This window comes from Diuraphis noxia, unplaced genomic scaffold (assembly GCF_037042655.1).
Source record: "Diuraphis noxia isolate RWA-SAM2 unplaced genomic scaffold, SU_Dnox_SAM2 contig0003, whole genome shotgun sequence".
Classification (NCBI taxonomy): domain Eukaryota; kingdom Metazoa; phylum Arthropoda; class Insecta; order Hemiptera; family Aphididae; genus Diuraphis; species Diuraphis noxia.
This window is the reverse complement of record NW_028301713.1, coordinates 6,928,325-7,000,413: the sequence shown is the minus strand read 5'-3', so window position 1 is coordinate 7,000,413 and position 72,089 is coordinate 6,928,325. Positions and strand designations below refer to the sequence as shown.

General features: G+C 29.7%; 2 protein-coding genes and 1 pseudogene across 4 annotated transcripts; all 3 read right to left on the bottom strand.

Moving 5' to 3' along the window:
• Window positions 1-43,041: 43,041 nt before the first annotated feature.
• LOC149056639 (uncharacterized) lies at window positions 43,042-44,467 on the bottom strand (annotated as a pseudogene).
• Window positions 44,468-50,159: 5,692 nt separating this feature from the next.
• Window positions 50,160-66,956, bottom strand: LOC149056637 (uncharacterized). 3 transcript variants are annotated; one of them, XR_016191041.1, is made up of 13 exons: window positions 66,818-66,956; window positions 66,512-66,538; window positions 62,900-62,938; window positions 62,240-62,260; window positions 61,580-61,627; window positions 57,470-57,514; window positions 56,437-56,490; window positions 53,072-53,125; window positions 52,165-52,188; window positions 51,961-52,005; window positions 50,880-50,923; window positions 50,752-50,814; window positions 50,160-50,346 (listed from the first exon to the last, which is right to left on the bottom strand). XR_016191041.1 is itself a non-coding variant. In XM_089224020.1 (13 exons), the coding sequence occupies exons 1-12, from the start codon at window positions 66,897-66,899 to the stop codon at window positions 50,789-50,791; spliced, it is 546 nt and encodes a 181-aa protein (XP_089080146.1). In that variant the 5' UTR covers window positions 66,900-66,956; the 3' UTR covers window positions 50,160-50,346; window positions 50,752-50,788. The 3 variants fall into 3 exon arrangements, 2 of the variants coding, with proteins under 2 accessions (XP_089080146.1, XP_089080147.1); XM_089224020.1 differs by having other exon boundaries at window positions 50,880-50,960; XM_089224021.1 differs by lacking the exon at window positions 62,240-62,260 and having other exon boundaries at window positions 50,880-50,960.
• LOC149056638 (uncharacterized) lies at window positions 59,453-60,526 on the bottom strand. The gene is made up of 2 exons (XM_089221931.1): window positions 60,215-60,526; window positions 59,453-59,785 (listed from the first exon to the last, which is right to left on the bottom strand). Exons 1-2 carry the CDS (start codon window positions 60,524-60,526, stop codon window positions 59,453-59,455), a joined length of 645 nt encoding a protein of 214 aa, XP_089078057.1.
• Window positions 66,957-72,089: the final 5,133 nt, after the last annotated feature.

The following is a 72,089-nucleotide window of genomic DNA, read 5'->3' as shown; positions in this document are numbered from 1 at the left end:
AAATGTAATGAACTCTGTTTTAGCGATTTCGAACTTTCCATTTTCCTCTTAAACACTGTTGTCACACTTAAAGTATACCGGCATTATTATTTGTTGTCTCATCGGATTCCGTAAGGCGTCAAAAAAATAAACGAATAAATCTCGTGTCTGATCATCATAATATTATCTACATGATTTGTTACATAACTCGTTACATTCCGACAGTGGGATAGGCAGAGGGGTTTTTGGATATTTATCCCCCACCCTCCTAGCATTAATATTTTGTAAACGTATTATAACTATTAACAACAATTGTAAAAAACTAGATATTATTCATATTTAACCTTAATTTCTTAATCCTTGGTACGCCACGGCATACCGATATAACGTAATTTACTGTTAGCTGGTAGCAAACACGCATATTGATAGGTACCGGATATAATAATAATAATAATAATAACAAAATTGAATAATATTTTGATCGTCGCGCGGGTGGTGTTTACGACGAATAATATGTAGGTACTCTCAAAGCATTGCGTTTCGCCGTGACCGGTGCAAGAACAATGGTTGGCCGTCGTGTCGCAATCAGACGGCGTGTTCGTCCTGTTCGAGGATGACGCGACACTTTCGTCATATCGAACTGGGGACGACGATCCGCGGGTCAGCGACCGGCGGACAGTCGAGCGCTTCGAGGGCGGCGATGGGTGTCTGTGGTACGACGTAACCACCGACTGACGCCTTGAGCTTCCTGGTTGGCGGCTCGGGTTTCCGGTGGTGGGGCACGCTGTTGTGGTGCAGTGAGTGATGATCTGCACTGGCTACCGATTCCTTGATGGCCGCCAATCCAGTGGACGAACGTCGTCCGCCGTTGATGTTGTTTGTCAACGCGGTCGTCGTCGTCGTGTACTGTTTGCCTCCGTTGTTATGCCTGGCTACGCCGGCGATAGTCGCGTATCGTTTTGTGCTCAGTGTCAGGGCTGATGTGCATGTGCACGGTTTGGTGGTATCCACCTCATAACACGATCCGTTGCCTCCCACGGTCATCGTCTGCCTGTAGTGCTGTTGTTGTTGTTGTTGGTGATGGTGGTGGTGGTGCTGCTGCTGCTGTTGTTGATGGTTGTTGTAGTGCTGGTGTTGCGACTTGTGGGGAAGGTTTAACGTGGCGCTGCTGTACGCTACCGAGTTGGTCGGTAACCGGCTGCCAGTGACCGTGCCACCGGGCGTGCCTGAAGCTAGCCCGTCGCAGCCAATCTTCAACGGACATATGTCGGGCGGCGTTTTGCTGATGGCGCCATTGCTGCAGGTCTCTGCCGCTACGCCACCTGGGGATGAAGATGAAGACGAAGACGCCGCTTGATCGCCACCACCGCCGCCGCTGACTGATGCACACTGAGCATGATGGCGGCCAGACATGACGGCCGACGACGACGGCTGTTCTGACTGCGAAATCATTTCATTGGTTGCGGCGTTGTCGGCACTGACCGGGCCGTCTGACAAATCGGCCAGCCCGTCTGCTGAATATGCCGACGACGTCCTGTCTCCGCCACAGGTCGGTGGTGGAGTTTCCAGGGACGGTTTCCGATCGACGGCCGTGTACTGGACGCGGTCCTCCAGCCGCCGGAAGTACGCCGTGATAATGAACACGGCTGACGCCTCGGACGCCAGGAACGCCAGGCTGCACGCGACAAACGACCAGCCGTATCGGTAATCGTAGTCGGACCGCAGTCCGCCGTCGAACCCGGCGCCGTTGAACCCTTCCATGGATTGGTAAACGACGGGCGAGAAGCTGTCGTTGAGCACTGAGGCGAACACGAACAGCCCGGCCGCGAGTATAAGTCCTGTGAACAAGTATATATAACATTATGTTTAATATAAACGCTCAGGCAAATGATATTTAAGTAAATATCTTTGTGATGGAGGCGACGAAATCTCTGTTAAAATTGTGGTTGGGGAGGGTGAACATTAGCCTGTTAAGGCCTGTCGCATTATAGTAATGATTTTTAAAAACCCGCGGATGACGTATGTCAAAAAAAAATATATAGTTCATTTAAAATATTTATTATAATATTAGGTATCTATGTGGGAACGTATAGACAGTAATAGTAATAATTATTTATTCAATAGAAAATGGTTTTTAATACCCAAAACTATGACGAAAATACAAGCCATTTCTTAAAGTATCTTAAATTAACTGCAATTTAACATGTTTATTTCAAAAACTTTAATATTTTGTGCTGAAGAGCAATATTTTGGGACTTTATTCAACTGTGATTCACCCAATACTGCACATGTCTTCTCAAATTGGCCTCATATACTATTTTTGATTTTGACATGGCTCTGTCAATATTATATGATACGGACTGTTCTACTTATTTTCGTTCTCTTACCTAAGTTGACCAAACTGGTATATACAGAATAGCACCCGAGTGGCCCACCTAGAAGTAAGCCTTGATGCACTTTTTTTATACATATTGAAGCGTTATATTATATAAATCAGATTTGGACAGAATGTTTTCGACCGCAGAGCATAGAGATTTTCACTCACCACCGTCTTAAATGGCCTGAAAATTGATATATTTTTGCACGATGATAACAAAAGACATTTTTCCAACCATCCATGACATTTATTTATTTAGTAACTATATAGGTATATCGGTGTAATTAAATAATGATTATATTTTGTTTAAATATTCAATAAAATTAATAACGGTCAAGTTGTCGTACGCAGATAACCGTTAAAAAACTTAAAATCTAAAAAACACCATTAAACACTAATGAAAAGAACGATTTACATTATTTGGTCACACGAAAACTTAATAATTGTGACAATCTGGCACAACACGTGTGAACTATTTAATGTGACACCAGAGGACGAGGGATGGTCTAATGAGGGTCTCTGTGACCAAGGACAACGCTAAGTTTTTGGAAACGCAGAGGCCTTTGATAGAGCTGCCCGCAACTCTGGCTGGTTTGACCACTGTTAGCTTCTCTCATCAGTGCATGAGCACCACACTTACAACGACAGTAACAACCTCCAAACACTGAATTTTGCGAGCGACAACTGGACTCCTTATGTTCAGCAATAATCAGTGCGTTTAATTATTTCGATTCGATTGTTTTGAGTGATAATTACGTTATGTCGCCTATTACTTTTAAAACATAGACCACAGGTACCTGCGAGTCAGGTAAGGCATTAATATAATATTTTATGCTGGGCATATTTTAAATGCAATTATATTGTACGGTGTATTTGATCATATTCTCGAATTACGACCTCGAGAACCCATCGATTATCAATAGGAAGATAATAGCGCAATTTTAATATTTACATCTGTTATTTTTGCACTTATATGTAGGGAACGACAAAGACCCATCATAACATCAACTCTCCATATTTTAATTATTTTTAATATAACTATTGGCAGGAATCTTAGTCGTATTTATTTATATTTATAATTATTTATATAATTAATAATTATATACCTATATGTATTTTATTTTCATTTTTATTTTATTATATTTTACTTTTATTCTTTTCTATTTTTGCGTTATTAAATCGGTAATACAGTTATGTTTGCATGGTTATATTATAATTACACTGCAATGATATTATTAACATAAATGATGATTAACTACGAACGGGGGAGTATAATATTTTCGATTTACGGAGTGGCATCCTTCAAAGTTTGAATATGAAACATATGTAATTAGTTAAAAACATAGACGTTTTTACACCTTTGAAATTTTTTGATTTGCGACTGGTTGTCAGTTTAAGTATAGAATATACATAACATAATGTAATGTATTGGTTAAACATGTCTAATATGTATTTATATGTACAATTAAATCCAAAAGGTGAAAGAAATTAATAATTAACCATTTTGATTCATTAAATTATAAAATATATTATGTTCAACCCTTCAACTCGATATTATATTTGTCAATAAATAAAATATATTATGTAGTACCTAATCAATTACTGTGATGAAAAAAGAGGGGCAATAGTGTTGAAAAATATGCAGGCGATCCCATTAAAATGTTCAAATGGCGTTACAACATTATACAAAATCATAAAACCTTACTATCAAGCTAACTTAGAATGGTTTCAAAATAAACAAGTTGGTTCAAGTCAATATGTATCAGTCGTTTGAGGAACCCGATTAGTCCCAAACCCGATATTTGGGAAAAACTAAAACAACACGTCCGAACTAATTATTGGATTTCTCTTGATTCCTCTAATACAATTTGCGTCACTATTAAAAACTATTTTAAAGATGCACAAGTTGGGATTATCTCTTTAAATTTTTAGATCTATATAATAACACCAGTTTAAAAATCTAAAAAATCAATAAAACGCATATTCTATTTATTTTTTTTGTTTTTTGACAAGCCGGCTTAGTATTTTAATCGACTGATTCCTATCGATTTTAAGATTTTACGACGTTCTTATCATTTACAGCTGTCCCAACCAAAGTGAATAGTTTTTTTTCTGGTGAAAATCATTACATGGGGCCGTACTGTTTCCACATTGCTTAGCCCCAAACAGTGAATAGATGTGACCTCTTTGCAAATAACGTTTCCGTAAAATAAGTAACGATAAAAAAATACTAAGTTGCCTTTTCCTATATTGTCTTTATCTATATTGTCTACTTTCCAATCGTGCAGTATACCTAGTGGATTTATTTTTTGCTTAGTAAAGGCCGTTTATATAATTCCTTTGCTGCAATTACCAATTACCTCCATCTGTTTCTATTCATGACTAGCTCTTTACCTACTATTCAATATTCCCCGTATATCTAGATCTGTATGAACCCTGTATATTTTTTTTTTTTTTGAACAGCATTCGAGCGTTCTTTTGCTCTTCGACCTAAAGCATGGTAACTTGACCGATGTCTGTTCCCAATCTAACCATACATGCCTTTCATTGCCTATCCTTTTACTAGTCATTGTAGCTAATATTTCTGAATCCTCTACATGCTTATTACCTTTTCGTTTTTTCTTGGATCATATTCTCATGTGTTTAAGGATTATTCTGAAGCCAAAAAATGTGTTGCAAATACCTTTTTGTCAAATCTTGCTAGGTTCTGATCGTCTGTTATTGTTTTAGCTCAGGTTTCAAACACATGTAGCGTTAACAGGCGTATCATTACTTTGTATAATGTTAGTTTAGATTTTAATGTTGTCTTTAAACCGAAAAACCGAAAAACCGAAACTTGGTATCTGATTTTATTCCGTTTTGTATTTTCTTGTGGGGTAGTACTTATTGGATATTAAATAGGTATAAGTAATAATTGAAATTTCCACCGCTTCATTCGTGAAATCTAATTCGAGAATAATATCACCATGAAAACGATGATAATTATATTATAAGAAACCTTCAATTTCTAAATTTTTAATAGATAACCATGGTAGATTACTAGACTGAGCGATACAAGGTTAGGGTGCATGGATATTATATTATTATATAACATCATGTACGTGGAAATTCATAGTAATGGACCTGTTCATGATTTATAATCTTTTGTAGCCGCATTAAAAACTAGTTTAAAATGACCTATTGTGGTAGGTATTCGAAGAAAGATTTTTTTAAATGTCATACGTACATATTTTTGTTGTTGTCACAGTTATCGTGTGGATGTATACTTTATAAGTAAATTCCGCAATGGATTTAACCAACAGATTAAGGTGATACAGCCTACACAGTACACATGTATCGTTGTTATTATAATGTATATAGCTTTTGTACATAATTATTTTAATTTTATGTTGCACAGACCTTTTTACTCGCGTAAAAGAGGGTATAATATTATTATTATTATTATTATTATTATTATTATACCAACCGACTGACTCAAAACCATTAACGGCGAGACATTTGAAATCCTCATTAGTTGTCCAGCAAAACTAAAAGCTATAATATGGTTAAAAAATAAAACATAAGGATATAGATCAACTATATCCGTGTGTGGATCTGACGTTTGAAAACGGGCTCGTTACTCACATATAAAGCACTGGGGACAGTAATATTATAATTATAATTTATTAATGAAAATCTGTAGCATTATGGTGTCGATTCGACAAATATTATTTTTTATTTATACAAATACGAGCATCTCATCAGTTTACTGTGCGAATGTAATGGCTGTGCCCCAAATTTTTACTATTTAAATAAATAATAGCAAATTTTGAATTAGCCGCCATTCTTCATACAGGATCATTGAGTACTCTTTCCGTTGCATACAAATCAATTGGCATATACGAAGCGGTGCATCATCGTTAACTTTACTGAGTTATAATCATTAAAATAACAACGCTCGTTTTAAAAATATCCAATTGTATTCAAAACGAATCCTGTACGATATATTTTTATAACAATTACTTGTTTTTTTATGTCATCTATTTATTTCGTTTTCGGAGAGATTGTTGCAGTATAACCAACATGATGCGCGATGGATTGCCTGTACCGGCGCATTCCAGATAATTTCAACATATTTCTGCGGTAAAACTTATGAATATGTATTTATATTCACATGTGAGGAGTATGATTTCATGATTATAATTTCATATAAATCACGTGGTCATTCAACGCGATATGACGACAGCCGTTGAGATCACTACCTATATACAACGTTTAATCGTAAAAATCAATAAGTATAAACTGCATCACACGATCGACGATAAAAAGCTATTGTTGGGTGCAGCATGTTGTTAAAGGAAAAAGTAAAAAATTATGAAAAAAAGAACTGGCAAAAATTAGAGTTAAAAAAATGTTTACATTCCATTTTTTATCATTGTACAAATAAAGGCAATATAGAGATCAATTACATCAAAACAAATTTCAGTTCAGACTGTTGGATGAATATTTTTTATTAATATTATGATTTTCTATCGTAAATCAAAATCAAATTTTTATTCCCTCCCTCCAATTAAACTCTTATGTATTTATAAAAATATTAAAAATGGGGAACTCATTCAATTCATTTGACGCGCAAATATATATATATATATATTCCAACCCTAATCAATTTAATTTTACTACACAATAAGGCCAATACTCAATGAAGTGCACAATTTACAACAAAACGTTACGCCTGGATTGAAGATTAACAGGATTGATGTCTTATTATTTAACACAATTTCTACAATATTATGTAAACCTAACAGATATTTTAGAGATGCTGAGACAAAAGTTTACAAGAGTTCCGCGCAATGTATTGATAATCTTATGTGCAATTTAATAACTGCACTGAACTAAGCCGGTGTTACGTTAAACTGTATACAAGACAGAACTGTGATACATTCGAAATATAATAAGATGTAATATTATCTAACTAATAACGCATGTTCATTGTCCATCTGAATAACAAAATTATAACACGGCGCATTGGATAGGCTATTTAGCTACATCACTGACATATTCTGTGCAATATCGAACATCTTATTAGGTCATTCTTATCGTGTAATACCGTGTTGTTCGTGATATTATCAGTGACGGCTCGTCAAGGGAGGCAAGTGAGGCTCAGCCTCACCTAAGTATTGTAAAGAAAAAGGTGGGACATATTCTATAATTATTGTTATTTCCAATCGAATTCAAGAATATTAAAATACTCAATAATATTGTAGAAATGAATAAACATCTATATTTAATTTGAAAAAAAACGGTTTATTAATTACATGAGACTGAACAGATACAGAACAACTGAGGTCCGAGACTACTCGTTGTACATATGTGACAACACAATATATTGATAATACAACAAATACCTATTAAGGTTAGATTACAGTGCCTACAATTCGGCCCTTCCTGACGATTGTATATACATTATAAGAAACAATTAAAATATAAATTAACAAATTACAGTATCAAATATTAGTAAATACTAAATACAATTGTTATTTTTTTTTAACAAAATAATTTTTTTTTTTTTTTACATAATAAAAACTAACTATGATACAATTAAAATATAAATTAACAAATTACAATATTAGTTATTAGTAAATACTAAATACAATTGTTATATTTTTTTTTTTTTACATAATAAGACTATTTATGTTATAATTATATAATATTTATACCTAAATAAAAATGTAAATTAATGATGTGAATTAATTTTCCAAAGGAGAATATATTATATAATTATATTATATAATTACAAAATTGTATAATGTTCATATATTTTATACATTAAATCCTTTCATGATTATATAAAGATTGTCAACTCAATTTTCAATCTCTTGGCAATAAAACCAAGGTTTCATCCTAGAGGCATTGAAGATACCATTAAATGGTCTTTGAGTAACTTGAAACCCCTCAATATCACTTATAACCTAACCTAACCTAACCTAACCTATCATTTCCTAGAGGTTTATTAACAATCTCAACAAAAACACTACGTCAACTCCGTGTAAAAAAACGCTAAGTAAAAAAAAAAATATATATAAATGCAATAAAATGTGTGATATAAGGTGGAATCTAAGTAAATAGTTTAATGAATAAAATGTATGTATAAATAATTAATTCAAATTTAATAAAAATTGGTTATTTATATTAATTTATAATATGAATTATTTTAACTCAAATTGATCCAATTTTGGTTTACTTAGCCGGAAACTATTTATTTATTGTAATGGTGCTTTCATTATTTATTACATAAACTATTAGTACTTGGCTATACATTTTTTAGACTGAATCTTCCGGCCAAGTAAACCAAAATTGGATCAATTTGAGTTAAAATAATTCATATTATAAATTAATATAAATAACCAATTTTTATTAAATTTGAATTAATTATTTATACATACATTTTATTCATTAAACTATTTACTTAGATTCCACCTTATATCACACATTTTATTGCATTTATATATTTTTTTTTTTTTACTTAGCGTTTTTTTACACGGAGTTGACGTAGTGTTTTTGTTGAGATATCATTAGTTTTTATTAGGGTCAAGATATTTTTTATTTTTTTTTCCATTATTATGATGTAATGTCTTATTTATAATTTTTTTAAGATGTTTAAACATATCGTTCTGTACAAAAGTACATTTTGTTTCCTATACTTCAGCACCCATTTTAATACTCTATCTGCAGTACACCTACCTTGAACCAGAGGCATTTTTAATTTACCAATTGATCTATTGGTACATTTTTCAATATTTAATAAAATGGAAATAACTGTTTGGATTTTGGATTCTTTCTTTTTAGTGGTACTTCATGTACCGTGTTAATACTGCACTGTTTAATAGTAGTACTATTATAACTTTCAACTACGATTTTAGATTGAGTAGACTCCTGATATTTTTTTCCTCATATCTCGCGCCTTTTGGAGTTAAGTTACCATTTTTAATGTAGACACAATTCGACACAAATATGAAGACAGTCACAATAAAGTATTATAAATTATAATAAAGACTGTTATAATAATAATTATTATTATAACGACTATATATTATTAAACAATAAAATGCTCAATGGAAAATGATAGATAGTCGATACGGTTAGGTTTGGTGATACCACGTGCATTGAATAATAATATTATGGACACGAGACAATAACGCCGACAACAAGCTCGTACGCAGGACGCGAGACGAAAGAACGAAATTTCAAATTACGAAAACAGAATGCACCGATACCGATAACTGATAAGCGATTGTGGACCATGTTCGCGTGTTAGTATGTTGTATGTGTCTAGCGGTGGGGGGAAGCAATAGTAGTGGGAGACACACGCCGCCGTCGCAAGAATCCTCTCACTCGTCCCGTCAACATGACGCGTTTAATACGGCAGCCGGCGGCGAAAGTAATATAAAATGATCACTTAAATATCCACAGTTTTTTGATCATAACTAAAATACTATTCAACCGATTCTATTTAAAATTATAAAAGCACGTAGCCTATGATTTTCTCGATCGATTGATATCTCATTCTAACTATTTGGTTCATTTATTAGACCTACAGCCTTTAATAAAGAATACCAAAATATTAACACGTATTAAATGGGAATGTTTAGGTTTCTGTAGATATACACGGTCGAGTGCTTCGCCTTCCTTTTTTTTTTACTTAGCTCGCGACACTACCGTGTCGCTGGATATAAGGACCCTTTATGTAAAAAGCCTTCTGCCTTGCCACTCGCTGGAGAGTAAACTATACATTTCATACAATTGTTTATGTATGTTTTTACCTTCAAACGCATCTCTGGAAACCAATATGTTTTTGACAAAGCTAACATGGTTTTATCTATCCCGACATGTCCCAATTCATCATGACATGTACGAATTACACTTTGTTCCATAGATTTTGGGACATAAAATAACAAACCTTTTTTATCTTTCCTGTAGACTAACCCATCTCTCATTTCAAACCATTTACTATCATTTTTTTCTAACTCGATTCTTTTCTTACTGATAACCTCGTCTCTATCTTGTTCAATTGATAAATTTCTTTCAAAACTATTTTCTTCTATCACTAGTACATTATGAACTCTACTTAATGCGTTAACGTGTCTCATCTTAGAACTGCTCCTATGTTCAAGTGTATAAGTATATTCTTGTAATATAAATGACCACCTGAGGATTTTGGTATTAATTTCGTTTTTTGATAAAGCTAATTTTAAACTATTACAATCTGTAATAATTTTGAATTCTATACCTTGTAAATAAACTCTGAATCGCTAAAGAATACACAATCGCCAACATTTCCAGTTCAAAACTGTGATAATTACTTTCAGTTGGTGTAGTTCTCTTACTGAAATGTGCTACTGGATGAAATTTACCATCAGATTGTTTTTGCATTAGTATTGAGCCATATCCATGTGAAGACGCATCACAATGTAATTGTGTTTCCAATAATGGAGAATAAATTGATAATATTGGTGGGGAAACTAGTAAGCATTTTAAATGATTAAAAACATCCATTTCCCTTTGACCAAACACGAAGGGAGTATTTTTTTTTAATAATTCATAAAGAGGTTTTGCTATCAATGAAAAGTCTTTAATAAATTTTCGAAAATATGAAGCCAATCCTACAAAGCTATGTAGTTCTTTTGTAGTTTTAGGTAAAGGGAAATCTTGTATAGCTTTTATGTTACATGTGTCTGGTTGTATACCTTCTCCTGATATAATATACCCTAAATATGAGATTGTATTATATAAAAATGTACATTTATCTAATCTTAATACTAGCAGATTATCTACTCATAACTTTAATACTTTTTTAAAAATGTAAAAATGACTTTGTACATCCCGAGTTGCAATCATGATATCATCAATATATATTAGAATTTCACCACATTCAATTAAATCTTTAAAAATTAAATTAATGTAACGCATAAAAACTGGTGGACTATTTTTAAGACCAAACGGCATCCTTAAGTACTCATACTGTCCAGAATGTGTGACAAATGAAGTCAGCTTAATTGATTCTTTATTAAGTTTAACATGATAAAACGCATTTTTTAAGTCAAGTTTAGTAAAATAATATTTATCTCTTAACTTATCAATTTGATCTTCTATCCTTGGTAATGGGAAGTTATCTTTTAATGTTATCTTATTTAATTCCCTGTAATCTACACACAGACGCAAATCGCCTGTTTTTTTCTCACTAAAACAATGGGAGAACTATATGGCGAATAACTCTTTTGAATAATTTTATTTTTTAGTAATTCATCGATCATTATTTCTACCTTTTGTTTTTCATAATATGAAAACTTTCTAGGTCTAAAATAAAATGGTTCATTATTAGGTTTGATAATTATAGTCATTTCAAAGTCAACTTTGGGTTCACTAGGCCTTAGTAGTATAGATGTACCATTCCTGGCACACTTTTATTTTATCAATAAAAGATCACAAAGAAAACAATGTGTAAAAAGATCAGACAATTGAAATGCAATAATTATTAAAATATTTTTCATAGAACTTATGATATTAATAATTGAAAATTTAAATGCAAAATTTCAATATTAGAAAATATTGAAATGTGATATAAATAATAGAAATGGAAAATATTTTAATATATTATATTTTCAATCTTTTTTATTTTGATTTTTAATTAATGTATTGAGATGGCTTACAAAATCATTTCTATCTATATTTGTTTTATAATGTCCCCAAGCTATTTAAGCCAATACTATTTTCCAAAATAAATCTTTTATCATCATAAGCACTTAAAGCTTTTTTGTTTTGTTCTACAGTAAAAATATCATGCAGCTTAGTTCTGAATAAATTTTGTTTAACATATTTTGATTTTTTTGTTAGTAAACAATTTTCAAAATCATTAAAACATATTTTATTTTCCACAACATTTTTTTTAAAACCTTTAGATTTTTTAATTTCCTTTTCAGTACCTATCTAAGATTCGATGTGAATATAATTTGGATCTTAAACCTATAAATTCAGTCATAATTTTTCCGTTTAACTCATCTTTAAACTTACCTAAGACTTTTTTGTTAACTAAAGGTAAACCATAAATATTATCTTTTGAATAATCTGATGTATCAAAATAATCATCAATTAATGATATATCTTTATTATCTATCTTTACATTTATATCATGATAGAAATCATCAGTTTTTATTTCTAATATTAGTGAGTCTGTATCTGTACATAATAATCTAACTCTATTTCCATATTTTTTCTTTATTATATTATAATAAAAATCATACATTAACAATTTAGATAAATCTAAAATACACATTCCTATATATATTGGTTGTTTGAAAGATATTTGACATCTTTTCATATGGATTGCAGCTAAATTATCTGTAAAAATTGTTATTTTATCAAAATTTGGTCTCGCAATTAATTTGTCTAGTTTTGAAACATTAGAACATAATTTTATATCAACATGATTTCTCACATTCATCATAGTACGTCCATAAACACTATTGTTCATTAATTTGAAATATTCTTTTTCAAACTCATTCTTAGCTTTTGATCTAAGATTAGTATTGAAATCAATTTACACTTTTAACCAAGGAGATTGACTAAATTCTAATACTCTATGAATTTTCTCTATCTTTAAACCTAGTTTAATATATAATTTTAATGTTTCATAATGTATTATATATTTTTTCTTATCATACAAAGTTGTTAATAATTTTGGGAGTTGTTTGTCATCAAAATGTCTTTCTGGTGCTAAAGGGAAATCTGAATGTAGATCATGAAGTTCTTTAGGGTAAGATAAATCGACTTCTAAAATATAACCTTTACATGATTTATCAGAAATATTCATTACATCAAAATCATTCAGATTATCAACCCATTTGAAATCTCCAGTAGGTAAATATTTACTCATTGCCCAACCATAAAGATTATTTGCATCCAAGTATTGTAAAAATATTGATTCATTATTTTCTTTAAATTTATCTCCCATATATTTATTATTTGCTTTTGAATATCTTTGACTACATTGAGATAAGCCCCCTCTTATTCCGGATTCAAACATCAATATTTGATCGATATCTGTTAATAAATCTAGCTTTACTTTTGTCATTCTTAACATGCTATCCCACGCAAATCCTGGTGTAGTGTAATACCACAGAGGATCTAATTTATCATTTTTTAAAGAAATGTCTCTAAAATTTTCCACTATATCTGTTAATAGTAAAACATCAATCTTATTATATAAACTGGTGAATTCACGAAGATTTTGTATATTAAATACTTTCCAAATTTTTTGTGAGTTTTCATATTCCTCTTTGGTTATATTTTTATCAGTGAGAGAACTATAGAATTTTTCTATAGGTGGTAAATATGTTTCATTAAATTTATCTTCAGAATCCATATACTCATAAGGATAAGCTAACTTTCTAGTAACTAAATCTAAATGTTCTTCAGGAAAATATTTACTAAGTTCTTTAAATTGATGTTTTTCAAGATTATTTGCTAGTTTATCTAAAGAACTTGGTAAAAATTTAAATGAATCAATAAATCTTAATTTTGTTGTTAATATTGTTTCTTCATCTTTGATCACTTTTGTACGTTTTATAATTTTTGAAAACGAAATATATTTTTCCTCATTATTTGGAATTAATTTTATATCATTGTCACCATTCCCAAATTCTTTTATAAATAGATGAGCATCATAACCTGATAGATTATGACAAACGATTGGAATAAATTTAGGGTTTTGAGAAGTAAGATTACATATAGAATGAGCCACCCCTCTATATTTACCAGTCAAATGATCATGATCGTAAACTTTTCTCATATTAATGTTTTTATATTTTATTTCTTTTTTCCTTAGATATTGATATTTTTTAATATTTTCATCATCATTATATTGTTTATAATATTCAATAGTATTATGAAAGATTTTTAATTTTTTCTCTAACCTTGGAGGTAATTCACTTAATAATCTTTCACATATATGACATTTGATAGAATTATTAAAATTATTTTTTTGGTCTGCAGTCATCAATTCTATTGGAACTATTTTATCATATATTTCTGAAATAGCTATTTCTTCATCATACATACATCTTAAAAATTCTTGAGCTACATTTGGACCAGAATATACTAAAGGAGGTTTATAATCACCATTACTATATTTAATATAGTAACAAAAATTATTAGGTATATGTTTCTGATAACATTTTGTAAAAGACTCTTTATCATTTGGTTGACAAGTGTATATTGGTACGAGTGTACATTCATAGTCAAAAATAATCTCAAAAGGGATTCTTAAAGAACGATTATACTTCTCAAATTCTAAAGTTTTATTAAAAGGTTCTGGTAGAATCATTTTAGCAGCTTTATTATTACCACAATAATGTTTATGTTCATTTAACTTATTTTCTGTATCAAAACTATTTAAACACATTTTACATAAAAATCTTTTATGACCATCTTTTGTCATTTGACTTCCTACTAATTTCCATAAATCCTTAATCCAACAATAATGACCTTTATTCTCATTATCCTCTCTTAAATACAACAAATCTATATGATTAGTTTTTTCAATTTTAGTTATTTCTAGTGGTAAAATTATATGTGTATATTGTCCTTGTTCTTCTAGATAGTAAATATTAATAGAAATATCCTCTGTTTTTTTAACAAATTTTGGAACGACTGTGGTTTTTACTGGAGAAGCAATACCTTTTAATTCTTCATCAAATTCATTTTCCCATTTTTTATATTTTGTAACTCTTTGTGCATTTTGTTCAGCAGGGTGTAAAGCAGAGAGTATTGACCAAAGAAAACATTTATCATCTTCATTTTGAACATTCATAACACCTTTTTTATTTGAAATATCTTCAGGTAATGGAATATATGAAGAACCTTTAAAAGGAACATATTTATTTATATTTATTCCCAAACTTAAAATTTGATCAAGTCTCCATTGAGATTCTTTCATTACAAAATCTTCTATTTCATTTACAATTGTAATTTTTACATTTGTATAAAACTCATTTAAGTTAGAATTTTTTGTTAAAATTTCATTTTGTGTTTTAAAATTACATTCTTTATATATCATATTTTCTTCAGATTTACCTTTCTTATATATAGCTAACATCATAATATTTACTTTTAAATCTTTCAAATTCATGTTTAATGCGTCCTATTACTGGGTTATCTAAACGATTTAAAAACACTTGTGGATCTTTAATACCCATGTTATTTTCAATAACATAAGTTTGTAATCTACTTTTAAATGCAGTTTCTTCAATTTTTAGAATAGGTCGATTATCTTTCTTTTCAAACATTTTTGCACTAAAATTAAAAACCTTATGTGGTTTTGGTATTCTTTCTTTTTTTAATCTTATTTGTTGTTGTGGTTTTGGTATTCTTTCTTTTTTTGTTCTTATTGGTTTTGTTGGAATTTTATTGTACATTTTATTAAATTTAGGTTTAATTGTTTGATCTACATCATTTGTTTGATGACGAATAGATTTCAAATGTCTAGACCAAATTTTTGTAAGTAACTGTTAAGTTACATTTATCACAAGTTTTGTTAGGATATGTTTTTTTGTTATCCATTTTATTAATATTAACATTTCCTTTAACTAAGGAATCAATTTTATTTAAACTTTCCATTCTTTATTATAGAGGATATTATTTTTTTTTTACATTCAAATTTTTAATAGAAATTATTCTATTAAAAATACATTTTTTAAAAACAGATAAGAGTTGACCTACTTACTATCCCACCTCTCGTCTGTTGTATTATAGATATCACTTCCTTTAACTCATGTCATTTAAAAACAATGTGAAACATATAGTCGATTTATTTAATTTAATATTATTTTAATATTAAGATCCCATAAAAAATTTACACATTTTAAGATTTCCTAAATCTTGAACAACCTTAACATCTTCTAGAAAACGATGTCTATAATTACATGTTGTAATTATCATATCATTGGCTATTCTACAAAGTTCTAACCAACTTGGTGAATGTAATAGTTTAGAAATATAAGGATTTCTAGTATTATCATCTTCTTGATCAATAATGAAAATATTTCCATAAATTGGAATTTTATGTAGATTATATTTAATTATTTTAGTATTATCATGATATTCAAAAGCACAAAATTCAACATATAAATTATCTTTTTTTGAAAATTTTTTCATATATTTTTTTATATCATTTTTCATTAATTTCAAATAATTATATTTCATTTGTTTTTCTTGATTAATTGGTAATCCTTTGTAAGTTTTATTATATCTAAAAGGTACAATTGTTTGATCTATATCATTTGATTGATGACGAATAGTTTTCAAATGAGTAGTCCAATTTTTGCTATCAACTGTTAAGTTACATTTATCACAAATTTTGGGAGGATATGTTTTTTTAGTAGGAGATGAGGGGTGGGCTACTGCAAGTAGCCCACATCTTTCTGCTCATCTGTATTTGTTGGGAATTTTATTATTATTATCAATTTCTTTAACTAAGGGTTCAGTAATATTTAATATATTCATTTTATTATTGTTATCAATTTCTTTAACTAAGGGTTCAGTAATATTTAATATATTCATTATTTATTATAAAAAATATTATTATTTTTTAGATTCAATTTTTTAATAGAATAATTTCGTTAAAAATAACAATTCATAATATCTGAAGACAATAATATAGAAAAATTATTGGAATTTATGGGTTTTATTTCTAATTTTATAGAATTTTTAAATAACAATTAAAATATATGTTTTGAAAATATTAAAGACGATTTTTACTAAGGAAAGTTCGGAGAATTTACTTTGATTGTAGATAAAAGTACAGGATTCTTCAATGCAACAAAATTATGTAAAAACAGTAATAAAAATTATTCAGATTGGTTTAAGAATAAAAGAACATCTAATTTAATAGAAGAGATTATTCTCCGCCCTGAGAATTCTCAGGGCGGAAAAGACGCACATGTTATTAATAGATATAAATTACATAATTTTATAGAATTTTTAAATAACAATTAAAATATTGATTTTTGCATCTCTTCGTTATAAAAACTCCCTTCAACCGCTTCATTGTTTAAATCTATAATTTTATAGGTTATAGGATTTATGTTTAAAATTTCATTAACTATAAATATTTCTGTTGTCCAATTATTACTGTATTTATTAGCAAATGTTTTTTTATAAGCTTTTATTCTGACTCTATCACCCACGCTAAATTTTATTTTTAATTTAGGTTTGTTTTTTGTATAAAATAATTTGCGTAGAACTAGGTCTTCATTAGATTTATTTACTTCACAAGGTTTCATACCAATAGATCTATGTATATCATCAAAATTATATTCATCTATTAAAGATTGTAAAATGTTAAACCATTTTTTAGATTTTTGCATTTCAAATTTTATTCTCATTTTTTTGTTTAATGTTCTATTAAATCGCTCAATAATTGCAGATTTTTCTTCGTTTTGAGTATGATACATATGAATATTATATTTTTCCAAAGTTTGTTTAAAATGTTTATTTACAAACTCCAAGCCTTTATCAACATGTAGTAATTTTGGTGGTTGATGTTTTTGTGATTTAGTTTGTTTTATTATTTTTTCAAATGTTTTTGAAACACTAATACCATCTTTATTTTTGAGTGGTAATGCCCATACAAATTTTGAAAAAGTATCTATAACAATAATTATATAACAATAACCTTTATTTTCATTTGAATAATTTCTCATTATAACTAAATCAGCAGCCCATATATCATCAATACCTTTAGTGATAATCCTTCTTTTAGGAAATCTTAATCTGACTGGTTTATGAAGTTCTTTAGCTAATAAAAATTTTGTCTGTATTATTTGAAATATTTTGATTTATAGATTTATTGGTGACGGGTTGTTCAATTTCAGATGATGTTGTAAATTTACTTTTATTTGTTTTACAATCCAAACATTTTGTTGAAATTCTCCATCGACCATTAACTGTTTGCATTTTAATAGGATTTAAATTTTTTGTTCTTTTTTTACATTTAAGACAATGTATAGTTTGTAATAATTCATCGCTCAATTTTTTTTTTTTGATTTTTCCAAAAAACTTTGGAAATAATTTTAGACTATCAGACTATTAGGGGGACTTAAAGAGAATTAAAATTAAAAATGTTTAAAGCAAAAATGAACTTTCTAACATAAATATTACCGGAGTTATACTTAAATCAAAAATATGAAGTGAGGGGTAAACTTTTAGTATGTAGTGTAGATAAGTATATAAATAATATCTGTGCTGTTCCGACTTGATAATATCAATTATTAAATGAATTATCAGGCTTTAAAATATTTAATAATAATAATAATAATAACAAATATTTTCAATTGACAAAAAAAATCTGAAAAAAAAATGCAAAAAATCGGTAAAATCATTCCCAGCTTTATAGATACCCGTTATGAAAAAAGGAGGCCGGAACTCTTTTACAGATATCTGTAAAGCTATCTTGGGAGGGAGAAATTATCCAAGTGTTGTTGATCGTCAACTACAGTTTTTCAGTAGAACTAGATAGGTGGGCGCCTACACCTATCCAATTTACTGTAAACGTCTTCAAAGCATGATTAAATTAGCAGGAGAATATGCGGCGCCACACATTCCCCACTAATTACGATCTTACTAAGAACACATTTAAAACAAACGCATTAACTGACCAGGCTACAACACTTGGACATGTATAAATGATATTTAAACACTATTTAAATAATTCAATAAATAAAAACCTCATAATATATATATATGTATATATGATAAGATATTCAATACCGGATGCATAGGCGGACATTTGGTTCAATTTTTAGGGGGGCTATAATAATCCAATGTAAAGTGGACCGCAGGGGCTTCGCCCCCGCACCCCCACATGCTATAAACATATAACTAATACAAATATTGATATTTAATGATATTATATTAGCGTCATTTGTTGGTTAAATATTATTTTACGATTTTCAAATAAAACGAAAACATAATAATTAAATCAACGAATAACATTAATAATTAAATTTCGATTTTGAGGAGGCTATTAAAATATTTAGGGGGGCTAAGCCCCCCTAAGCCCCCCCGATGTCCGCCTATGACCGGATGTTAAAAAAAAATAATCAGTCTAGCTACACAAACGTTGATATATTATATATTATTATTATTATTATTATACGTAATTATTCAGCTTATACTTATACAGTTATACGTAATTATTCAACGTAGTTATGTTGTTTTTTCATTACCTAATAACTTTTTTCATTACCTACTAATTTGATCATCGAATGTAAACATGAAAATAAACAATGTCTACGTGAAAATGGTAAATATGATAGTGATAGTGATAGTGATTATAATGAATATAATATATTATTTAACCTGGTATTATCTCAGTGAACATAATTAATTGATTTACGTAGTTATGTTGTTATGCTTAAATATATGTTTTAATGTTTCGATGTTTAAAATTTTTTATTTTTTATTATAATAAATAATAGAAATGGAAAATTTTACAGCATCTTTAAATAAATACGGCAACACTCAATATGATTTTGTAAATTTAGATACATTAGAACAAGGAAAAAAATATGAGGTGACTTTTTTCGAATGTTTTGATACAGAGCATGGTAAAACAATAACTGTTGTATTAGATAATAAAATTAGAGTATTTTTACCAAATAGATATTTAGATAATGATGAAATGATAGATGAAAATATATCGTTATATAAAAATTCGAAAACAAAATTTAATCTTATTTATAAAGGAATGAAAAAATTAAACAAAGGAAAATCAATGCATTTGATTGATTTTGAATAAATTAGAAAAAAAAATATATAAACTTTTATAAATGGTATTTATAAAAGTAAAAAAAAATGGTTATATTCATTTACCACAACCAGAATTCAATGATAATAATAAATTCAAAATAGGTCTCGAATCAATGTATTTAAAAAGTTTAAATTTGATTAATATTGAATCAGATTGTAAAATAGAAATTGAACATAGAGAAATATATATAAAAAAAGGTGTATATAGCATTTCATATTTAAATAAATTAATTGAACCGGTATTCTTATCTTATAATAATAAAAAAATTCAAATTGAATCTCCTTGTTATTATAAATTAGATGAAAAATTTAAAAAAAATTTAGTATTTGAAAATACAGAATTTGATTTTTCATTAGTTGGTAATACTTTAATGTATTGTCCTACTTCTGAAGAAAAATATATAAATATAGATCAAGAATGTATAATTAGATTAGGTAGAAATGGTGAAATACCGAAGATTGAAATTCCAATAGGAATATACACAATAAATGAAATTGAAAATTTAATGAATTGTTATGATTTTCCTAAAATAAGTCTTGAATTAATTGATGATTTTTTAAATATTACAGCCTCAATCGGTCTAAGTTTTGATGAATATTTATCAAATTGTTTAGGTTTTGATTATATGGGATATTTAATCCCTATAAATAGGGTATGGCCTGATTCATGGAAACTATGTCCTGATATTGAATATACAATAACAGGATCAAACAAACCAATTTTTTATACACAATGTTTAAAAAAAAATATAAACGGTGTTATATTTAGCCAAACAAAAAAATCTGATAAAATATATAAAACTAAAATGGAAGGTAACTATTCAATTGATCAATTGAATAGTATATTAACTTCAAATATCAAATTACTAAATGATAATAATTTTATTAAATTAACTTCAAAAAATACTTGTTTGATAGACGAAAATTTAAAATTAAGTTTAGGGATTGATAATCATTTTTTATATAAACATATAGGAGATTCTGGAAAATTAGATAATAATATAAATAAACAATTATTAGAAGTACATTGCAACATAATTGAAAAGTCTGTTTCATCTATTGATGAAAAAGTTATCGAAGAGGAACTTTTGTTTGTTTTTTATTATGATTCAAATAATCTTTTTATAAGATGTAATCCAATAATGTAGGTACAGACAAGTAAATGTAAGAACAATTCAAAAGATAAATATATATATTCTTGATCAAAATGGTGATATTGTTAATTTTGATGATGGTTTTATTGTTTATCTTGATCTAATTGAAGAAAAACAAAATAAATATTAAAATTATTTTTCAATAGAAATATTTCTATTGAAATATAAGAAAGAAAGGGCTGGCTGTATTGGACCCACCCACCCCTCATTTCCTACTAAAAAAACAAAATAAATATTAAAATTATTTTTCAATAGAAATCACAAAAATTTATTCCAGAAAGAGGTGGAGTACTATTGTTCGGACCAAGTCCAACTAGAGAGCGCTAGCCATTTCGGATTCTAGTTTAAACCGGTGCCGGTTACGCATGCGCTGACGTTGTCGGCGGGCCATCGTCGCGTTCGCTCACGAGCCGTGTTTATCGTTATGACCAGTACGCGTACGGGTGTCGTTACCGAGTTTTTCACGCCACGCTAATGTAACGCACCTTTTTAAACCGTGCATTATTCGGTTGTCACGTGTTTTTTGTGTGTGGTATACGGCCGTAAATACGTGTGTTCCCGAGTGCGCACGGTATGATATACTAATATCTTCGCTGATGTTCACCCGCGAGTTTTTCTCCGGACTTCGTAACCGTTAAGCGGTCGACCATGTGTTATGCTGTCGCCGTTACTGGCTGTGTTGTCGCCGTTACTGGCTGTTGCGCACATGGTTTGATTATTCGCGTTAACTGACTGGTAGTCGTTATACGCGCATTACGTGACATACGCTTGGTCAATTATTATATTGTTTTGGTTCCTTATGACGTGAATCATAAACCGCCGGATGTATACTTGATTGGAGGACATCGCATTCGTCGACACGTCGTATGGGGAAGCCGATCAGCGACCAGGTCAGACGTATCACTCCGTATTATCATTTTGTACTATTATCATTAATTGTATCGTATTGTAGCGGTTGTTGATATAAACACCGTGTGCTTACGTTTAATAATATTATTATTATCACGCTCATGTTTGTGATTTGTTGATCAATTATTATTTGTATCATTATTTGGTAGGACTAACATATTATTTAAGGTGTTCTCGTGTACATCATATTTTCCTACTTATATATATGCAATAAATATATACAGTCCACTTATAAAATATCGTTTGTTTAACTTCTATATATTTTATATTACTTTCAGGTATTAATTATTAATTATTTATCAATTACCAGTGAAATAGTTAGGATACAACCATGTTTATTTAAACTGGCTATCCCAGCTAAACAACTATTATTGTTGTCAGAAAGACATGAAAATAATTCTCTTAAAAGAAGTGTAAATCTATTATCGAATTTAATTAGTAAAAGATTCTTCAATTGTTCCTTTTTCAATATCAAATAAAAATTCATCATTTCTAACGAAAAATACATAGCAAATTGTACTTTTAGGTAAATCTTCATTGAAATCCACATGTAAAATAATATTTTGTTTAGTTGCAGAAATATTTTTTGGTTGTCTAGTCATGTTTACAAGATATATTGTTCTAAATGTTATTGTTCTAAATATTATTGTTCTAAATATTATTGTTCTAACTTTTTTTAACAATGCATCATCATCTGTATTTCTCGTAAAAATTATTTCCATATCACCTTGGAAAACAGGATATATTTGGTCTTTAAACCATCCTAATCCGAATTGTGATAATTTACCCATAACATTAAAACGACCTTCACCTTTATATTTGCTTGAAAATCCTGAGTTTATAATTGGTCCGTTTGGATCCACAGAAAAATCTAACACACCTTTAATTGTACTAGCAACTCCTGGATTTTCGATTTCATCCAAGACTTTACCATGTTTTTTAACTTCAATTCTAGTAAATAAAAATGCAGGAAAATTATCAATTAGTTGTATTTTTGATTCTTTAGGATAATCTTTTCCATCTTTTTGCAAATATCTACCATAAATATAAAACTTTGCATCTTTAATGCTCAGAAAATCATCCATATTATCTATTCTAAAAATTGTAGTTTTATTAGGTGTATTAAGTTGTGAATTATTCACAGGTAAAAGAGTTTTATATTGAGATCTTTCAATATATTGATCGTATTTTTTAAAAATATTATACATTATTATTTATAAGAGCAAATATATATATATTTTTTTTATATAAATGGATAAATTAATGGTAAAAAAATATATTGAAGATGATAGTAAAGAAAAATCTTTATTTGAAATACCTTCACGAGTTTTAGTGGTAGGAGCATCTGGCTGTGGTAAAACAACTTTGTTGTATAATATGATTATAAGTTATTGGATTCCATATAAAAATCTATATATTTTTACAAAAAATATTGATCAGCCAGTTTATAAAAATTAAAAAAAATATTTGATGGAATATCTTCTATTAACATTCATTTTTCTGATGGTGATATAATATCTGTTGATGATTGTGAACCTAATAGTGTAGTGGTTATTGATGATTTTCTTTTAGAAGATCTAAAGTTGATAATGGAATATTTTATAAGATCGAGATCAAAGAATATTAGTGTTATTTATTTAACACAGACTTATACTTCAGTAGATATAAAAACAATAAGAAATAATTTAACTGTTATAATTGTTTTTAATCAGTCAAATTATTATATTGAAAAAATATGGTCCGATTTTATTAGCAAAATTATACCATTAGACAAATTTAAAGACATTTTTAGAACTTATTGTAAAACATATGATAAAAAAAAATAAAATATAAACATATTTTTTCATAACAATAGATATAATAAAAAATTTTAATAAAGGTAATGATATTTTAAGTATTGATGAAAGATGAAAATTATTTTTTTATTTTTTATGTAATAAATGGATATCAAACAAATTCAAAATGAATTAAAAAAAAAAATTTAAAAAAAAATAGCATTTGAAGACCAAAACAATTCCAAGGTAGGAAATAACATAGAAAATAAAACATATTATTCATCTTAGACAAAATTTACAAAAAACTTTTAAAAAATCAGATTTAGAACAATCCGAAAAAAAGTTAAATTTTATAAAAAAAGATGAAGATGAAGGTGACAATACTAACGCGTGCCCTATTCAGGGACACGTTGAATATACACCAAAAGAAATCCAAAAAATAATTAATCTTAAAAAAAATTTACAAAATAACTATAGAAAAACAGTTTTAAACGATAAATATACATCAGAAGAAAAAGTAAAACATTATGAACCAATATTAAAAGCCTTATCAAATGTTGAATCATATGTTAATGATGTTAAAGAGGTTGCTATTAAGACCGATAATGATATTCAAAAGATGATAATACCTACTCCTTATAAACCTCGTAATCCAGAATTATTACGACTAACAGAAGATCAAGATAATATGAAAACACCTAAAAGTTCTCCACGAATAACAACAAATAAATCTCCTATGCCTAAAAATATAATAATATTAGGTGAAAATGCGCAAAAATATTTACCAACTTTACCAAATGAAGCTAAAGGTGTTAATCCATTTGGAATATATCATATTAGTAAAACTGATGAATTCATGATCGGAAAATACCCTATAATATTTGACTTTGATGATATAATTTTAAATGGAAAAAAACATATACTAACCCCAGGTATGTGGAGATTATTAACTCATACAGATGTTACAAAATCAGAATTTTATACAAAAGATGATTTTGAAAATTATGAAAAAATATTAATTGAAACAGATTCAATATACCAAAATAATGATATTAACACAGGAAAACTTAAATCAAGTGGAAGTGCTAAATATAATGAAATGATTAAACCTATTTGGGAAAAAATTAAACTAACATCAACAAAAACTAAAGATAGTAAACCAAAAACATCAAAAAAAGAGAAATCACCAACACTGAAAGAATCACAAAGTTTACCCAAAGGAGAAGGTTTAATAAAATATACAAATAATCCTATTGAATTTATTTATATCGATAATATAATAAAAATAATTGACAGACTATATTTTATATTAGCAGAAGAAATAGCGGGAAATTATGGTTTTCATAATGAAAAACTTGGTATTGTTCATTTGTTTAAACGAAACATGGAAACACTGATTGATACTCCCAAAAAAGGTGTTGAATATTTACTACAATCTTTGTTAAATTTACCAAAAGAAACAACAAATAAGTTAAAATATAATATTAAACAATTAATTGACAGACTACATGTTATATCATCTCCAGAAAGATCGGGAAAAAACACTTATCATGATGAAAAACTTGAAATTCTTAATTTTTGTATTAAAAAAATAGAAAAGATAATTGATATTCCCGTTAAAGGTGTAGAATACTTAATGTCGTATATTTCACATTTACCAAAGGATATTATAAAAGGTTCAGGGTTTTTTAATGATTTTTTAAATTGTTCAAAATTACCTCCGATACATTGGCCTGGATATAATTATCTAGGACCATTTACAAATTTAGATGAAAATATTCCCCCGATTAACAAGTTAGACGAATATGCAAGAGATAATGATTATTTTTATAAAGATCATAAAGATACTAAAACAAGACATATCGCTGATAAAAATTTACAACAAAAAGCAATGGAAAGATTTTATGCTTCTGATAGTTCTTTGAATGAAAAAATTGCTGCTTTGACAACTGCAAATATAATGAAAACAAAAAGATATTTAGGAATGAATTTAATATTTGAATAAAATTTAATATTTTGTATAATAAAGTGCATTTTAAATTAACTGTAAACCATAAAAAAAAGTTGGCTGAAGCTCATAAAAAAAATTCTAATGCAACAATTCATATTGCTAGTGATAAAATATATAAAGGAGAAAATAAATATTATTTAGATCAAAATCAAATAGATAAATTAAAAAATGCCAAGAAAAAAAATTCTGGAGTAAGGTTGGAGATTACATCGAAGCAAATTAAAGGTGGATTTTTACCATTAATTTTACCTTTTCTAGAAGCTGCAGCAGTAACTACTCCAGCTTTAATTGCATTGTATGATAGTTATAATGATAGTAAACATAAGAAAAAAATAGTAGAGGAAATAATTCGACACAATAAAGAAATGGAAAAAAATAAAGGTTCTGGATTGAAGACAAATAAAAAAAAAAATCGAAAAAATGATTAATTTCCATATATCAACATTTAGAAAAAACATTAAAAATTATCCAGGTTGTTATACAACTTTTTGGAGTAAAATAAAAAATATAAATATCGAACCGTTAAGTAATTTTGATATAATAAAATTTGGAAATAATATAAAAAATTTTAGAGGTTGTTTCATGATAAATGAATTACCTGAAAAACCTTGGTTAAATGAATGTGGGATATTTAATTTAAATAATTCTACTCAAAATGGTTCTCATTGGGTTGCATGGAAAAAAATAAAAAATTATAAAATATATTTTGATTCATTTTCGAGTACTCCTCCTCCTGAAATTTTAAATTATTTAGGTGATGATAATCTGTGGTATAACAATGACAAGTTTCAAAACTATGATGATCCTCCTATATGTGGACATTTATGTTTAGAATTTATTGACAATTATAAAAAATTTATTTAAATATAATATATTAAGATATTTTTAATAGAAATATTTCTATTAAAAAATGATGATTATTTAGTTATATTCTAAGCAATTTGTGATCGGAATCTGTACCTCCCATGCCAAGACAACAAATTTTAATATTTCCTGAATCTTGAAAAACACAAATATCATGAAGATATTTGAATAAAAAAGTACCTGTTGTAATTATCATATCATTGGCTATCTTACAAATTTCGAGCCAAGTTGGTGATTCTAGTATTTTAGAAGCATAAGGCTTTCCATTTCCAGAAATATTGTGTCCATTATCGACGATTATAATATTTCCTTTAATAGGAATTTCATTTAGATTATATTTCATGATTTTAATATTTTTATTATTAGTAATATAGTATTCATATTTACAAAACTTAACAAATATTTTATTATTTAATATTGATTTTTCTATTTCATTTTGCATTTCATTTTCTTGTAATTTATTAAAATCTTTGATAGTTGTATCCATTGTTTTATTATACATTTCAATTCCTTTAACTAAGGTATTCAATTTATTTTTAATAATTATTATATTTCAATTTTAATTATTAATATCATAAGTTTTGTTAAAAAAATAAAAAATATTTTAATAATTATTGCAATTCAATTTTTAATTATTAATATCATAAGTTTTGTAAAAAAAATAAAAAATATTTTAATAATTATTGCATTTCAATTTTAATTATTAATATCATAAGTTTTGCGAAAAATATTTTAATAATTATTACATTTCAATTGTCTGATCTTTTTGCACAGTGTTTTCTTTTTAGTTCATTCCTATTTTTTGACGCTCACCTTATTCGGGTGAGCGTTATGGGCATTTATGATATTTTTATGTAATTGAATGATAGTTTTATTTTGCATTTGTATTTCAATTTATTTATTTTCAAAATTTTTCGATTTCATTTCGTTATTTCATTTCTGATGTTATTCTGAACTTATATCAATTATTTAATTTATGATATTTTATTGAAGGAATATTAGTTATGATATTTCTGATGTTATTACTAAATTTTTTTGGGGAACATTGCAATTCAATTTTCAATTATTTATATCATAAGTTCTATGAAAAATATTTTAATTATTATTGTATTTCAATTTTAATTATTAATAAGTAGTATTATGAAAAATATTTTGCGATTGTATATTGCATTTCAATTGTCTGATCTTTTTGCACATTGTTTTCTTTGTGATCTTTTACTGATGGATTTAAGGACTGTGCCAGGAATGGTACATCTATACTACTGGCCTTAACGGTTTAACATAACATTCCTCGAATAACTCATACAATTTGGCTTTTACTTCAAAATCTACTTCAGATTCTATTTTTAACTCATATTTACCATCCATATCATCAAACAACCCATTTTCACCAATCAACATAATCTCATCTGCAATATATTGACTCTCTGAACACAATTCTTTTTGTTTTATAACTACTTCACTATTATCAAAAATTACAGTTATAGTTTGATTTAGTAAGAAGTTCCTTCCCAATAAACATTCATTTACCATAGTGTTATTAGAAACAACATGAAAATCTAACATTAAATTATTCTCACCTATTATAAGCTTAGCTTTAATGACGCCCAGAATATCTAATTTAACATTATTAATACCAACAAAGTTATTAACAAACTGTGAATTATACTTAACGTCTAGAGGAACAATATTTTCTTTTATTAAAGAGATACCACTTCCAGAATCAAGAATTGCATTTAATTTTACCTCTGTATCTTCACCGAATACTACACCAATCACCTTCTGTACTGCAGCCACAAGAACATTTTCAACCAACATTGTAGACATTGTAGACTTGTCCGTTTCTCTTGCCTTATTTGCCTTCCATGTTGAAGTGGAACGCTTCGGACAATCTGGTTTTTTATGATCCATAGAGCCACATAGAAAGCAAGACACATTTTCTCGCTTTGGTTTGCGACATTTTTCAGCCACATGATACCTTCCTCCACAGTTGGCACACTTCTTTATTACCTTAGCTTTATCCCTATCACTAGGATTAGATACTACTTTACCCAAGTCCAATTTGTTAGAAATCTTATTATTTTGTTGTAAGCGATATTCGTGCATACGTTCAAAGTTAATAATGTCGCTCAATAAACTGTCTTCACTAAAATGATCACGACTCAATCAATATTGAAATAGTTCTTTGGAGCTTACACCTATCATTATTTGTTCTGTAATGTCTTCTATGCCGAGATTAAGATTTCTACAAAGACGTACCTTTTCATGGAAATAGTCTAATACGTTTTCATTTTTATCTTGTACGCGTGCAACTAAGGTTTTCCATCGACTACCGATATTTGATTGCATAGCAAACGTACGCTTGAACTGAGTCTCAAAGTCACTCCAAGAATTGAAAACTCTACCAATGAACCACTGTTTGGCTGGACCTTCAAGGCAATTACGTGCAGTTTCTATCTTCAGATTATCAGGCCATTTATGGAGATAAGCTATATTATTCACAGTATCTACCCAATCTAAGGCATCATCGTTATAACTTTTCCCCGCAAAACTAGGTAACGATTTATTTAAATCGGGTAAAACTGGTATAATTTTAGGTTCATTATTTGTTTTACTTGCTTGTAATGAAATTAAGTTCATCAGCATTTCGTTCTGTTTCATTAATTGTTTCAAGACATAATCAGTACTGACCTTAGGTTCCGATGTAACATCACTATTACTGCCAATAACACCGCTACCATCATTGGCTTTAGGAATATCATCAGGTCCTACAGGTCACTTACTATCATGTGCCCCATATATTTACTATTTAGTAGTACATACGCGAGCCAGAGAAATAATGGAGAGCCATATTAAAACAAAAATGCATGCACGTTTTAACGTATCGTGAAAACAAAAGTTTAATTAATCCATTTTTATGTTCAAAATTGTTTGATAATTCATGTTACAATCATGGCAGTGCTAAATTATAAATATAACTTTCCATATTATTTCAGTGTGTAAGAGTTGCATTTTTTTTTGTGTTTATAAAAAGATTTTCAAGATAAATATTTCTGCTCATATAAATCATCTGTAAAATGTTATATTTTATAATAAATTAATCCCTAACGCATCAAAAATGGTAATTTAAAGTAGGTATAGCGAGAATGTCAACAGTCAAATTTTCAGCGTAGTTTAGGAATTTCCCTTTCCGTCGGCAACACGTTTTTAGATGTCACAGCTTCATTAGGATTTTTTTTAATTTTAAATATTTCAAAAAAATTCAACATTTTAATATATAAAATAATTATTTTATTTTATTTTAAATAAATAAAACACTTATGATATTATACTGAAATACTACAGGTTAGTGGTTACAGTACTTAATAATACACACGTGTAGCCCGTGTAGGTAACATTTACTTTATAATTTTATATATTCGACCGAAATTACAAATTCGGATTAACAACAGTAAACAACGCTAGTGACGCTACACGAAAAACGAAACGGTCATCACGGCAATCGAAGTTCGGGCCAATCGGAACATTAATAATGTTTATCAAAGTCTGACTGTTGGAAATTTCTATTTTTGTCATTGCGATAATGCGATAACAATCCGTCGCGACGGTCAGTCGGCGCGCACTGATGACGATTAGGTATTAATATAATTATGGTATAATAAATAATTATTATTATATTGACATTGAACAATATTTCAAGAAAAAAAAAATATTTTGTGAATTTCCAAGATTTTGGCAATTGTTGTAAAATAATTACCTATTTTAATATTTTATAGTAATTTATACCATGAAAAATGTTTATACATTTGGGGGGGCTTTCGATCTGTTTGGGGGGGCTAAGCCCCCCCAAATGTATAAACATTTTTCATGGTATAAATTACTATAAAATATTAAAATAGGTAATTATTTTACAACAATTGCCAAAATCTTGGAAATTCACAAAATATTTTTTTTTTCTTGAAATATTGTTCAATGTCAATATAATAATAATTGCATTTGCCATGTACCTAATGTTATATTATTTTATTCATGTTGTTTAAAACACAACATTTACTTATAACCGTTTAAAATATAAGTATATGATTACCTTATATTCTGTCACATTTTTTTTATTAATATTATTTTTACTTTTTCCCCTTTTTAAATAAATCTTTGGGATTCATTTCCCACTGCGTGTATAAAAGCCTGCAAGTTCCACCGACTTGGCCTTCGGGTCAACACGCGGTGCGGCCTGCAGGTCACGATGTAAGTGTTCCCCTTACATTGTGGGTGGTATATAGGGCCTTAAAAACTCTATAATCTCACAACATGATTATCCGTTTTAAAGTTTTAAAAAATACAAGTAGGTTTGATAAACATCATCCCGAAGATTATAACAGACTATCCATAATATATTGAATTAAAGCTACGCAAAATTATAGATGATTTTTGGAATTCCATTAGCATTGAGCCATTGACGCACAAAGTACATATAATATAATATTATTATGTATTAAATATTATTTGATACAATAATTAAAAATTATGGTAAAAGTTGTTGTACATTAATTTATTTCTCTTATGTTACCCTACTGATTTGAGGTAGATTCGTGTTATCAGTAAATCGAAGAAGTGTACCATCTGCTTTTATATAATCTGTGATTATACCACAGAATAGCCTATTCTCACCTATTCTGTGATTATACCATCGACAGTTGTACCCCACAGATATATATAATAAACTAGATTGCTAACTGGCCTATACAGCCTGTGTATTTAATTGAAGCCAACAATCCGCCATTTTAATCGAGGCCGGAACACCATATCACTTATTATTTATATTGATAACAAATGTTTTTTTTTCGATATTAGAAAAATAATTCTGTAAATCACAATTAGTTATAATTAATAATTATATAAATCAATTCAATTAAATATACTTTTAAATATTTTTAGTTTTACATATAAATAAAGTTAAGGCAATTGCTGTATCCATTTCATTTAAAGGTGTTAAATCATCTAATTTAGTAAATATATTAACTTGGGATCTTCTTGTAAAAATTGACAATAATTATGGTTTCGAGTTAATCTACCAAGTTAGTTTTATACAAAATTATGTTTTAAACTTTTCTAATTTTTTTCATTACATAAGGGATATTATACTTTAAATGTTTAATCTCATTTAAAAAAGTGAGTTGGCTCTTTCAACAAATTATACAAATGTTTAATATATTGTTGTTTAAAGAATTACTAAAATACAAATGTAATGTATATTTAATTATTATGATTATTAAACATTTTACAAATAATCTATTTCAAGTAGTATAATGGTGATAAACTGATAAGTATAATAATGTACCATGATTACACCTTGACCCGTGCGAGGGCCTAAATGTGTTGCTCTCCATTTGTCATGCCAGTTTTGTACAGTTCTATAAGTAGGATTTAGTCTAGCATTTCTAACTAACTTTGTTTTTGGTATCATGTTAATAAAATTATATTTAATGTAATAGTAAAAGTAAATATTTTTAATGAAAACATAATATATGAACATATAATAAATAAAAGTAATAATATTAAAATATTAGTATATTTAATATTTATTTTCTTCTTCTACAATAGTAAAAGTTTATTGAATTTATTAGTTAATCTACTTTAATTAATCTGTGATTACTGAGCGTATATAAATAGTTATTTTCTCCTACATTTAAATTAAATTAAGAACTATAAGTTAACCTACTTGTTTATTTATATTTAAAAAAATTATTATAACATCTTATATTTTTAAAATTTTTATTTTAGACTTATAATGATCGCTGATGAGTTTAAAACTGAAGTACACGTACCAAACTACACATTGACTATTGATAATTGATTTTACATCATAGTTTTAACTGTGTATTAAAAATTAAATTTTGAATGTAAAATTATCATTTTTGAATTTAGAACATCATGTGCTGAGATAAATCAAAATGTTATATTGCACTTTATTCAATGTTTTTACAATATTTTTGACTTATACTTATAACTTAAAAGTAATGAATAATAACGTAAATACTGCAATGCGAACGTACATTCGTCGATTATAATAACAAGTAAAATGCATTACGAGCAAAGTTAGGTACTCCCTATTCCCATTGTTCATAAGTGTTAACTAAATAGGTACCTACTATTGTTTTTTGTTCACATACCGTATTTATATAAGAATATGAATGTTGGTCTGCGGAATGATTTTTAAATTTTCAAAAGTTTTCCACGCCTGATATAGCGCGCGCTTGATAATGTAACAAACGGGTTTTCTCTTTTGGAAAGAAAAAAGAAACAAAAAAAAGCATTTATTTCATTCAAAATTAAAATAATAATATAATGTGGTGTATCACGTAGAATTACAAAAACTGCATTCTCTGCAGGTTTCATTAAAACAACGTATTATAGTTGTATAAAGTTAGTGTAACTTACTATATAGTAACTATTATTATTGTTTTCCTTGAAAAGTAATTAAATTACTACATTGCACGTGTGTGTTGCTCATAAAAAATAAATAGATCATGCCAATATTATGGTCGGAGTGTATTATTATATTGCAACGATGTCGTGTCATATTAATACTACCAAAAGTGGGCATTAACTAGTTAAAACGTTTTTTTTTCCTAATCAACTTATAAACTTAACTAGTTTAATTAACAGTTGAAATAACTTAGTTTTTTTCAGTCAATTTAAAAACAATACATTAAGTTACAAACATTTTGAAATTATTTGTTTATAGGTATTAGGTATACATAAATATTATCAAACAATTGGAAAGTGCACTGAACTTGATTCCTAGCAATAGGATACAAATTGTTCTAGGAGATCTAAATGCCAAAGTTGGGAAAGAAGAAATGTTTAGACAAGTGACAGGAGGACACAGTTTACACGATGAGACAAACGACAACGGAACTAAACTAATTGACTTTACAATCGGGAATGGTTTAGTAATAAGGAGTACAATGTTCCCACATAAAAATATACATAAGGGAACTTGGAGGTCACCTGATGGAAGATATACTAACCAAATAGACCATATCCTGGTCAATTCAATATTTAAAAACTGTATCCAAGATGTCAGATCGATTAGAGGGGCAGACTTGGACTCAGATCACTATCTCATAAGAGGTAAAATGAAAATAAAGCTCAAAAAACGCCCTCATACACGTATGGAACAACTTACTAGGTATGACGTAGCAAAACTAGATGACCCAAATTGTATAAATACCTTGAGACATAAAATACGTCAAGAATTTATTAACTACGAATTAAGAGCATGGTTACGGTAGATGAGAAGTGGAATAAAGCTAAGGATATATTAAACAAAATATCTGATGATGTAATAGGAAAAAAAAAAAAAAAACCATGGTTTAACGGTACATGTATGAAAGCCCTAAAACGGAAAAAAGAAAGTAGAAAACAGTAGCTTAACGACATAGACAACGTGGAAAAAGAAAACAACTACATAATATGCAAAAAAGAAGTAAACAATATAATCAGATACGAAAAAAGAAAATATACCAAGAACATGCTAGAAGAAACAGAAGAATACCAAAAAATGAATAGGTCACGTCTGCTATTCCAAAATATCAATGCACTTAGAAAAGCATTCAAGAAACAGGAAAAGTTCCTAAAAAATTGCGATGGTATGTTAATTACAGACCCAAATGATATCTTAGATAAATGGAAAGACTACTTTGAGAACCTCCTTAATTGCGACGAACCCATAGACACATTTAATTGGACTGACGTAGAACCAAACGAAAGCGAATATCTTCCACCATCCAGAATTGAGATAGCAGAACAAATTAAGAGGTTAAAAAATCATAAGATTCCAGGTGAAGATGGAATCCAGGCTGAGATTCTAAAAAATTTAGATGAAGAAGCCATATCCAACATACATACATAACCTAGTAGAATTAGTCTGGAAAGAAGAAAAAATCCCGGAAGATTGGAGAACCGCTCTAGTATGTCCGATACACAAAAAAAACGATCCACTCGAGTATAATAATTATAGGCATCGCTCTACTTAATACAACATACAAAGTCTTGTCGTATTGCATCCTTGATAGGATTAAACCAATCTCCGAAGGAATACTGGGAGACTACCAAGGAGGTTTTAGACCAAATAGATCCACCACAGACCAAATATTTACTATTAGGCAGATATTTCAGATAATGTGGGGATTTGATGAGGAGGTATATACTTTGTTTGTAGACTTTGAGAAAGCATACGATTCCATACATAGACCAACACTATTTAAGATATTAAAAGAGTTCAATATGCCAAAAACGTTAATTAACCTGATTAAAGCGACAATGGAAAATTCTGAAGTAAAAATAAAAATAGCGAACTCTACATCTAAACCGTTCAAAGTAACTTCTGGTTTAAGGCAAGGGGATGCATTATCTCCAATCCAATTTTAACCTAGTTCTGAAAAAGGTTGTCAGAGATATGAACATATCAGAAGGTGTAACTTTAGGACAGTCAAAGATAGGCCTGCTAGCATATGCCGACGATATTGCCATCTTAGGAGACAATATCGAAATAGTAAAAATACATTGTAAAAAACAGATGGATGCGGCGAATAAAGTTGGTCTCAGAATAAATGATAAAAAGACAGAATATATGAAACTAAACAGAAAAAACAGGACGTATCGCCACGGGGAGAGTATGAATGTAGATGGACATATATTCCAAAGAGTCCACGATTTAAATACTTAGGTGTCCTCTTAACTCAGGACAATGAGTTAAAAGTAGAGATTTCCAAAAGAATGCAACTGGCCTGTTGCGCTGACAAGTCCGTATGAGGGATGTTGTCAGACGCTTCGGTTCTCAGAACCCTTGTGAGAAGGACAAATTAAATATGACAAATAGTAAGTGTGAACAACAAGTTGATGTATTGTGAAACGACAATCATTCAGGTGAAATATATAACCTAACAATATACAATATAAAGGAAACGGGGGGGACGCGGGGAACACCGATCTGGCCTGCGCAGCTGCAAGCGAATCCAGAGCTGGAGATGAACTTGAGATGAGCTGCTATTGAAGTATTAACTGCTAATACACGTGATCACGACCTTGTGTACGCGGAGCTGCTGTTTCTCGCTATTGAGCGAACACTTTGTGGACATACGGGAACTGACGACTACAGTCAGATTCTCGTGGAGCAACGGACCTCCGAATACGGATTATGCGTAAGAGCATACGACAGCAAACATGAACAGAGCAAAATTGATCAAATACGAAAAGCGATCGCAAAAAAAGCTTAAGCGCCGGAGCGGACGTAGAACACGTGGGAACACACACAGTATTCAAAAATAACGGCCGAGCAGCACGTAGAAATAAGTGAGAGCACACCTTTTCAAAATAATAATAAATCAAACGGCCGAGCTGCACGGAGATCACGAGCGAACACACCAACAACGCACATACACACACAAACCGCAGCACGGCGGCGTCGGCAGACGCGTCGTTACCCGAACCAAGGTGACGAGCGCATCAGGCTGACCAACATTGCGGGTGGCCGAGCGTGGTCACCATTTGCCGCCAAACAGTGGCGGGTTTAAATGAACGAAAAGATCGAACAAGGCCAATAACTGCTATTTTGGTGGGGAACCCTGCTAAAATCGAGATCAATATCTTTGAACTTAAAAATAAAAATATACATGACATTAATGCGTCCTGTCGTCCTATATGGGTCAGAAACATGGGCACCAAGAAAAATAGAGGAAATAAAACTAGACACATTTGAAAGAAAAATTTTAAGACGTATATACGGACCTTGTTTCCACTCAAGAACCCAAGAGTGAAGAATTCGAACCAATGAAGAACTACAGAACTTGTTTCAGAGACCATGTATTTCAAACGAAATCAAAAAAAGAAGACTGTTGTGGGCAGGCCACACCTGGAGGAAAAAAGACGCTATGATTAACGCAGTAATCAGGGAAGAACCGAAAGGAAAGAGACCACTAGGTAGACCACGCCTAAGATGGAAAGATTGTGTGAGGAAATATGTTAAAGATGTTAAAGAGGTTGATCCAGGAGCAAACTGGAGAGAAATAGCAGAAAATAGAATAAATTGGAGGGAAATTTGTTTTGCGGGATGGTCTTAAAGGCCGAAAAACCTAAAAAAAAGAAAAACCTAAAAAAAAAAAAAAATGCATAAATATTAATATAAAATAAAAATAATCCAATACTTTGATGTGTGCTAACGCCGTATTATCGTTGGAATCAGGAATTAATGATTTATAAATAAAAACACTAGATAAATTACTTCACGTACACTAATTTTATTATTTCTACTCAAACTTATAACTAAGATTTTCTGTCTACACAATAGAGGTTCTGTCTACCTCCAGTCCGTACTCCGACTGCCGACACGGCCCCGTCCGTGGGAACCGTACGGGTCCTTGCACGGCGAATTCGCTGACCAACGCACTTCCCACAGTCACGTAGGCCATTGCGTTATCCAGCGAACGCACATATCGCATACAGGGTGTCTAGTATATACAGGGTACAACATACCCCCCGAGTTAAACGGAAGCAGTCCCTGCGACCTTGTAAATACAAATTACTAAATCAAAAATAAAATCTTAATCTAATAACATGTTTGCTTAATATTTTAGGTGCGCTAGTATACAATATCGCCACATGCGCCTTGCTTATTTAAATCTACGTTAAGCTAAATATTCTATCAGTTACATGTTACTTTACAAATAAAAGTTATAATCATATATTTAAATTTGAGTTTCCGCTACAACATCTCGTGGTTGGTACATGATGGGTCTCCTAGCAGTATATTTAACAAAACAGAATAAAGAACTCAAGAGAGTTATAAGAATGGTCGCGATAATAATCAGAGATATGATAACATATAGGTTACTTTCTTTTGGAGTATAATTTTTATTTTTCTCAACTTTTATCATTTCCTCGATTTCTTTTAGAGATTTAGAATGCCGTGATAAGTCTTCCAGACCAATGTTGTTATGACTCTCCGAAAAATTAAGCGCTTCAAAGAGGTCCTGAGAAATATTTGTTACTAAAAGATGACCTAGACCCTCACTTTGTATAGGATTATAAAGATTTTGGCTGGAATTCCTAACAATCGCTTGCGATGGAAAGAGAATAGTTTGTTTTGCATATAAAACACATTGTGGGTTTAATGTTATTTGCCCTGTCCCATTAAGGATGATGTTGTGCGGATCCTCATTAACACGCTTAATAGCTACATTTTCACTTACTGCTACGTACAACCATGTATTTGTAGATTCTAAGCGACTAAAAATGGAATTATTAATTTTTACATATTGAACTTTACATACAGAAGAATTTTCCTTCAGACCTAAGAGAGAGTTAGCCCCACAAATTGTATTTGTCGAACTATACATGCACATGACCTGCGAGCAATAGAAAGAAGTGTCGATGCGTTTACAATTCCCCAACTGTGATTCGGTTAGAGGGATACAATATTCTCGATTTGAGCTAAGTGCTAATACAGAAGGTACAGATGTAAGAATAGAATATGTCTGGCCCTGATGTCGAACAGGAAATGGTATGAGCCTATAACCCTTGTAGAGATTAGAACTGATTAAAGGGATCTTTTGTATAAATATCAGGGCGTTGCTTGCGAGTAAAACTGAAACTTGGGTAACCTGAATGAATTTTGTGATACTAAACTTTTCTAATGGGAAAGGTAAATTTGAGCCTATGGGTAGAGTTAATTGAATTTCTCGTAAGTGTTCCTCGAGCATTTCTCGAGCGTCTAGTTCTGATAGAGTTGAAAGCGACTTCCCCAATTTTTCACTTAGATGGGTGATCAATTCCCCCATATTCTTTCGTTCTTTAGAAATTGTTGTCAAAGTTGAGTTTATATCGTTAACCGTGGCTCGTACAATTCTGGTCTGTGCTTCTAGAATGTTCAGGGTATCAGTTCTAGCATTACTCAATTCCGAGATTTTGGAGTTTAAGAACTCCGCATCCTCATCTGAACACACGCCGAATAAAACTTTGGTAACTCTGCCAACTGCATTGAAAAGACCTCTTCTTGCTCTTGTTGATTGGTAATTTGAGTCTAAAGATCCTAGAATTTCTCCCTTAACCTGTTCGATTTGGTGAAAAATCGATGTTGTGCTGGATTTCAACCATTCGCAACTGGAAAGGACAGCTGTCGATTGGTGTACCCAACTATACCGTTTGCAATATAATTCGAGTTGTTTATGGAAAGCGACGATATCGTTGTGATAAGTGTCTAAAGCAGAGATATTCAGGAAGGTTACGAGTTTGAATTCGTTGACCACTGGATGTACTGTACCCATGGGTTGATACAGGATGCCTGACTCGGGTACTGAATTTATTGTGTATCCTGTCCTCCCAAATACTATATTGGTCTGAATGAAAAATGTCGATCTGTAACATTATTTTTTTTTCTTTATTTACTATACTAATATTTCCAACCATGAGTAACTCACATCACTCTATGAAAGGTTTAACAAGGTGTTTATGTAATTTTGTTTTCTTTTTACCCCTGAGGATGGTCACATTGTCGTTACAATTTAGTTCTAGGACTTGGTAAGGTCCAAGCCATTTGGCACTCAGTTTGCCTTTTCTCGCTTTGTCTTGTAGCAGAACCCTATCTCCTACATGAATGTCAACGGATTGTGCGGTTTGGTCGTAGTCGAGCTTGGTTTTCTGTTTCTTTTGAATTAGGCGATCTGGTGGGATTCCCTTAACTTCTGTTTTAACTCTGTTTGGTAGTCATCATAATTATAGCGGGCTTCTGGGGCTTTTGTCAGTGAATTGGGCACCAGAAAGGTCTTGCCATATAGTAACTCATAAGGTTGTTTACCCGTAGAGCTATGCACCGATGAGTTATACACGAACATTGCATACGGGACGTACGAATCCCAGTTTTGCTGGTTGACATCTACATAATGTCGAAGGTATTCCCCTAGGGTTCTGTGGCTCCGTTCAAGTGCCCCGTTCACCTGAGGATGGTAAGGTGACGTCGTGGAATGTTTTATGCCGATAAGCTTGCATGTTTCCGTGAAAAATCGACTGAGGAATTCGGTACCTTGATCACTTACAAGTCTCTGAGGCATCCCATGAATACATATGAAAGAGGTCACAAAATGGTATGCTTCCGTGTTTGACTCTTTATTGGCCATGGGTGTTGCGATTGAGAATTTCGTCAGGTCACATTGCATGGTCAGTATATATGCGTTACCATCAAAAGTTCGTGTTAATGGACCCACAACGTCTATAAATACTTTCTCGAATGGTTCAGACGCTGTGGTGCTGATTATCATGGGTTGCTTGGTGTTACGGTTAGAAATTTTATTTACTTGGCATGAAGTACATTTGTTAATGAATTCGGTAATATCCTGTTTCAACCCTTCCCAATCATACTGGCACTGGATTCGTTTTATTGTCTGTTGTATACCGCGATGACCACCTAAGACCGTGGCATGATGTTCATGGATTATTGCATGTTTGTCCAGCTTGGAAGCGTTTTGCTGGGAGATTACTTGAATCGAAATGCCGGAGTTTTGAAAGATGTATTTTATCATCTGTAGTACGGTAGATTCATCCAGCTGATCTAACCAATACGCGGCATGGCAAGCTTTTTGATTTCGACCTCTTGACAGAAACTTCTCAGATTTAGTAAAAATTCATAGATATCTTGAAGAGTTGGTTTCTGCCAACATTTTTCCTTTGTCACCAAATTCAAAATGTAACGTGATCTCAACTTGAAATAAGCTATCTCTGTTTTCTTCGGGTGCTGTTGCTTTAGTTTCTCTATATAACCATATCTCCTTCGGAATTCTAGGGCTATCCTTCGGCTTAATTTAAGGTCTCCTGATACACAATGAACTAAATGAAATTCTTCGGGGGTTTCAAAGATATCTCCCGAAACTTCATGTACATTTGAGTTCTTCACGTTTTGACTAACTGGGTCTTCCATGTATTCTTCAAACGATTTTAGGGTTATACTTTTATCCTCCTGTGAAGTCTGAGATCTGGTCCTTATTATATTCACTCCAGCGATGCGGCTTAGGGCGTCCGCGTTAGTATTGGTTACTCCGGGTTTATATACTACTTCATAATTGTATTCCGCTAATTTCAATCTCCATCTCATCAGCCAAGATCCCGGATCTTTGACGTTGAATAACCACGTTAGTGGCTGGTGATCAGTGAAAATCTTAAACTCTCGTCCCAACAAATATGGACGGAAATGCTTGACTGCCCAGACTATACTCAATAGCTCTTTCTCAGTAGTACTGTAGGCTTGTTCTGCTTTGTTGAGTGTTCTAGAAGCATAGGCGACTGGGAGATCTTGTCCTGGAATACCTTGGGATAATATGCTACCGATCGCGAATTGGCTTGCATCGGTGGTCAGAATGAACTCTTTTTCAAAGTTAGGGTACTGTAGAATTTAAGCGTTAATTAATTTTTCTTTTAACATATCAAACGCGGTTTGAGCTTCAATCGTCCATTCGAATGGTACGTTTTTCTTTAAGAGTGAAGTTAGAGGTTTTGAAATTCGGCTATAGTCTTTGATAAATCGACGATAATACCCTGACATACCCAAGAATTGCTTTATTTCCACCACATTTCAAGGTGTTGGATGTTCCTTGACACATCGTATTTTTTCTGGATCTGGTTCGACACCCTTGTCTATTATAAGATGTCCTAAATATATTACTTCTCTTCTGAGAAACTGACATTTCGATGTTTGAAGGCGAAGATTATGTTTATCAAGTCTAGAAAATACCTCCCTTAACTTTGATTCATGATCCGTTAAATCTGTTGCATAAATAATAATGTCATCAAGATAAACAAAAGCTTTGACACCATTGATTCCGATTAAAACTGAATTCATCAGACGCTGGAAAGTACTGTACGCTCCACTCAGCCCAAATGGCATCTGTATAAACTCATAGTGTCCTTTGTCCGTCGAAAATGCAGTTTTCTGACGGTCTTCTTCCCGTATCGGCACCTGATGATATCCACTTGCCAGATCTAGTGTGGAATAGTACCGAGAACGACCTAGCTGATCTAAAATTTCGTCTATTCGCGGTATTGGGAATGCATCTCCCACTGTAATCTGATTCAGGCGACGGAAATCGACGCATACACGATACTGAGGTTTCCCTTGCGCATCAGGTATTTTTGGTACAACGATTAGTGGTGCATTCCATGGAGAATCAGAAGGTTGTATTATTTTGTTTTCTTCTAACTCTTTCGTTTGTTTAATAATTTCTTGTCTTTGGGCATACGGAAGCCTATAGGGACGTACATTAATAGGTGTAGCATTCTCCGGGGTACGAATTTCATGATGTATGGTAGTTGTGGACGTAAGAGTGTCTCCACTTAAATGAAATATATTCGTAAACTCACGGCATATCTTCTATAAGCTGTTGCATTCTTCGGGATTCAAGTGCTCTGTCTGTAATGTCTCTTTAATGCGTTTTAAACGATTTGTGTCCCCCGTTTCCTTTTGTGAATGTGTAGCCACTAGCGTCGTGGATTCTTGGTACTCGCTACAAGATACATCCTCTAGCTGAAGCGGTTTTAGTGTTACTGGATTCTCTGTGCCATTCACTACGACTGCCAACAGTTGTCTTTGTCTGACTGTAGATAGGACATTCCCCAAGCGTATGTTCTCTCCTCCGACAGGTTGGGAATGAATGACAAAAGTGCTGCCTTCCGCTGCTGTTGTGCTAATTGCTATTATGGTTTCCGTACGTGGTGCCACCTGGATTGGCTCTTCATTGGTTTGCGTGACTCTCGAAGCTTGATAGTCAATAATAAGTCCGTTGTCAACCAGAAAAGGTTTGCCCAAAATACCCTCATGAGGCACTGGAAAATCGTCCCGAATGACTTGGAAGTTCGTTGGTTGCACCTTTGTTCCAAATTGCACGTCCAAAGTTACGGACCCAAGAGTGTGGACTAGATACTCATTTATTCCCTTCAGTTGGTAAATCTGGGTTTCGTCGACAAATACCTCGTCAAGTAGGCTAGACAATTTTATCATGTTTAGATCACTTCCGGTGTCCAGTAGAAAGTGTGCACTACCCTGAACGCATTGTGGTATTTGTAAAGAGACATGATTCTCCACTAATTTTGCTTCGAAAAGGAGAACCCCTGAAGGTTGAGAGTGGCTTTCTTGATTTGTCCCACCGGGCGTCCGCCACTGGGGCCCGGTGTTGATTCGTTTCCCGATGCCGATGCTTGCTTTTCCTGTTCTTTCTTCGCATTAACATATTTGCGTTTTCGACATTCTTCCAATGTATGATTTGGTTTTATACAGTACCGACATGTAATTGTTTTCACATCGCGTAGTTCAGTTTTTCCTTTCTGATGTGACTCTTTATACCGAATTTTCTCTGCTTCTGACGCACGACATTGTCGAGCTTGGTGGTTTGTTCGTCCGCATAGGAAACACGCGCCACTTGACTTGCTGTGAGATGCCGTCGGATGATTTTGATTCGATTTGTATTTATTATCCACTTTCTGGTGAATGTTATTTTTACGCATTTCCTTTTGTGATAAGCGTGACGTTTCCTCCTCGATTGCGATCTGAACAGCTTCGTTTAAATCGTTCGGCTTTCTAGCCTTGACTATTATCCTAGTGTCGTGAGGCAGGCCCTCTGTGAACGCAGTCAGGATCTGCATCGCTGTTATTTTTGATATATCATCTGGGTTATCTAGTCTGCCCGTAGATATTGATGTTTCCAGAATTTCGTAAAATAATTGTTCTGCTCTATCCGCGTATTGTTGTATCGTTTCTCCGTATGCTAATCTGAACATAATCCGATAATTTCGTGTGTAACTGTGATAAAGTGAATTTTTTTTCAATCATTGAGTTTAATATTGTTTTCAAGTCTTCATATTTCTTAATGTCTTTATATCTTATTGCACGATATGCCTTACCAGTGAGTCTTATTGTAATTCCTTTAACAAAATTCTCTCTTTCACTCGGGTCAATATTTCGCAGTGCAAAATCGCAGGAATTTTGGAACGCATGATTTGAATCCGAACTTTCCCCGTCGAACATTGGGATTAATTTTAGTGCTTGTTCTATAGACATGTGTTTAGACATTTTGACTACTTGATTTGACGTCGGTTTTCTATTTGATCGGAGTACTTGTGTTGACTGCCCGATTGCAATATCTACGTTACCAAGTGTCGCTTGAACTTTGTGTAAAATAGTGTTCGATTGTTGTATGCTTTTTAAAGTCTGTCGTTGATTCGGATTCTGTGAATGGGTTGATGGATGCTCAGAATTATTTGGATGCTCTGGTTTAGTTGGATGCTCTGATTTGCAAAGATGCTCTGTACCTGCTAGATGTTCTGAACTAATATGACTTCGTAATGGATACCTAGATGTACCTACACTCTCCCCTGTTGGATCTAAACAGTCCCTTTCCCTATTTAAAACTTTGTGTGGTATGTATAATTCCCCACTAGAGGTATCACTAGCCGGACTAGATAAATCTATTAAATCTGAATTATCACTATCGCTTGCCCCCGGATTCGACATGCATTAATAAGAGACAAGAGTACAACAATAATAGTATTACTGTATACTATATTACTATATATTATATTACTAATATTATTATAATAATATTTATTAAAACTTACAAAACGATGACATATAAATATCGTTGCATTATGATTGATGTCGACTGTTGTTGTTTAACTTGATAACTCTGCTGCTGATGATGGCACGGTGTTGATATACTGACCCACTGACGCGGCGGCGTTGACCTTGCCCTACTCCCTTGCGGCAACGCGTACAGGAACTGGGCGCCGGGCGGTGGCACTATCCACACGACGGCGGCAACGACGACGACAATGACGGCGGCGACCGAACTCTCCTTGTAAATGTGCACGCAGCACTGTCTCGTAGAATGATGTGGTAACGTGTTGTCCCGGCGGCGGTGATGACGTCGACGACGAAGACGACCGAACTCTCCTCGTCTGTGCTACTACGTATTGGCGGCGGCGACGACGCGTATAATACGAATATTATGTGTGACAATTATGACAACACTTACGAGTGTTTGTTCCGATTCCTTGATATTGAAATTAAATTTCGACGACGATAGCTTACGTCGATTCGTTAGTGATCTCCAAAATTGCACTGCCGTAGAATAAAGTACAACAGTTTTTCTCTTTTGGAGATCCCACCGCTGCCACCAAATGATGTGTGCTAACGCCGTATTACCGTTGGAATCAGGAATTAATGATTTATAAATAAAAACACTAGTTAAATTACTTCACGTACACTAATTTTATTATTTCTACTCAAACTTATAACTAAGATTTTCTGTCTACACAATGGAGGTTCCGTCTAACTCGAGTCCGTACTCCGACTGCCGACACGGCCCCGTCCGTGGGAACCGTACGGGTCCTTGCACGGCGAATTCGCTGACCAACGCACTTCCCACAGTCACGTAGGCCATTGCGTTATCCAGCGAACGCACATATCGCATACAGGGTATCTAGTATATATAGGGTACAACAACTTTGATAACACTAATATTTTTGTTATTTTTCTTGATAAAATAATTTTGTATACTGATGTATTAGATTAGATTAGATAGACACAGTCACTCTTAATAGTCTTAATGCGATTTACATACTGATTAAAAAAAAAAAATAGATAAACTTTTTTTAAACTGAGTTTTTAATATTTTTTTCCATATCAACTTTTAACTTATCGAGTAAAATTTATATTTTGAAAGCTGTTAACTTTTGACTGAACGATAATGACGTGTACTTTTAACTTGAGTCAAATATTTTCATTAACTTGCCCACCTTTGAATGTTATTCTTATTAATACAGTCTTAAAGATTTTAAAACAGTACAGAGTTCACTTACATAATATATTATGTTCTTAGTGAATAGGTGTACTACGGGATAACAATAGATTTTATGGACAATTGCAACGAAATCAGAACTAAAAATGATATCGTTCTTAACTTATACCTAATTTTATTGTGTAATGTCCTACAATATTTATATACAACAGATGTTTATTATAACTGGACGTAAAACATTGTCGAGACGTGTCAGTTTTAATTTCATATCCGTTTGTGCTCCTGAGATTCATCTTTAAATACCCGAAAAGTATTATGATTCTATAATAATAATAATTTATAATATTATTACTATTCCGTAATGACTACGATGAAGTAGACAATAGATTTGTCACATTTTGATTTTTGCCGTGATTTTATATTGAATATAATATTACGCTAGTATAATCTATTCATAACAATATTATAGACATGACTAACCCGTAGTGTATGTGTGTTAGTACGTCATAACAATGACGTTCGATTCATTTTTTTTCACCGAAAATGCAACTCTGAAAATCAACTAGATTTAAAATATATTACAGTAGTATATATATACCATTCCTGGCACAGTCCTTAAATCCATCAGTAAAAGATCACAAAGAAAACAATGTGCAAAAAGATCAGACAATTGAAATGCAATAATTATTAAAATATTTTTCATAGAACTTATGATATTAATAATTGAAAATTTAAATGCAATATACAATCGTAAAATATTTTAATATATTATATTTTCAATCTTTTTTATTTTGATTTTTAATTAATGTATTGAGATGGCTTACAAAATCATTTCTATCTATATTGGTTTTATAATGTCCCCAAGCTAATGTATCAATACTATTTTCCAAAATAAATCTTTTATCATCATAAGCACTTAAAGCTTTTTTGTTTTGTTCTACAGTAAAAATATCATGCAGCTTAGTTCTGAATAAATTTTGTTTAACATATTTTGATTTTTTTGTTAGTAAACAATTTTCAAAATCATTAAAACATATTTTATTTTCCACAACATTTTTTTTAACACCTTTAGATTTTTAATTTCCTTTTCAGTATCTAAGATTCGATGTGAATATAATTTGGATCTTAAACCTATAAATTCAGTCATAATTTTTCCGTTTAACTCATCTTTAAACTTACCTAAGACTTTTTTGTTAACTAAAGGTAAACCATAAATATTATCTTTTGAATAATCTGATGTATCAAAATAATCATCAATTAATGATCTATCTTTATTATCTATCTTTACATTTATATCATGATAGAAATCATCAGTTTTTATTTCTAATATTAGTGAGTCTGTATCTGTATATAATAATCTAACTCTATTTCCATATTTTTTCTTTATTATATTATAATAAAAATCATACATTAACAATTTAGATAAATCTAAAATACACATTCCTATATATATTGGTTGTTTGAAAGATATTTGACATCTTTTCATATGGATTGCAGCTAAATTCTCTGTAAAAATTGTTCTTTTATCAAAATTTGGTCTCGCAATTAATTTGTCTAGTTTTGAAACATTAGAACATAATTTTATATCAACATGATTTCTCACATTCATCATAGTACGTCCATAAACACTATTGTTCATTAATTTGAAATATTCTTTTTCAAACTCATTCTTAGCTTTTGATCTAAGATTAGTATTGAAATCAATTTACACTTTTAACCAAGGAGATTGACTAAATTCTAATACTCTATGAATTTTCTCTATCTTTAAACCTAGTTTAATATATAATTTTAGTGTTTCATAATGTATTATATATTTTTTCTTATCATACAAAGTTGTTAATAATTTTGGGAGTTGTTTGTCATCAAAATGTCTTTCTGGTGCTAAAGGGAAATCTGAATGTAGATCATGAAGTTCTTTAGGGTAAGATAAATCGACTTCTAAAATATAACCTTTACATGATTTATCAGAAATATTCATTACATCAAAATCATTCAGATTATCAACCCATTTGAAATCTCCAGTAGGTAAATATTTACTCATTGCCCAACCATAAAGATTATTTGCAAAAGAAACAACAAATAAGTTAGAATATAATATTAAACAATTAATTGACAGACTACATGTTATATCATCTGCAGAAAGATCGGGAAAAAACACTTATCATGATGAAAAACTTGAAATTCTTAATTTTTGTATTAAAAAAATAGAAAAGATAATTGATATTCCCGTTAAAGGTGTAGAATATTTAATGTCGTATATTTCACATTTACCAAAGGATATTATAAAAGGTTCAGGGTTTTTTAATGATTTTTTAAATTGTTCAAAATTACCTCCGATACATTGGCCTGGATATAATTATCTAGGACCATTTACAAATTTAGATGAAAATATTCCCCCGATTAACAAGTTAGACGAATATGCAAGAGAACATGATTATTTTTATAAAGATCATAAAGATACTAAAACAAGACATATCGCTCATAAAAATTTACAACAAAAAGCAATGGAAAGATTTTATGCTTCTGATAGTTCTTTGAATGAAAAAATTGCTGCTTTGACAACTGCAAATGTAATGAAAACAAAAAGATATTTAGGAATGAATTTAATATTTGAATAAAATTTAATATTTTTTAAATAAATATTTTGTATAATAAAATGCATTTTAAATTAACTATAAACCATAAAAAATGTTGGCTGAAGCTCATAAAAAAAATTCTAATGCAACAATTGATATTGCTTGTGATAAAATATATAAAGGAGAAAATAAATATTATTTAGATCAAAATCAAATAGATAAATTAAAAAATGCCAAGAAAAAAAATTCTGGAGTAAGGTTGGAGATTACATCGAAGCAAATTAAAGGTGGATTTTTACCATTCATTTTACCTTATCTAGAAGCTGCAGCAGTAGCTACTCCAACTTTAATTGCATTGTATGATGGTTATAAAGATAGTAAACATAAGAAAAAAATAGAAGAGGAAATAATTCGACACAATAAAGAAATGGAAAAAAATAAAGGTTCTGGATTGAAGACAAATAAAAAAAAAAAATCGAATAAATGATTAATTTCGATATATCAACATTTAGAAAAAACATTAAAAATTATCCAGGTTGTTATACAACTTTTTGGAGTAAAATAAAAAATATAAATATTGAACCGTTAAGTAATTTTGATATAATAAACTTTGGAAATAATATAAAAAAATTTAGAGGTTGTTTCATGATAAATGAATTACCTGAAAAACCATGGTTAAATGAATGTGGGATATTTAATTTAAATAATTCTACTCAAAATGGTTCTCATTGGGTTGCATGGAAAAAAATAAAAAATTATAAAATATATTTTGATTCATTTTCGAGTACTCCTCCTCCTGAAATTTTAAATTATTTAGGTGATGATAATCTGTGGTTCGGTTATCGTTCGTCGGTGGAGACGGGTTTCGAGGCGACGGTCGGTCTTGACCGTGGGTAATGAGGACAACTAGAGTGCGCCACTTAATTGGTCACTCTGTTTTTTCTCGTTACAATCTAATATATTAAAATATTTTTAATAGAAATATTTCTATTAAAAATATATAAATCTAAAAATGTAGATATTAACAATTTAAAAATAAATCAAATTGCAGGAGATATCCACGAAGCCAAATCCAATATAAGTTCTTTACACAAATATGTTCCTGATATTAATTTTTCTAATTTATAATTTGAAGTTTGCTTTTAATACATTTTATTAATTCTTAAGTTCTTTTTAATTCAAACCAATGACTATATTGTTTTTTACTTTGTTGACAAAGTTTAGTAGCATTGAAGTATCCTGTACTTTTATCTACAATCAAAGTAAATTCTCCAAACTTTCCGTAATAAAATTCATCTTTAATATTTTCGAAACATATGATGATTTTCTGATTAAAATCAATCTTGTGTTCTTTTACTGATCTTTTTATGTTTAATTACAGTTTATTGATCTTTTTATGTTTAATTACAGTTTATTGATCTTTTTATGTTTAATTACAGTTTACTGATATTTTTATGTTTAATTACTGTTTACTGATCTTTTTATGTTTAATTACAGTTTATTGATCTTTTACTGATATTTTTAGCAAAAGTGTCCTCAAGTGCCCCACTTACTACTGAGGTGTATTGATTATTGCATACCTAGTAAAGGTTTTAGCAAGTGAAGACGATGATTCAATGCTAATCTTTTAGTTCTGATGTGATGAACCCACGTTAATCTTTGATCAAGAGTAAGGCCGAGGTATTTGATTTTTGGAGATTAGGGAATCGGATGGCCGTATAGAACTACGCCAGGACAAAGTGTATGTCTGAGGGTAAAGGTTGTGTGAACTGATTTATTCTGGTTAGGTTAGGTTAGGTTTCTTTTTTACTACAAAATTAAAAAAATAAAATAAGAATGCATATTATATATTATCATATTATATTTATAATTATGTATTACAGGTAAATGCATTTAGATAATTCTTTAAAGTTAAGGTGTGTAAAAATATAATTTACCAACTTATTTATATGAACGTATTATATAAATATAATTGAATTAAAACAAAATTACGATGAGGTTGAACTTTATCTGAAAATCTAAATGAAATAAAAATTTGAAATCATTTAGTTTTTTTAATGTATTATAGTACAAATTAATAGTTTAATTGCGTATATACTATACATATATAAGATACTCTATTATGTATGAGTTATAGGGTGAAAAATTTTAATTGTATATTTATTTATTTTTAAAATTTTAGAAATTTAGTAACTTTATTGAATTTAATTATTTTATTAGATATTCTATTATTTGGTATAAGCCTTACAATTCTGATATTTTTACACAATATGACTATAAATATTACCTTGAGATATACATTTTACATGTATATTGTGTAATAATAAGTATACATTAGCTATACAGCTATACATTTATCAACTTGTTGGTTAATATTAAAAATTTTATAGTATTATTATGATTTACGTATATAGTATGCATACCTATGCCTTGTACTGGTATTTTTTTACCTTTTATGATCTAATCATCAGAACCAGATGATGAACCTACAAAAATACAGAATTACGTGTTATGATAAATAAATCAATGGTAGTTTTATAATATAACTTACTAGACGTGGTCGAAATATTCCATTCTATATTCATAGTATAACTTCTACAAAAGTGGAGAACATTTATAGAATTTTGTAAACCTTTTAAAAATTACAACAAATAACAATGTAATCGAATCAAATATATTTATTTTACAATGAATAATTTAATTTTTGTACAGATTCATGATTTTTGAGCAAAGATTGTAATTAGGGCTCGGATGTTGTTTATGCACTTAAAACTACTGTAATATGTATGTATTTATGCACTAAAAAACTACTAACTATGAGCTAAAAATTTAAAAATATGTATTCTTAGGCAATTTATTATTTGGTTTTAATACAATCCAAAATACATTTTTAGATTCTGAGTGGAGCGAGGAACGTATTAATTTTACCATTTTGTGTTTTATTTTTAATTATTTAATTTTTTTTTTTGTGTCTGTCATCACGTTTTGCGGCAGTAAAAGTGCTTCGATTTTTGACTTCAGTACCTCGTCCGATTAGAAAGTGAATCTAGGAGGGAGGGGAGGGGGGGGTCAAAAGTATTTTTACAATAGCAGTTGAAAAGAAAAAGAAATATATAGTCACAATTTTTTTTTTAATAAGCATTCAAAATTTGAATTTTGACAACATATTATGTAAAAACCATTGTCATCATTATATTTTACGTCAATGCGTGGTAGATTGTAGTTACCGCCTATTAAGCTTATATATAGATATACAAATTTTGGAATAAATCGTATTGCTTGTTAATTTTAATTTTATTTTTTTTTTTTTTTTTAATGAATTGAAATATGCATTTTTATTCTTAAAATCTCAAAATAGACAATTAAAATACAAAACCATTAAATATGCAAAATAAAAATAATATTATTTGATTCAGTGTTGAACATGAATTAAATTTGTACCTAGATTAACATTAAATTGGATAAATAGAAAAAATACGCAATTTCATTAACATCCGATCCCTAATATTATAATATACTAAAAAAATTATTAGAACGAGAGAAATTTTTAGTTTTTTCCTGTTAATTATTCTTACATACTATTTGTATATATATATATATATATTTATACATGCTACATAATATTTACATACCAATATCCAGATTCGAATATTGATTGAAAAAAGTTATTAATGGTTCTGAAATTTTTTTAATTATTAGTTCCAAATATGCTTAAAAAGTGTTTATTGTTAATTTTTAAATGATACATTTTATATTTACACAGTAATAAATAACAAACATGAATAGTAAATGATTTGCAATTTAAGCGTGTAATTATGATCATAAAAATAACTTGCCAGAGTAATTCTCAATGCCATTTTCTAATATAACATAAACATAAGATATTATTCACTGCTGCATTATCTTATAAAAATCATCAACAAATAATATTATGAATCGTTAAGACTAAAAAAGAAAGAAGATGAATGAATTGTGGCGCTTTCAATATTATTACGAGGAAGTTTAATCTTTTAATAGTAATAGGGAACGATGTACATGATTTATATATTCTGTATTTTACAATGCGTTATACTACGTAGATATACATAACTATGCATTAACATTTACTAGGCAGTAAGCACAGACTACTATTTTTACAACTACCTTCGAACTACATAATTTCCCCTTTCAAGATCAATAGATTGTCTGATCGTTATATTTAACCTAACCTACCTAAATGATGGACAACTATATATTAGTACTATAATCACTATTTTTAGTTTGTTTGTGTTTTAAAATAATATATATGAAAAATCAAGTCAAACATTGTAAGTATTATTTTGTAATTGTGACAGCTATAAATAAGCGTGTTGCATGTGGGTATATCATCGCCCCCACGGGTCTATTTGGGGGAAAATGGTGGTGGTTCCTACCAATCACAGATTTTATCGTTATGCAATTTATCATATGTACTTGATAAGTAGGATTATTTCCCTTTTCTCCGATGCAGAAATAAATATAATGTATTCAAATATTCAAATATAATAATATACCTATGTTATAGCCAATTGCTATGAATTTACATTGTAATAAGCTAGATATCGTTCAACGTGTTGGTGTTGTCACTTATACGCCATATTTGATTTCATGATGAATATGTACGTATTTGTATTTGGAAGACTTATTGTAATAAATGTATAAGTACAGTATACATTACAAAATATTTAAATATAACAATATGAATAACTAGTTAAGTATACTTACGTTTTATTTCAATGATTACCCGATCAAAAGTATTCGTAGGCTCAAAAGTAAAAACTGCAAAAAAGTTTCGTATATTATTCGTAAATCACAGCACTATCAACTACACGTAATTTTTGTACCGAGTACTTAAATACAACACAAAAATAGAAAATAATATTTTATTTATTAATTTAGCCTGATGCAATGAAGTATGATGCTCAATTTTCAGTGATGAACAGATCACTTAAACAATTCACTTTATAAGTAGTTTGTGCAAAAAGAAAAAAACACACCATTGAAATTTTCTATAATCATATACCTTATACTAATAGACGGGCAATAGTAGCAGTTCAAACGATTGGACTAGAGCCAGGGCGCTGCTAGCGGTACACCGTGCACTGCGCACATGCACATTAATTAGTACCTACAATATTTTTAAAACTGTACGAGAACCAGACGTAAAGTACGATAAAGTACTATTTACTATGTGTTCTGTATTTCTATGTATAATATTTGTACGATAAAATATTATAAATAATAATTAACAATTCATTTTTACCCACTACTTTGTACTTTGTACTTCAACTTAAAATCTATTGTCTATGCTTATACTACATTAGTACTTACTTAAGTCACAAAATATACGAAAATATAAGAAAATTATGTGTTTAATTGTTATATAATGCACAGGAAATGTTTAGTAAGTTTGGTTGAATTTGATAAAACGAATGAAAGAAAATTCTATAAGTTAGTACATACCTAGTATCATTTTAATGTTTAGTAATACCTATTTTTTAGATACCTAAATATTTTTAAAATGTATTAGGTTTTCTAATGACGAAAGCAAAAAGAATAAATGGATGGCTACATATGTACCTAATATATAACTAGTACTTCCTTCTTAAACTGTTTTGTTCAGATCATTTTTTATCGCATGGTTATAATTTAAAAGGAATTTAAAAAAAATATGCTATTCCCAAGTAAGAGATTTTTTTTTGTCTTGATGGTGGGTTAAAAAGTATGAAGTATTTTTTTTTAAATTCTAGTCAAAATGGATAACTGTTCAAACAGTTTATAACTGATGATGATGAAACAATACAGTATAGTAGTGACGTCGGTACACCCAGAAGGTTAAAGACAACCTTTTCTCTGCCAAGCACTTTTAAATTATTAACCGCTGACAGACCAAGCTTTTTTTTATTAGAATTTTCACTTTTTTTATTCTATTGAATGATTTCCCTGAATTAATAATCATCAGCAAAAAAAAATAAATTAATCAATTAATTAATTGAATTATTTTTGTGATTTTTATTTTTATAGTAATAGTCGGCTGATAGGTCAATTGAAGTAACCCTCAATGATGAAATTTTTTCTGGAGGCTGTTATCTGAAAAGTTTTATTTTTGTTTTTTATATACTAAAATAGTATATTTATAAAGCAATGTCATACTTAACAAAGTAAATACAATCTGTTATATTGTTATGTTACTCCAAAGTGAAATACAAGTACCTATAGTTGGGTACACTATTTAGCCGATAATAGTATGAATTATAATTGTGGTTTGATGATTTAGAGTACCCATACAATATTAATTTATACAATAGAGATCGTACAGAGTGGTAAACCTGACATAAGATTTTGCTGCATCAATGTGTTATGTCTCACCGCGCCACATAGTGCTTATGGTATACGGAAGTCTCGTTAGGTTGGCTATAATGAGCGCGTCGACGCGCATGATCCCTGTATATGTTACGGGCAATGTGGAATACCAATGTGTACACATTGCACGGTCAATGTGGTCCTGCCCGGGCAATGTGAGCCACGATGTTTTTTTTTTTTTTGTAATAGTTTATAGTATATTAAAGTTTAATACTATTATTGATTTTATTAAATCTTATCATATAATGAATATTTTAAAACAATTATAATAATAATAATAATTGTTAAATAATTTAAGTAATTTATAATAAATTCAATCACAATAAACTACGTAATTTTAAAAATCATAAATCTTCGTTACTGATATGGCCATATCGGAATAATAAAATGAATAGCTGTCTTGATAAAATTAGTCAACGATATATTATAAGCAATCATTTATATTTTCGACTAACCTAAATAAAATGATAATATTTGATATTTTTTTTGTTATTTCATCAAAATATTTGTAATAGTAATATTAATATGATGCATGAATATAATTAATTATTGTTTATTCGGTCAATATCATTAGATGGTAAAAAAAAACATCATGGTTCACATTGCCCGAGCAGGACCACATATATATTGTATATATATTCAACACCTTGATAGTCGTCTCCTTCTTATTATTGAAGTCGGCCACCATTTACAAAGCAGCACGGACTACTACAGTAGTACGTGCAAAGCAGACGATGTTTACAAGATAATATTATCAGTTATCGCTGTAACAGAAAATTTACTAACCAAATTATGCCGACTAAAATCTGAATTCAAAATAGTTCATAATATTATATTAATTTTTACATACCTAACCTATGTAAAATACTAACATTCAATTACTGTATTGATTTATAGCGGAAACATTTATATGGATATTATATTTAGATAGTGCTGTTTATTATGTATAGGTTTCAAAATGAAAAAAATATTTATTTAGGGTACTAGCATGATGGAATATAATAACATTTACAACAAAATTTGAAAACAAATCAATAATAAATAAGTTTTTAAAATGTAGTATGTATACGTAAGTACGGAACTTTACTCAGTCAAGTCGGAAACGATTGAGTAGATATATTATAATGTATATAATAGTATTTAATAGGTAGTATATAATTGTACATAATACTATAAAGAGCAAAGTTTTGAAAAAAGCACAATTCATAATAATTTATTATACAGGGTTTCCCGCAAGGATTTACCCATTTCGATATCTCACGAAATAATGGCGATATCAAAATTCTGGTTTTATAATAAGATTCATAGGGATAAGAACTACAATTATTTTATTTTTTAATTTATATTAATGTTTTTGTAAAAAATTTAAATACCTAATATATTTTTTTATTTAATTATTTCCAAAAAAATTAATAATAGCCATTCTATACAGGGTTTAATTTTTCTGAAAATATTGACGTTTCAAAATTTTATTTTCATTAATTTCCTGATTTTTAATACTTTTTCTAGTTTTAAAGAATTAAAATATGATTATAAATTTATAACTATTAGGAACAGTAGTATAAATTCGGCTTTCTAGTTGTTGCATATATCTATAGCATGATCTTATCGTTCCATCCGCTCCTCGTCAAACTTCTGCCTCCCATCACATCTTAAAGCCAAATGTAATATTATAACAGGGTAGGTAATATATAATATATAAAAATAACATATATATATATACTTACCGTAAGTAAGCAAATATTCCTCATCAGGAAAATTAGGCCTATTTTGTAAATCATCTATAAATTATAATTAATTTTACTTTTCATTTATCTCAGATTATTACTGTTTTTATGTTGCATTATAATCAGCTCCATATACAGTGGAACCTCTATTATCCGAACCTCTGTTATACAAACCCTCTATTATCCGAATGTTATTTCATTTCAGTTCATGTATCCAAACGTCAATACTGAAAATATCCGGTTGCAGTTTATTATTAGTCAGATTTGGGTAGTATTGCGTATACGTTATTCGGAATATTTTTTTAAATACTTATTTCTAAGTATTCAATACAGAATTTTGTAGTAAAAATATTTGTCATACGTTTAATTAGTATAATTTATTTATTTTTTGTCACATCTTTCTGTTATACCCTGTATAAATATTTATTTTTATTTTTATTATCCGAACTCGTTGTGGTCCCAATTAGTTCGGATAGTCGAGGTTCTACTGTACTTGTATTCGTAATTACAATATACATATTTATAGTTACATTTAAATTATAACTTTAGCGTGATACAAATAAGTATGAAACTCAATATTTGACAATAGATCGAATATCTAACCAAAATATTTGTTTGTTATTTTATTTGTGAACGGATCTCCTTGGAGATCCGTAACAATATTGACTCATTACTTTAGTGGTCATTATTTTGTTTTGTGTAATTATCTACAATGACTCGGAAAGGATTTTGTGTCATTATTTGACAGTGTCAGAGTTTTACCATTTATATCATCGTAGTTCCGAGGCTTAGTTAGGAAATACACAACAAGGACAATTTTTCAGAGGCCGGGTTGTTAGACAGACGTTCAATCCTCAAAACCGGAGAAGAAAGTATGAACCAACTAATTAAACTCAGTTCATGGTTTGGAATCCCGGGTTTGCCGTAACACTATATAGTGATTCTCCAGGAGAAGGAAAGACAAACTATTTTGGTTGCCATAAGGTATGTAATATATAATTTACTGTTGTCTACCAAAGTAATGTATACTTACTAAAATGAAGTATCTCATCACCTTCTTCACGGGTGTACCACCTCTCTATAAATTAATAAAAAACATTAATATTTCACATAAATCCTAGTTTTTTATTATTTTAGATTCTTAGCGGAGCGAAGAATGTATTGATTTTACTATGATGTGTGTTTTTTTTTTTTTGTGTGTGTCTGTCATCACGTTTTGGGGCTGTAAAAGTGCTTCGATTTTCGACTTCAGTAACTCGTTCAGAAAGTGAAACTAGGGGGGGGGGGGTCAAAAGTAAAACATACTCAATATTTTTCTTAGAAATCAGGATAAACAAACTAAAAATTAAGAGGAAAATGGGAAATTTTACGCACTATCAGTTTTCGACAAAATTATTTTAGTTTTTGATGTATATAATTTAAAAAAAAATTACCATAGAAACACGAAATTTTCGCTAAATGTTTATATAAGTATATTCTATCCACCATGCAAGTTTCAAAGATTTTAGACTTAAGTTGATCTATTTTATAATCATATGCAATTTTCGATCATTATTAGTTTTTTTAAAATTAATATCGATAAAAATTAATTTGTTGGGTAGAAAAGCTTGAAAATTTAATACAAGGTTCCTAACATATTGTTACAATAGCAGTTGAAATATAAAATAAATTTACACAATTTTTTTTTCAAGCATTCTAAGTTTGAATTTTGACAACATACGTAAAAATCACGAAAATTCGCAAATTATTTTAAGCTAGAAATTCATAAAAAATTTTCTTTTTAAATCTAAGATTTAAGTTTAAGTATTTAATTTAATTTAAGTTTCCGCTCAGAATCGTTTTTCGTTTACAATGATATAATATCATTGAATTCAAATTTAATTCCATTCATTACAGTAACCAACTTGTAACCTACTGTACAGCAGAGTGATATCCACTTCCCCCTTTTTTATTTCAGTCTAGTCGACTTAAGGTACATTTGTGCACGTAATACCACAACAAACAATGCAAAATTAAATTAAAAATATTAATGATACCTAATGCATTGAAGTATGACACTCAGTTTTCAGTAAAGGATTAAATAAACCTAACCAATATGATTTTCACTCGATGAAGGAGTGGATATTTTAAAATCGTTGCTACTTGTCTCGATAATTCAATGATATCCAACTACGATTCCAATTAAATTTATAATCAAATTAAAAGGAAAATTTAGTTAGGTATTATAACTCAATAACGTTGAGTGCCGTGATATGATATAAACATATGCCAGTGTAACAAAAACCCGATTATTTGAACTTATAACTGATATTAAATGGACTTAAATATATTTTATAGACATGGTTAGAACAATAAGATTCAACAACAACAGATACCCAAAAGCAAATATAGAACTGCACGAAAAACTAAAAGTATTTAGCAATTAGGATCTTAATATCACATATCAATATATCATAACAAGTTACCTATACCGTGTGTCCCAAAAAACAGGGGCCACTTTACCACTCATTACCATGTAAATATTTTTGAATTCTGTTTGCGGGACATTAAATTAGACTAATGGATCATAAATTTCTATGACTTACAATTTTTTTAACTCATGTATCTTGCACATGCGTAATAAAACTTACATTTTTTTTAATGGCAACCTGTAATTTGAATATCATATTCGGGTTCATTGTTTTTTGAAGCCATTTTGATGTATCAACTTGTGTCCTAAACCCAAAATTGACTAAACTAGAGCTAAGGAGAATTTAAAAAATTAAAAAATTCAATTTATTTAATTTTTTTTTCTAACTGTAGTACGTATTTATTTTTATTTTTTAAACACCATGCAACAAACAATCAAAATTATTATTATTAAATTAATTAACTATTTACTATTTATGAATTATTATCTTATTTTATTACGCATTATGAAATAACATAGTTTAAACATGTATTTTCAAGAAACAAAATTTCTATTTTATTTTTTTTGACATTACTATACATTTTTATTTACAATTAAAAACATACACTATTCAATAAACTGTTCGAAATTCCCTCCGTCGTGTAAAGTGCATGCCTCAAATCGACGTAAACATTCATGAGTAGTTGCTGCCAGTATTTGGTTTTCATCCAAGAGGTTACAAGCGTGTGTCATTTTATTCTTTAAATCTTGGATGTTAATTGGAGGATCAGCATACACAACATTTTTCAAGTGTCCCCACAAAAAAAAATCTAACGGTGTTAGATCTGTTGACCTGGGGGGCCATTCTACTGGTCCATGTGTTGCAATAAATTTCTCGCCAAATCTTGCTTTCAAAAATTCTTGGACAATTCGGGCATTATGAGCAGGTGCCCCGTCTTGCTGATAATAAATATTTCTACGTATATCTAAAGGTAAATCATCAAGGAGTAATTGCAAGTCATCACGCAAAAAATCCAAGTATCTTCTTCCCGTTAAAGTTCCGTCATAGAGATGGGGCCCAAGTAACTTACCACCAATCAAACCAACCCATACATTTGTACCCCAACATGTTTGAAAGTTTGTAGGAACAGCCCAGTGAGGATTTTCATTCGACCAATAACGATTATTTTGCTTATTTAATATTCCATTATTAGTAAATTTACTTTCATCAGTCCACAAGATATGATTAATTAATAATGGATCATCCTCAGACGTCACCATAAACCAAGAAATAAAATTTAACCTTTTTTCTGGGTCTGTTATACGTAAATGTTGGACAAAGTCTGGTTTGTAAGGGTGTAGTTTATTTTTTTTTTAAATCTTATGAACTAAAGTTTTAGGTATGCCAACTTCATGTCCGACGTGTCTAACAGACGAATGTGGGTTAAGATGTACATACGCTAAAACTTGATTTTCAATTACTTCATTAAAATGTTGATTTACACGTGGTTGTTTTTGAACAACATTTTTTCTATTAAATGAACCAGTTTCAATCAACGACTTTTCAAGTTTTTGAACATAAGTACGATTGGGGTGATACCGATCTGGATATTGCTGAGCGTACATTCTTGTTGCTTCTCGTGCGTTTCTGTTACACTTTCCGTAGATCAATAGTAACTGAACTCTTTCACTATTATTCATGATTAATATTTTATTCTAACAAAATTCAAACTATAACTTTATAATACCTAAAGGTATTGACAATAGCGAACAAAAACGTCGAACTACAAAAACCGCAATGACACACATGACTCTGATAATTAGGAGTTCCATAATAAGTTCCACATTTTAATAGGTATAGGTAGGTAAATAACAAAAATAGAAATACCAATGCTCATTATTATTTTAATAGATACTTAATTATAGGTAATTATGATGGAAACAAAAATACACTTCTTCTTCTTTTTTGGTCTCGGCCAATTAAGACCATATGCAATTTCATAATGTGTAATAATAAAATAAGATAATAATTCATAAATAGTAAATAGTTAATTAATTTAATAATAATAATTTTGATTGTTTGTTGCATGGTGTTTAAAAAAATAAATAAATACGTACTACAGTTAGAAAAAAAAAAATTAAATAAATTGAATTTTTTAATTTTTTAAATTCTCCTTAGCTCTAGTTTAGTCAATTTTGGGTTTAGGACACAAGTTGAAACATCAACATGGCTTCAAAAAAATCGATGAACCCGAATATGATATTCAAATTACAGGTTGCCATTAAAAAAAATGTAAGTTTTATTGCGCATGCGCAAGATACATGAGTTAAAAAAATTGTAAGTCATAGAAATTTATGATCCATTAGTCTAGTTTAATGCCCCGCAAACAAAATTTAAAAATATTTTCATGGTAGTGAGTGGTAAAGTGGCACCTGTTTTTTTGGGACACACGGTATATGTATAACTTAACTGAACAATTGGAACGAGTGTAGAAGACTTTTAGGACTTTAAATATTACTATGATAGTGTAGAATCCTTTGATAATAATATGGAAATATAAAATAAATATTTGTATTTTACGATTTATAATACTACGTAGGAACATAATTATAAATTAACATTAATCAAATAATAGGAATAGTCGTACATAATAGCAGTCCAAAAATATTTTTATAACTACACATTTTCACCCTCACAATCATGTGATCGTTAATTAAATACAACACTATAAATAACTGATAACATATACTTACCAAAATTTGCATGTACTCTATCAAAATTTTCGCCATTTTGTTGTATATCTATACAATTATAAATTATATTATTTATTCAGCATTTATTTAGTTAAGGAGATAGTTTTTGGAGATAGATAAAATAAGAAACTCGTAACAAGACAATATAATATAAAACATGAGTTCATTAGTAATTATAATGAAACTGAATCCCACGTGACCATATTAAATAATAGATTTATTATCCTGGCCCAAGGGAGTCCACGTACCACATTGCTCATGGTCGGGAGCGTACCTCATGGTATCTTTTAACGATAATTGTAAGTAACTATTTAAATTTTTCGTCAAATGTTTATTTTATCATTTAATATACATGTGTGATAAATTTTTCAAAATAGTTTGATTTATTTTGATGTAGAAATTTAAGATTTTCAATTTAAATTAAATAATATTTTATTGGTTAAGTTCCAAAATATTTAAAATTGCATTCAAGGTTCATTATAAGTTGCTATAATAGGAGATAGTTGAAAAATATCAAATGTCCAAGGTAAGTTTGTTTTATAAGCAATTATAGTTTACATTTTTTTTTATTATAGATTATAAACATTGATTACCATAAATAGTTCATAATATTGTAACCTAAAAATCTAAATATATGTTTACAATGTTATTTTTACATACGTTTCAAATTCAAATCAAAGGCTAAATTACATATTTAATCCAAGAATAATGATTTTAATTATATTGCTCTAATTAAAAATAATATTCGTGAGTACTTTAGTGCTCATTATTATAATGTATACAGTATACATACAATGACAAAATTAATTAATTTAACCATCTGTAATATAAATGCCTAATAGTAAAATTAATTACTTCTGTAGCGATGAGCTATATTTGCGAGGATTCTCGAATGTTCTATACCGTGACAGGGTGTTCAAATGTTCGGGAGCGCTCCCGAACGCATGGCTCATCTCAATATAATATATTTTATTATTATAGCACCCCGTAGCCGCCGAATACTAGTCTTCGTCGTCTACGTCTACCTGTCCGACCGATCGACACCTCGTACGCGATTGACGTTACATTATGTTATTTTCTTATAATTATTTTTACTTTGTCAATAAAGTTAGTTACTAAATTTATGTGAGTGTTCTCTATCATTTCTCATTAAAATCATCACTTAAACAGCACAAAGTGTCTAATTGATACACGGCATTCTGTCTAATACTTTGTTAGTTATTAATTTTTAGCTGTTTTTAGTAAGTTAAACATTTAATTTTGTGACAAAGTTGGTCACAAAATATTATCGCGTTTTTAAATGACAAAAAATGAACTTACTATTGTTTCCATGTATAAGCCCTGCTTCAAACATTACCTCTATAACAGAAGATTATACCATAGAAAACATCGAATATTTATGTTTAATTTATATATATATAAAATTCTTCTGAACGTCTGTTGTTATAATATACACTTCACTTAGATAGCTGGACCTATTTCGATAAAATCTTTTGGGTAGGTTGAGTGGGTTCCAGGATGGATTGGATTCACAATTGGATAAGTTGGAATTTTGTGTTTATTAATGTTTTCTATTGGTAAGATACTATGATAATATTACGACTAGCAGAAAATATTTGAATACTCGAATATAATATAGTAATAGGCATACAAATAATAATCATATTGAGAGTTCTACACTGTGTAGATAAATTATACTTTCATATTTAATAAAAAGTTAAACAAATCATACATAAAATTAAAAACTAAATAAAACATGATAAAAAACCATGTAGCCAGAGTCGTTCCGTGGGGGGGGGGGTCTACTCCCAGTCCCAGGGCGCATGTTTTAAAGGGGTGTCAAAAATTTTTTTATAATATTTATAAACTTTACATAAGTAAAATATATGAGAAACGTTATTGTTTTACAATTATTTTAGACCATTACAAATTTTTATATTGGACCAAATTATATCGTGTAAATAAAATACGAGTATTACAAAGCTCAAATATTTCAATAGATCAGGCTTCAAAAATTATAAATTAATTAAATGTTTCTTTTCAAGAAATGCGTGTTAGTGGAAATGCACAAATTAAAACTAAAGATATTAGTATTTGTGATAAAGTTTGTATAAAATCTAAATTAAAAATTAAAAGGAAAATAAAATGGAAAGTTATGAGCAGAGAAAAATCATCGGGTGAAGATATTTCTGCAGATCAATTTTTAACATTGGAATACTACAAAGTTCTTGATAATATGATGGCTCAACTGTAATGTAGGTTTGAACAATAATCAAATATTTTTTATGATTTTCAATTCCTTTATGGTCATTCGCCATCTATAACACCAGTTGAAACATTAAAAAAATGTGTATCTGATTTAGCTATCAAATACAACGAAGATATTGGACCAGGAAATAATTAACGAAATCGAATTTTTTACATATCGAGTAAAAGCAATTCTACTAGAGTGAGAATGAAATAACGAAGAACATCGATTTTGAAGATGTCTTTGAAGTAGGTTAGGGATTGGCAACATTTTTGGCTCGAGAAAATTATTAGGACCCACCCTCTATATTATAATATATAATATTATACATAAAAAAAATATTACTCGTGTGTTTAAGGCAATATGTGGTTTAACCCCCCCCCCCCCCCCCCATCCACATTAAATACAATTTTAAAAATTACAAATTTGTATACAGACATTTAAATTTTATTAAAATAAAGTTTGCTCAAAACTTATAACAAATTGTTACAACAATTTAATATGAAGGTTCTTTATTAAGTAATACACTTTTAGATTCTGAGCGGAGCGATGAATGTATTGATTTTACAGTGATGTGTGTGTGTGTGTTTTTTTTTGTGTCTGTGTACACGATAAGTTGTCGAAATAATGCTTCGATTTTCAAATTCAGTAGCTTTCCCGGTTGGAAAGTGAATCTAGTTGGTGAATTGAAGAATTTCAAATTTTGAAATTCTCGGTAGTTTTCAATAGCATCGGGAAAAATTAAAAAAAATTAAGGGAAAACGGGTATTTTTACACAAAATCAATTTTTGAGTAAATCAATTTTATATATTGGTGTAACTCTAAAACAAATTACTACAAACACATGAAATTGTCACTAAATGTTTATACTGGCATTTTCTATACTTGATAAAAGTTCAAAATATTTCAAATCTTTTTAAGTTATTTATAGGCATTTGAAATTTTCGATTTTTTCTGTTTTAGGAAAAAAAAGCTTCAGAATTTAATACAAGACTCCTAATATATTGTGACAATGACAGTTAAAAAATATTAAAAATACAGTCATCATTTTTTTAATAAACATTTAAAATTCAAATTTTGACAACATACGTAAAAAACACGAAAATTTCCTAAGAAACTCATAAAAATATATCTTTTCAAATTTAAGATTTGAAAATTTAATGCAAGATTCCTCAGTTGGAAAATATTAAAAATACATAGGCATGTTTTTTGTTTCTATAACTATTTAAAGATCAACAAAGTTGACAACATTTATTAATTGAAACTGTACAAATTCTTTGGTTGTTAAAAATTTATAAAACGTTTAACTTTTATTTAAGGATTGAAAATTAAAAACAAAGTTCCGTGTAAGTCGTTAATTCTGTGCCAAAAAAAATTAAAAAACTATAGTTTTTTTTTTTTTTTAGTTATTTTAAGTTCGAATTTGGATGAAATTACCTATTAAATAACCAAAAATAACAATTTTAGCTGTACTATTGTAATTTAAAAATATTATTCGTGGGTTCTTTAAATTATTGTATAAACCTACTATGAAAGACTGAGTGAGTCGTGTTCATAATGATTCTGATTGATTAATTTGGAATTAATTTTATAGAAACCTACATTTTTTTTTTTTTTTTTTTTTAACTTAAAGCAATATAATAAATACTGTATAAAATTATAAAATATCATAGACTGACAAACCGTCTCCGCTCAGAATCGTTTTTCGTATACAATGATATTATATCATTAAATTTAAATTTAATACCATGCACCATTATACATTAACCCATTTGAAAACTACTTAACAACAGAGCGATATCTACTCACTCGCTTTTTTTAACTTATCAATGATTTCTTCTGTGTCAATATAATTTAAATTTTTTTTCTCCACAGCCATAAGCATAAAATAGGCAGCCATAGCAGCGCTCAAGGATACCGGTTAGGTTCCCGATGGGCCTATCCAGCCCTGTATTGAAGATTTTGCTTCAATTAAGTCCAGGAAAATTAAGGTTTAAACTAATATAGGCTATTTGAGACGTTAGTAATTAATGTAATATGTATAATATAATATAATTTATGATTTGTATTATTTTTTAATTATTTAATACGGTATAAATTAATTAATTATAATTAACTATTTTGTTTAATAATTACTATTACAATCAGCTTTAGTTTTTTGTCAAATCAATGTTCAAAATACATTGTAAAAAAAAAAATTGATTAAATAGGAATGGAATGCATTATTATTAATGATAATTATTATAGGGTTCGAATATTTTAATTTTGCCCTGTGCTCCAAATCTTAACCACACGGCTCTGTACGTCGTGACCAAAAAGTGCACGGATGTAGGTTAATAAATACGGCTTACTAAGATTATGTACTCGCAAATGTCGTCACCGTCTTTCAAATACATAATATAACAAAATTTAAGTCCAACAGTTTCAAACTTTTGTCATTTTTTAAGCGAGATATGAGTGTGTAAAATTTTAATATTTGTAAATGTTAATAAATCACTTAAAAATTGAAATATCGTAAAAAAACAACAAGAGAATACAGATAATGTATTACGATTTAGTAAATTAGTAACTAAAATTTACACAAATTAAAATTATTATACAGTAGATAAGTGATCATGTTGAGCAAAACTCAATTTATTTATATGAACAATATAAATATTGTAAATTAAAATCAAATTACTTACTAAGGCAATTGTGTGCTCGATCATATTCTATATAATTTCAGAGTTAGTAAGACATGTGTTTGGTTATTGTTAAACGGTTAAAAAGGTATTTAAAAAAAAATATGAGAGCATGTAAGAGAACGTCACAACCACTGACAAAGTACAAAAAACGTACATTTGTAAAATAAACATAATGCATGTCCAGCAAAAAAATTCATTTATAATTAACATTGCTATTAATTAAAGAAATCATAATAACGTTAAAATACTCTATAAATATAAATAAGAGATTCGTCCTAATGCACAATAAAAATTAAAAATACTAACTTTCATTTGGAGTCAATGCAATTATATTTCCAATCATATAAAACATAAAACATATAACCGACATACTAATATATTTAGCCATGATTTATACGTAAACTAATAATTATAACAGCGTTGAATAAGTTAAAAACATAAATAATAGAATAGTATTAAAAGTTTTTCTGCAACGGTATTTAAAAGGTCGTTATGCAAATACGAGGCCAACACAAACAAATACACTTGCGTGTATCCAGTGCAACTGAGTAAACCATTTGAGGAAGTGGGCGCTTGTAAATTGCGCCCACATTAAGTAGGTTAGGTTAGGTTAGTAAAAATACTATAGTAAATTGCGCCCGAGATTTTTCGGGGTCTAAAACGGGTATAGTAAACTGCGCCCATAGTATCTACTATCTTGAATTCATCGTTACCTATTATGTGTATTTTAAAAATACTGTTGTTCATTTTTTGGTGGATAAGCCGAACGTTAGGTTAGGTTAGGGCTGAATATGTGTAGATTATGTCTCATTGCTATATGCCGATAACTTATAACTTACGTATTTTTATTATTAACATTTTTAACCTAACAAAAAATATTTAAACAACTATAATTAATACCATAATATTTAAAAAAAAAAAATTAATTTTTCTATTTTTATTAATTCCTATTTTTTTTTTATTTATTCATTTCAAGTAAGCCAAAAAATAACATTTTTGGAAGACAGTGATAGTCGCCTCATCGTGATGGTGTCCTCTGGGTAATGCTAAATTACTATCATAAAAATAATACTTCTATGGGGCGCAATTTACTATACAGAAATTTGTACCTGAAAAATACCGGGCGCAATTTACAACTATTTCCTTTCGTTGGGTGCAATTTACGTTTGCCCGAGGAAGTAGGTTAGGTAAACTAGACAATGTTTTCTTGTGTACATAATACGTATAGTCTGTGGTGTAAAAATCCAACAACGATTATTTTCCGAACTAAAACTTATAATATAATTCATTACCAGCTATATATCAAAATTATTAAAATGTTCATTTAGCAATTTGAACGGTACTCACGGGTGGTAAGTCGACACCCCGTAATAATTTAGTTTTGAGGTTTATAGGTAATCAATTGGTTTATTTCTATTTAAAACATAAATCACACAAATATGCGGAATATAGTATCGCGCATCCGACGACTAGATGCCTTGATTCGGGGGGAGGGGAGATCTTCACTTACAGATATGGAATGTATTTTGTACAATTAGGGGTGGTGTCTGAGAACAAGGTCCTGGTGAGGAAGTACTAAGATTTGGAAGCCCTAAAAAGTGCTATTATATAGCTTCCCGTGGTCACTGTACGAGTATATAGTCATAAAGTAGAAAAATGGGATTGATTTTTATTATTTATTAAACAGTCATTAATTTATAAAAAATACCAATAATATTATAATTTAGGTACCCCTGCTACTTTATAGGAATAAAATATGTATGCCTAAAAAGGCTCTACAATGTACTCTTTCGTTTTAAAAAAAAAATCAAGAAGATCTGATGAGTAATTACAGAGATTACCCTATACAAAGATTTTTATTTTAAATTAATAATTCTTGCTATCTCGGTAAACGGGCACTTATTACACCGATTAGGAAATCTATTGTCATTTGTGGACGGTAGTTGGTGGTAATTTTAAAAAATGAAAACAAGTACCTACCTTGAACCGATAATGCAAAATCATTTAATCTATACCGGTACTTTTTTATCGATAAGAGTAAATTATCAAAACAATGATATCGATTAAAAAAGTATTTGTATCGGTTAGGCTTTACTGATATCGATAATATCGCGACATTTCTAACAGCTAGTAGGGATGGGCTGATATTAGAACTAAAACCAGATATCGGCAAATATTGGTAAAATCCGTTTTATCGGTATCGATTTTTTTTTTCGAAACCAATACATGAATTGATACCAAAAAAATAAAAACCTGTCGAAATGTATATGTTTTATCACAACCATAGACATAAAAAACAACTAGATAGCCGACTAAGGGATAATATTGAAGTCAGCCGACATATGCCAACAGAGCAATGTTTACAAAATCGCAAGGTTGATAAGGATATTTATTAATGATAACAAAATTAATATAAATATTTGTACTGTAGTATATTATGTACTTATTGCTACTTTATGTAATTAAATTTGTACTTGACATTTTGACAATAGAATATGAAAAGAAATTCGTTTTTTCATTATTTGAATTATTATTAATTATTATCACTTATATATATAGGTATCTTATCTATTGAGTTATTATGTAAACATTGCCCTGTTGGCATATGGGCCATATGATAGGGCAGCCCGACTTCAACATTCTATTGGGAATGTAATTTACAGTCGGCTATCTAGTTGTTTTATAATGTCTATGATCACAACTTACAAATGCACAGATTAGGCTATCAATATAATAATCATTTATTACCATTTACCATAAATCGTCAACGTTTTCACTTTTATAGGTAATATTTTTGGTGTTATAGGGTATCGGTTTTATACTTTTATCACAGTATAACGATTGATGGTATCGGTTTAAGGCATTTAAGCTTTTCTACCAAAAATGTAGCCTTAATATTTCCATATATTATTGGGAAAGGGTATTATATCGGAGTGTCAGATATCTGTAAAAATTGGTGTCGGCCCATCCCTAGTGTTAACGTTATCCGAAAACAATAAATTTTTTTTTTCATATTTTATTGTTTTTAATAATTATTGTTGTAATATAAATATAATATATTATATTCGTCATTAACTATGGAATCAATATCGCCGAACTGAATGCGATTGTGGTTTACATAGACGATATAGTACGGCAATATTGAGAATATTTGAAAAACAAAAATTTTAAATTATTACTCCCAACGTAACCGCTTTGATTATGTATTCACATATGGTTTTCACATGAGTCATAATGCTAGAATATCGAATTGTTAGATAAAATAACGAATCACGTATTTGTTTAGGTGTATTCGTGGCTTTGCTACGGTTTGCAGTTTTTTCATGTATTGTACCTAATGTACGATTTAAAAAAATATTCAATTTAAAAATCCGAATCACGAAAGTATTGTATTGAAATCATTTTTAAATACGATTACACATCAATAGAAAATGATCATAAAAAGTATCCAGGCACTAATGTTATAGATTGTCAAAATAATTATTAGCAATAAGCAACCTAACCCAACCATATAGATAATCAGTGATGTTATGTGGGCTCCGACACGATTCGTATGGCAGATATATTTGTCCGATTCAGAACATTTTTGTACTTGACTGTGTGGACAACCACAGAAAAAAACAATAAAATAAACACTTATAATATTGTTTGACACCATCGATGCACCAAAAAGGATCACTTTTCTACCAGAAATGCTAATTTGGATTGATACCTACTAGAATATCATTTTTTTTGACTACTTATCGACTTCAAACACAGAAAATACACACATTATTTAAAATCGATAAAATCATGGATCCGCTAAGATTTTAAACTTCAATTTTCTGTGATGTATTTATAAAAGAGTGTTGATTTGTGTGACGATGATAAAACAAAGCGACTACATGTTTTTTATAGTCTGCAGTTCACGTGATTATAAAATTATAATTATTTTGTTCTATTGTTGCGCAATGAGGGACTATTAGCAAATATATGGAGTGAATAGAGTATTAAACTATTATAACTCCACAAAAACCATTCAGATTACAATTATCAACACACACGTAAGATTCATAATTCGATTCGTATGGCAGATATATTTGTCCGATTTAGAAAATTGTTGTACTTGAATGTATCGACAACCACAGAAAAAACTATGTAAAATTAAAATGCATCACAATCTATTGGAAAATTAAATGGACACCATTTACATTTTATGTTCTGAACGGAGCCATGATTTTTCCGGTTCAACGACGACGTCTTGTGATTATATTTTATTTTTCGTACTCCATACGATTATACACGACTATAGTGGCTACATGTTATAATATATTGTTTGCAGATTTTCAAGATCAGCATCATTTCTGTTCGTTTATGCGTGAGACTCGATTATTCACTCGTAAATGATGTGTCTATTTTGCTATCAATATCATTATGATATAACAATATATAAAGGAATAATTTCGGTAGTGATGAAAAACGGTCCGTCTACCGTTGATAAAATTAGATTCTATAGTTATTACGATGCCATAAGTCAATTTCTTTAACAATCGATGTAAATAATACTATGGTATGTTATTTTAAGTCTAGGTATGGGCCGATATTAGAGCTGATACAAGTTATCGGCCAATATCGGTGATATCGGTTTTATATCGGTATCGATTTTTTTTCGAAACCGATACATGAATCGATACCAAAAAAAATTCTTGTCGAAATGTATATGATTTATCACAATTTACAAATACATAGATTAGGCTATCAATATTAAATAATCATTTATTACCATTTACCATAAATCATCAACTGTTTCACTTCTCTAGGTAATATTTTTGGTGTTATCGGGTATCGGTTTTATACTTTTATCACAATAAATCGGTTGATGGTATCGGTTTAAAGCGTTTTAGCTTTCCTACCGAAAATGTAGCTTTAATATTTCTATATATTATTGGCGATGGGTATTATATCGGAGTGTCAGATATCTGTAAAAATTGGTGTCGGTCCATCCCTAGTGTTAACGTTATCCGAAAACAATAAATTTTTTATTTCATATTTTATTGTTTTTAATAATTATTGTTGTAATATATATATATATATATATATATATATATATATATATATATATATATATAATATATCGTATTCGTCATTAACTATGGAATCAATATCGCCGAACTTAATGCGATTGCCGATTTGTAACAACTCGCACGAGGCCATACACAGATTCGGCGTGGAGTGTACATTGACGAGGCTGGTATAAGTCGCCAACCCACAGCTGAGATTCGAAAATCGGAGCATGCGGGATTTTCTTTATATAAATAAATAACTAAATCGGAAAAGGGAAAAAAATTAAAACATAGTTATGGGGATTGGTTTATAAATGTATACCAGAAAATAAAATTTTAATTTATGGCCAAGAAAAGCCATACAGCATAAAAACTTGGCCGCAACTGAAGGCACCGAACAAACAAACATAACGGATAAATATAAAATAGAATATAATAATATGGAATTGAACGATATGCCAATTCCAAACACGGCTCCGAATATTGGTTACCAGTGTACGAATAAATAAATAATAATGATATATGAATATAGTATA

Excerpts from the sequence above, each read along its gene's own strand:
- LOC149056637 (XM_089224020.1), bottom strand. The coding sequence starts at position 66,899 with ATGGCTAAATATATTAGTATGTCGGTTATATGTTTTATGTTTTATATG. Across the intron at positions 66,539-66,817 it reads TGCATTGACTCCAAATGAAA|AATATGATCGAGCACACAAT; the intron begins GTTAGTATTTTT and ends GAAATTATATAG. Across the intron at positions 61,628-62,239 it reads CTTTGATTTGAATTTGAAAC|ATATACAACAAAATGGCGAA; the intron begins GTATGTAAAAAT and ends ATAATTGTATAG.
- LOC149056638 (XM_089221931.1), bottom strand. The coding sequence starts at position 60,526 with ATGAATAATAGTGAAAGAGTTCAGTTACTATTGATCTACGGAAAGTGT. Across the intron at positions 59,786-60,214 it reads TTGGCATACCTAAAACTTTA|CAAGACGGGGCACCTGCTCA; the intron begins GTTCATAAGATT and ends ATTTATTATCAG.